Here is a 72,089-nt window from a genome sequence, read left to right as displayed (position 1 = left end):
AGTAGACTGTAGACAGTACTTGAGAAACTTTTGAGATAACTTTTGTAAATGTAACTAAAACTTTTGAGATAACTTCTGTTCATACCTTGTTATATATCCTTATCCTTCCATTGATGTATGAGAAATGCTTTGATGTGGACGAAATTTTCTTTTGAGCCGAAGGCGAAAAAACACCTTCCCTTCTTTTCGTACGCCGCAAAGCATAAAAAACAATATTTTTCCTTTTTTCCGAAGCTTTCCTTTTTGTACACGAAGCTCTTTCTTCCCCTTCTTTTTCCTCTTTTTGCCGAAGCAACCATTTATGCCATGAAGATGATTATCCTACAGATGCCTAGATGAATGTTTATGAATGCAAATGCTATGATGTAATGCGATGTGCAAATGAATGGCTAAACACGTATCCGAAGCCATATTCATAGCCATTAAAAACAATCGCACCTCAGCTCTGCATTCCCTTAGGAACGACTTTGGAGCTTCTTCGCCTTCACTTTTGGCGGAATCAGCGTTGACTTTTCGCTGTAAGCTCTGCATTCCCTTAGGAACGACTTTGGAGCTTCTTCGCCTTTACTTTTGGCGGAATCAGCGTTGACTTTTCGCTGTAAGCTCTGCATTCCCTTAGGAACGACTTTGGAGCTTCTTCGCCTTTACTTTTTGGCACTCGATGGTGCGTTCTCAGCTTTTACATTTACATTTCTTGGGGGATTTTGCTCTTATAGAACTAAAAAAGGAAATTACATGTGCTGGCCCCATTAAAAACCTTTCTCCCCCTTCGGAAAGGAAAAGGGTGCCATAAAAGAAAAATATGAGAAATTACACCGAGTTATACATAATATCGCCGAAGCTCATCCGCATTCCAAGACCTAGGAACGTCGTTGCCGTCCATATCCTTCAGTCTGTATGAACCGGGTCTTGACGAAGATGCTACTAAGAAAGGTCCATCCCATTTTAACTGCAACTTGCCCACTGTTTCTGGGTTGGCCACTCTCCGAAGCACCAAGTGTCCTGGCTCAATATTCTTTAACCGAACCTTTCTATCTCGCCATTTAATTGTTTCGGCTTGATATTTATTAATGTTCTCCACGGCTTGCAGCCTGATGCCTTCTAAAGCATCTTTTTCCACAGAATAAGCAGCTTCGGAACCTGATTCTGCCGAAGCTATTACCCTTATTGATCCGGTTTTAGCTTCCTCCGGAGTTATTGCTTCGTCACCGAATAATAACTTGAATGGAGTAAAACCTGTAGACCTTGATATTGTTGTATTGTGGCTCCACACCACTTTGGTTAACTGATCTGGCCATTTTCCCCTGGGTTGATTGAAGATTAGCTTCATTATTCCTGTCATTATGATGCCATTGGCTCTTTCAACGAGTCCATTTGACTCCGGATGTCTGACTGATGCAAAATGGATCTTCGTACCAATTTGATCACAGAAATCCCTAAAAGCTTCGGAATCAAACTGTGTTCCATTATCCACAGTAATAGCCTTTGGTACCCCGAACCGACAAACAATATTTTGCCAGAAAAACTTTTGGACGGTGGCCGAAGTTATTGTGGCTAAAGGCTTTGCCTCAATCCATTTAGAAAAATACTCCACCGCCACTACAACATATCTTAGGTTCCCTTGGGCCGGTGGTAACGGACCTAACAAATCAAGGCCCCACCTTTGCAATGGCCAAACGGGTTGTATGAGCTGTGTTAAGGACGAAGGTTGTTTTTGATCTCGTGCACATTTCTGACAACCTTCGCACTTTTGAACTAATTCCACCGCATCCGAAGCTGCCTTCGGCCAATAAAATCCTTGGCGGAAAATTTTTCCAAGTAACGGCCTAGACCCAATGTGAGATCCACACAGGCCTGCATGTACCTCTTTCATCAACTCTATACCTTCGGTTCTGGATAAACATTTGAGTAGCGGAGCACAAACTCCATGCTTGTACAACTCCCCTTCTATCATGACATATGGACGAGCTCTTGCCTCTATCCTCCTGTTATAAGCTTCGTCATCTGAAAGGAATTTTCCCTGAAGATAAGAGATGATCTCAGTTCTCCAATCTTCGCTATACACAGGAGATATACTGAGGACTGCCCTTTCAAGAAGTTCCACCGAAGGTGCTTTTATTGTTTCGAAGAATACATCCGAAGGTAAAGGCAGCCCCTGTGCTGCTGACTTAGCTAACAAATCAGCATGCTCATTCTGTCCTCGAGGGATATTTTTGACAGAAAATCCTTCGAAGGAAGCTTCAACTCTTCGAACCATATCCAGATATTTTTCAAGCTTCGGATCCTTAGCCTTGCAACTCTTGTCAATATGACCCGAAACAACCTGGGAATCAGTTTTGAGTATAGCCCTTCTGATTCCCATTGCTTTTAGCTTCCGAAGACCTAGAAGCAAGGCTTCGTACTCGGCAATGTTATTTGTGCAACTAAAATCAAGCTTTGCCGCATAACAAGTTTTGACCTTGGAAGGTGAAACCAACACAGCAGCCGCTCCTGCACCGAAGGTTCCCCAAGATCCATCACAAAACACTATCCATGCTTCGGCGTCTTTATTTGCTTCTTCCTCCTGAGCCCCTGGCGTCCAGTCAGCAATGAAGTCTGCTAACGCCTGGGACTGAATTGAAGATCTATGAACATATTCATTACAAAATTCATTGAGCTCTGCAGCCCATTTTCCAATCCTTCCAGTAGCTTCTCGGTTCCTCATAATATCCTTCAGAGATTGTGAAGAAGGAACGATTATGTTGTAAGCTTGAAAATAATGCCGAAGCTTTCTGGATGCCATCAAAACAGCATATAACACCTTCTCTAATTCTGTGTAGTTTTTCTTTGATATACTGAGAACTTCAGATACAAAGTATACTGGGACCTGTTTCCTGGCTTGGCCATCAAGCTTCTCCTGGACAAGTGCTGCACTTACCGCTGAGTGCGAAGCTGCCACATATAATAATAAAGGAGCCCCTGGCACAGGTGGAGCTAATGCTGTTAGATCTATTAAATACTGCTTCAGGTCTTCAAAGGCCTTCTGCTGGATTGGTCCCCATTGAAAGACTTCGGCTGACTTCAGCACTTCGAAGAATGGTAAGTTTCTCTCTGCTGATCTGGATATGAATCTATTGAGAGATGCCAACCTTCCTGTCAATCTTTGGGCCCCCTTTTTTGTAGTTGGTGGCTCCATCCGAAGTATAGCTTCAATCTTACTTGGATTGGCTTCAATTCCCTTTGTTGAAACCAAGCATCCTAGAAATTTCCCCTTCTTTACTCCGAAGACGCATTTTTCTGGATTCAACTTTAAACCAGCTTGTCTGAAACTGGCGAAGGTCTCCTGCAAGTCAGCAATATGATTCTCCTGCTTCGTGCTTTTGACAATGATGTCATCAACATAAGTTAGCACATTTCTGCCTATCTGAGACTGGAGAACTTTCGCAGTCATTCTGCTGAAACTTCCTCCAGCGTTTTTGAGCCCCTCAGGCATCCGAAGATAACAATATGTGCCACTTGGAGTTATGAAGCTAGTCTTTGGCTCATCTTCCTTCTTCATCCAAATTTGATGATAGCCTGAATAACAGTCTAACAGACTCATGAGCTCTGAAGAAGCTGCTGCATCAACTAAAGAGTCTATCCTTGACAATGGGAATTCATCCTTCGGACAAGCCTTGTTAAGATCTGTAAAATCAATACACATTCGCCACTTGCCATTAGCCTTTTTTACCATAACGGTATTAGCTACCATTCTGGGTACTTTACTTCTCTGATGACTCCTGCACTGAGGAGTCTTTTGACTTCGTTACGAGCACCTTCGGCCTTATCATCTGACATTTTTCGAAGCCTCTGTTTTCTGGCTCTGAAGGATGGATCAACATTAAGCGAATGTTCAATAACATCCCTATTTACTCCGCAGAGATCATTAGCTGACCATACAAAAACATCTTTGTTGTTGAACAAAAACCTTATCAAGGTTTTCTCCTGCTCTTCGGATAATTGAGAGCCTAACAGCACCTTCTGCTCTGCTATGTCCTCACATAAGAGCATAGGCTTCGGCTGATCTGCTGAAGCTGCTTTCTCCCTTCTGAACTTGTACTGTTCACAAGCTTCAGCTCCATCTATGTTATGGATTGCTTTTGAGTCAGTCCAATTACCTTCGGCCTTTCTGGCAGCTTCCTGACTTCCATGTATAGCGATGGGTCCTTGATCCGAAGGTATCTTCATGCAAAGATAGGCAGGATGAAGAATTGCTTCGAAAGCATTGAGGGTGCCACGACCAATAATTGCATTGTAAGGGTATTCCATATCAACAATGTCAAACACAACTTGCTCAGTTCTAGTGTTGTTGATGAACCCGAAGGTTACTGACATGGTGATCTTGCCCAATGCTACAATCTGTCTCCCTCCGAAGCCACAGAGAGGATGTGTAGCATCATGAATCTTATCTTCTGGCTCTTGCATTTGTCTGAAGGCCTTAGCAAATATGATATCCGCTGCACTGCCTGTGTCAACCAAGACATTATGGACCAGAAATCCTTTGATAACACAAGAGATAACCATGGCATCATTGTGTGGGTAATCCTTGAGATGAAGATCCTCTTGGGAGAAGGTAATGGGAATGTGAGACCATCTTGACTTGATGAAGGGTCCTTGCACCCCAACATGTTGTACCCTTCTCTGTGCTTCCTTCTTTTGTTTCTTATTAGCTGGTTCTGAGGACGAACCACCTGTGATCGGGAGCACCAGCTTCGGGTCCGAAGTAGCTCCAGCTTGGTCATTGAACGAAGCCATCAGTTCGAGAAGTGGAAGTGAGTTCACCGGAGGTGGGCGCCAATGTTGGGGACTTGTTCTCAAATGCTATGAATTAAGAACAAGGCAACATAAAGTGTTAAATGTTGATGCCCTTCGTCCAACAAAGGGCATTATTCCTTTAGGGATTAATGGACCTTGGACGAAGGTTTGTGACAATATGATTACGAAGGTTAAATCTTCGTAATTGTAGTTTAATAGATTGTATAAAATATCATAAAGTATAGAGTATCAAAGGTAAACGAATCATAAACGAACCATATTGCATTTATTCAGCATATTTAATTACTGAATACGGTTATACCTCTGCCTTGGCAAAGATTGGTTTCCGAATAATGCGATTGCAGATACCGGAATCCGTGAACAGTAGAGGAATACTGTTCACTATTTATAGGCACAGGGCGCAGCCTGTGAGAGATTACAAGTATGCCCCTTATGAAAGTTTACAACATTGACTCAGACCTTTATGGACTAAAAGGTCATTCTATCTTTAAGTCGGTTTGTAATACCGAAGCTTCATGAAGAGGAACCTTCGACCATCTTACACAAACAGCTTCAGCCGAAGGTTGCTTCTTCCTAAAAGACCTTCGGCGACGAAGCACAGGCCCAACAATAAGTTCTAAAACATCTGACAAGACTGAATCTGTTTCAGACACCAGCATAGTTAACTTCAAAATTCGATATCTCCCAAACTACACAACCAACAATTATGAAATTCTGCTGGCAGTAATAAATTTTATCCTTCTACAAAAGTCTCCATAGTTGGAAGATTCAATTTGGCCATTTACTAGATGAAACCCACCAGTGAACAGACCCGCTCATTTTTGCCAGGCAAACAGAAACAGCCATAGTAAAACAAACATAACTGGAGTTTAAAAATTCATATGAATACACTCTTTATCAATCTAGAAAGCTTATGAAATTATTTACAACTTCTCTTACCAACCTATAGTTTAATTCTTTTGATTGAATTGCCAAAATCTTAAGAGAACGGATTCTGCACAGAATTATGAGACTGAAAAACTGCTATAATCAAACTGCAATAACTCTATGATCTGATGTCCGATTGAGGTGTTCTTTGCGGCCACGGAAAGATCTACAAATTATCTACAACTCATAGATAGACTTTTTATTTTTTTAAGGCCACTAAGACCACGGAAAACTGGCATGAACAGGAACTATCGAATCTACCATTCTGCAGAAACTAAATTCGAGATCATAATCTAACCTCACATCTAATTCAACCTCTAATCCTTTAATCCTCATGAACCAAAACCTCCAAAAACACTTAATTACAGGGAGGAACAAAGATCCCATCCTTACCTAGGGTTTCCCTAAGAAAATCTGGAAGAAGAGATGGGGATAGAACATCTCCATGGTCCTCTCTTCCTCTTCAACCCAACTTGCTCCTTCCTTTCTCGATCCTTGCTGCGTGGAGGAGATTTATAGGGAGGAGGAAGCAGTGGAGAGGGTGGAGGGCGGCTGCAATGGGGAGGAGAGGGGGTGGCCAGGAAAGGGGGAGGGGAGTGGCGGCCAAGAAAGGGGGAGGGGAGGGGCGGTCAAGAAAGGGGAAAAAGGGGGGCGGCCACCTAGGATTTTTTTTGTGGCAGAAAAGAAACGACGCCTTAGATGACGTCTGATATAGCATCCAACGACCCACAACCCTTTTCCCACATCCACGCACTGAAGATCAACTTTTGGTCAACATTGTTTTTTGGATATTACACTCTACCCCCTTAAAAAGAATTCATCCTCGAATTCAACCACTCCAAGCAAAGCATCCAAGGTACCCCATATAGCACCACCGTTCAAAACATGGGTCCATTATTGGTCTTAATTAACACAGGAACTTCTACCTCATACTAATTGTCTAAGGAAACTACACAACCTGACATCAAGCATGAAACAACATGTAATGAAGCTCAAAGCAAGTCATAGATGCAATCAACACTATGATTTCACTACATCGAATTTGGATGCAGCCATACATCAACATTAATGTCTTAAAACGACACTCTTTTATGAAGGGGTAATATGCACTGAGCACAACCCTTACCAACTTCAACAATTCATTTTAATTCAATGGTGAAACATCCACACCAGATGAATGTATAAGAAGATCAAACACCTCATCTCACAACACCACAAAACAAGTAGTTCTATTGAAACAAAACTCCTAATCTTTCTAAACCTTATTCTTGCCATCATGAAAAGATAATCATGTAATCTAACATTCTTTGCACCCCACCAAAGGGAGAAAGTCTACAGAACTAATGGAGCAATGAAGCCAACAAGAAGCCAATAACATTCTGCGCAGCACAATTCATCGAACAAATGCCAAAAACTCCACAAAGAGCACTGACAGCACAACAACAACACAATACTTGCTTAACCAATGCCACTATACTTCATCCAACAACTCAACTAAGAAAAATATCCAAACTAGTAAGGTTAACCTGCACATAATATAAGTCTTCATCTACTGTAGTTCAGAAACTCACATTTCATTCTATCATACGATGCACTCAAAGTACCAGACATACAGGGTCAACAATAACCCCGTAATCCTTCACACATTTGACAAACATCTCAAGCTGATGTAAAAATCACTGAAAGGGAATTAGGCTTACACCTTTTTCCTAATTGATTTTGGTGGTTGAATTGCCCAACACAAATAATTGGACTAACTAGTTTGCTCTAGTCTATAAGTTTTACAGGTACCAAAGGTTCACAATATGCTAATAAAAAGACCGAGAAAGGGTTCAAACAAAGAGAGCAAAAGATAACCCAAAGGCACCCTGGTCTGGCGCACCGGACAGTGTCCGGTGCACTAGGGCACTCGACGCTGAACTCACTACCTTCGGGAAAATCAGAGGGCGCTCCGCTATAATTCACCAGACTGTTCGGTGTGCCAGCAGAGCAACAGCTACTTCACGCGCAACGGTCGACTGCAACCGCATTCAATGCGCTACAGTGCGCGCCAGAGTCAGAGCACGCGCAGTTGGCGCACCGGACAGTCTACAGGACATGTCCGGTGCACCACCGGACAGCCCAGAGGCCCCACAAGTCAGAGCTCCAACGGTCGAACCCCAACAGTCTGCTGACGTGGCTGGCGCACCGGACTGTCCGGTGCGCCATGCGACAGCACACTTCCAACGACCATTTTTGGTGGTTGAGGCTATAAATACCCCAACCACCCCACATTCAATGGCATCCAAGTTTCTACACTTCTACACCTTACAAGAGCTATAGCATTCAATACAAGACACACCAAAGAGATCAAATGCTCTCCCAACTCCACACAAAGCTTTAGTGATTAGAGAGAGAGATTTGTTGTGTTCATTTGAGCTCTTGCGCTTGGATTGCTTCTTTTCTTTCTCATTCTTCTTGTGACAAACTCAATTGTAACCAAGGCAAGAGACACCAATTGTGTGGTGGTCCTTGCGGGAACTTTGTGTTCCGTTTGATTGAGAAGAGAAGCTCACTCGGTCTAAGTGACCGTTTGAGAGAGGGAAAGGGTTGAAAGAGACCCGGTCTTTGTGACCACCTCAACGGGGAGTAGGTTTGCAAGAACCGAACCTCGGTAAAACAAATCATTGTGTCTCGCTCTTTATTTGCTTACGATTTTTTTTGCGCCCTCTCTCTCGGACTCGTTTATATTTCTAACGCTAACCCGGCTTGTAGTTGTGCTTAAGTTTATAAATTTCAGATTCGCCCTATTCACCCCCCCCCCTCTAGGCGACTTTCAATTGGTATCAGAGCCCGGTGCTTCATTAGAGCCTAACCGCTCGAAGTGATGTCGGGAGCATCCGCCAAGAGGGATCTCGGGACCGGCGACAAGTCCGCGAGCTCGGGAAGAACACACTCAAGGGAGTCCGTCCACAAGCACAAGGAGGAATCTTCTTCCTCCATCAAGTCCCATCGGATGGGTGACAAGAAGAAGAAGATGAGGAAAGTGGTCTACTACGAGACCGACTCTTCGTCACCCTCCACCTCCTGCTCGGAATCGGCCTCCACTACTTCAAAGCGCCATGAGCGCAAGAAGTATAGTAAGATGCCCCTTCGCTATCCTCGCATTTCTAGACGTACTCCATTACTCTCCGTTCCTTTAGGGAAACCACCTATGTTTGAAGGTGAAGATTATTCTATGTGGAGTGATAAAATGAGGCATCACCTAACCTCACTCCACAAAAGCATATGGGATATTGTTGAGTATGGAGTGCAGGTACCAAAGAAGGGAGGCAAGGATTATGACTCGGAGGAGGTCGAACAAATCCAACACTTCAACTCCCAAGCCACAACTATACTCCTCGCCTCTCTAAGTTGAGAGGAGTATAATAAGGTGCAAGGGTTGAAAAGCGCAAAGGAGATTTGGGACGTGCTAAAGACCGCGCATGAAGGAGACGAGGTGACCAAAATCACCAAGCGTGAGACGATCGAGGGGGAGCTCGGTCGCTTCCGGCTTCGCCAAGGGGAGGAGCCACAAGACATGTACAACGGGCTCAAAGCCTTGGTGAACCAAGTGCGCAACCTCGGGAGCAAAAAATGGGATGACCACGAAATGGTTAAGGTTATTCTTAGATCACTTGTTTTCCTTAACCCTACTCAAGTTCAATTAATTCGTGGTAATCCTAGATATACACTAATGACTCCCGAGGAAGTAATAGGGAATTTTGTGAGCTTTGAATTGATGATCAAAGGCTCAAACAAAATCGTCGAGCTAGATGGCCCCTCCACGTCCGAAGCACAACCGGTCGCATTCAAGGCGATAGAGGAGAGGAAGGAGGAGTCTACATCAAGTAGACAACCCATCGACGCCTCCAAGCTCGACAACGAGGAAATGGCGCTCATCATCAAGAGCTTCCGCCAAATCCTCAAACAAAGGAGGGGGAAGGATTACAAGCCCCGCTCCAAGAAAGTATGCTACAAGTGTGGTAAGCCCGGTCATTTCATTGCTAAATGTCCATTATCTAGTGATAGTGACAGGGGCGACGACAAGAAGGAGAGAAGAAAGGAGAAGAAGAGGTACTACAAGAAGAAGGGCGGCGATGCCCATGTTTGCCGGGAATGGGACTCCGACGAGAGCTCCACCGACTCCTCCTCCGACGAGGACGCCGCAAACATCGCCGTCACCAAGGGTCTTCTCTTCCCCAACATCGGCCACAAGTGCCTCATGGCAAAGGACGGCAAAAGGAAGAAGGTGAAATCAAAATCCTCAACTAAATATGAAACCTCTAGTGATGTGGATAATTGTAGTGATGAGGAGGATAACTTGCGCACCCTTTTTGCCAACCTAAACATACAACAAAAGGAAAAACTAAATGAATTAATTAGTGCTATTCATGAGAAGGATGATCTCTTGGACTCTCAAGAGGACTTCCTAATTAAAGAAAACAAGAAGCATGTTAAGGTTAAGAATGCTTATGCTCTAGAAGTAGAAAAATGTGAAAAATTATCTAGTGAGCTAAGCACTTGCCATGATACTCTTGCCAACCTTAGAAACGAAATGTTAAACTTACTGCTAAGGTTGAATCTAATATTTGTGATGATTCAATTCCCAATCTTAGAAATGTTAATGCTAACTTGCTTGCTAAGATTGAAGAATTAAATGATTCTCTTGCTAGCCTTAGAAATGAAAATGAAATTTTGATTGCTAAGGCTCAAGACTTTGATGTTTGCAATGTTACTATGTCTAACCTTAGAAGTGAAAATGATATATTACATGCTAAGGTTGTGGAATTAAAATCTTTCAAACCCTCTACATCTACTGTTGAGCATACTTCCATTTGTACTAGATGTAGAGACATTAATGTTGATGCTATCCATGACCACCTAGCTTTAATTAAGAAACAAAATGATCACATAGCTCAACTTAATGCTAAGATCAATGAGCATGACCTAGAAAATGAAAAGTTTAAATTTGCTAGAAGCATGCTCTATAATGGGAGACGCCCTGGCATCAAGGATGGCATTGGCTTCCAAAAGGGGGACAATGTCAAACTTAACGCCCCTCCTAAGAGATTGTCTAACTTTGTAAAGGGCAAGGCTCCCATGCCTCAGGATAACGAGGGTTACATTTTGTACCCTGCCGGTTATCCCGAGAGCAAAATTAGAAGAATTCACTCTAGGAAGTCTCACTCTGGCCCTAATCATGCTTTTATGTATAAGGGTGAGACATCTAGCTCTAGGCAATCAACCCGTGCTAAATTGCCTAGAAAGAAAACTCCTGCTGCATCAAATGATCATAACATTTCATTTAAAACTTTTGATGCTTCTTATGTTTTAACAAACAAATCCGGCAAAGTAGTTGCCAAATATGTTGGGGACAAACACAAGGACTCCAAGACTTGTTTTTGGGTACCCAAAGTTCTTGTATCTAATGTCAAAGGACCCAAAACCATTTGGGTACCTAAAATCAAGAACTAAACTTGTTTTATAGCTTTATGCATCCGGGGGCTCAAGTTGGATCATCGATAGCGGGTACACAAACCATATGACAGGGGAGAAGAAGATGTTCTCCTCCTACGAGAAAAACCAAGATCCCCAACGAGCTATTACATTTGGGGATGGAAATCAAGGTTTGGTCAAAGGATTGGGTAAAATTGCTATATCTCCTGACCATTCCATTTCCAATGTTTTTCTTGTAGACTCTTTAGATTACAACTTGCTTTCAGTTTCGCAATTATGTAAAATGGGCTACAACTGTCTTTTTACGGATGTGGGTGTCACTGTCTTTAGAAGAAGTGATGATTCAATAGCATTTAAGGGAGTGTTAGAGGGTCAGCTATACTTATTAGATTTTGATAGAGCTGAACTTGACACTTGCTTAATTGCTAAGACTAACATGGGCTGGCTCTGGCATCGCCGACTAGCACATGTTGGAATGAAGAATCTTCACAAGCTTCTAAAGGGAGAACACATTTTGGGACTAACAAATGTTCATTTTGAGAAAGACAGGATTTGTAGCGCATGTCAGGTAGGGAAGCAAGTTGGTGTTCATCATCCACACAAGAACATCATGACGACCGACAGGCCACTCGAGCTCCTACACATGGACCTATTCGGCCCGATAGCTTACATAAGCATCGGCGGGAGTAAGTACTGTCTAGTTGTTGTGGATGACTATTCTCGCTTCACTTGGGTGTTCTTTTTGCAGGAAAAATCTCATACCCAAGAGACCGTAAAGGGATTCTTGAGACGGGCTCAAAATGAGTTCGGCTTAAGGATCAAGAAAATAAGAAGCGACAACGGGACGGAGTTCAAGAATTCTCAAATCGAAAGCTTCCTTGAGGAGGAGGGCATCAAGCATGAGTTCTCTTCTCCCTACACCCCACAACAAAATGGTGTAGTGGAGAGAAAGAATCGAACTCTATTGGACATGGCAAGGACTATGCTTGATGAGTACAAGACTTCAGATCGGTTTTGGGCCGAGGCGGTCAACACCGCCTGCTACGCCATCAACCGGTTGTATCTACACCAAATCCTCAAGAAGACATTGTATGAACTCCTAACTGATAAAAAGCCCAATATTTCATATTTTAGAGTCTTTGGTAGCAAATGCTTTATTCTTGTTAAAAGAGGTAGAAAATCTAAATTTGCTCCTAAGACAGTAGAAGGCTTTTTACTAGGATATGATTCAAACACAAGGGCATATAGAGTCTTTAACAAGTCTTCAGGACTAGTTGAAGTTTCATGTGACGTTGTGTTTGATGAGACTAACGGCTATCAAGTAGAGCAAGTTGATCTTGATGAGATAGGTGATGAAGAGGCTCCGAGCGTCGCGCTAAGGAACATGTCCATTGAGGATGTGTGTCCTAAGGAATCCGAAGAGCCATCACATGCACAAGATCAACCATCTTCCTCAATGCAAGCATCTCCACCAACTCAAGATGAGGATGAGGCTCAAAATGATGAAGGAGAAGATCAACAAGTTGAGCCACCTCAAGAGGAGAGCAATGATCAAGGGGGAGATGCCCATGATCAAGATGAGGAATATGAACAAGTTCCAAGACTGCCACACCCAAGAGTCCACCAAGCAATCCAATGAGATCACCCCGTCGACACCATCCTCAGCGACATTCATAAGGGGGTAACCACTAGATCTCGTGTTGCACATTTTTGTGAGCATTACTCTTTTGTTTCCTCTATTGAGCCACAAAGGATAGAGGAAGCACTTCAAGATTCGGATTGGGTGGTGGCGATGCAAGAGGAGCTCAACAACTTCACTAGGAATGAGGTATGGCATTTAGTTCCACGTCCTAATCAAAATGTTGTAGGAACCAAGTGGATCCTCTGCAACAAGCAAGATGAGCATGGTGTGGTGACAAGGAACAAAGCACGACTTGTGGCCAAGGGATATTCACAATTCGAAGGTTTGGATTTCAGAGAAACCTATGCACCCGTAGCTAGGCTTGAGTCAATTCACATTTTACTTGCCTATGCTACTTACCATGGCTTCAAGCTTTATCAAATGGACGTGAAAAGTGCCTTCCTCAATGGACCAATCAAGGAGGAGGTCTATGTTGAGCAACCCCCCGGCTTTGAAGATAGTGAGTACCCTAACCATGTGTATAAACTCTCTAAGGCGCTTTATGGACTCAAGCAAGCCCCAAGAGCATGGTATGAATGCCTAAGAGATTTTCTTATCACTAATGGCTTCAAAGTCGGAAAGGCCGATCCTACACTCTTTACCAAAACACTTGAAAATGATTTGTTTGTATGCCAAATTTACGTTGATGATATTATATTTGGATCTACTAACGAATCTACATGTGAAGAGTTTAGTAGGATCATGACACAGAAATTCGAGATGTCTATGATGGGGGAGTTGAAGTACTTCTTGGGATTTCAAGTGAAGCAACTCCAAGAGGGCACCTTCAATAGCCAAACGAAGTACATTCAAGACATTCTCAACAAGTTTGGGATGAAGGATGCCAAGCCCATCAAGACACCCATGGGAACCAATGGGCATCTCGACCTCGACACGGGAGGTAAATCTGTAGATCAAAAGGTATACCGGTCGATGATAGGCTCTTTACTCTATTTATGCGCATCTCGACCGGACATTATGCTTTCCGTATGCATGTGTGCAAGATTCCAAGCCGACCCTAAGGAAGCTCACCTTACGGCCGTAAAACGAATCTTGAGATATTTAGTTCATACTCCTATGTTTGGGCTTTGGTACCCTCGGGGATCCACATTTGATTTAATTGGTTATTCGGATGCCGATTGGGTAGGGTGCAAAATTAATAGAAAGAGCACATTGGGGACTTGCCAGTTCTTGGGAAGGTCCCTGGTGTCTTGGGCTTCAAAGAAGCAAAATTCCGTAGCTCTTTCTACCGCTGAAGCCGAGTATATTGCCGCAGGATATTGTTGCGCACAATTGCTTTGGATGAGGCAAACCCTTAGGGACTATGGTTATAAATTAACCAAAGTTCCTCTTCTATGTGATAATGAGAGTGCAATCCGCATGGCGGATAATCCCGTTGAGCATAGCCGCACTAAACACATAGCCATTCGGTATCATTTTCTAAGGGATCACCAAAAAAAGGGGGATATCGAGATTGCATATATTAACACTAAGGAACAATTAGCCGATATCTTTACCAAGCCACTAGATGAACAAACCTTTAACAAACTTAGGCATGAGCTAAATATTCTTGATTCTAGGAATTTATTTTGATGTTTTGCACACATAGCTCAAGAATATACCTTTGATCATGTCTCTTTTATATGCTATGACTAATGTGTTTTCAAGTGAATTTCAAACCAACTCATAGGTGTATTGAAAGGGAATTGGAGTCTTCGGCAAAGACTAAGGCTTCCACTCCACTCCATAACTCATCCTTCGTTGTCGCTCCAAGCAACTCTCCAACTTTGGTATAATCTTCACGCATATTGTGTTCACCAAAGGGGGAGAAAATTAGTTAGAAAAGGGCTTATATTTCACTCTAGTATCCATTTTTGGCGATTCATTCCAAAGGGGGAGAAAGTATTTGCCCAAAGCAAAAGGACCGCACCACCACCTAATTTTAAACTAATGATTTTCAAATTGGTATCTCATTGTGTTCAAAAGGGAGAGAAAGTAATATTTTCAAAATTGATATCTTAAAACCCTCTTGAACACTAAGAGGAGGATTTTATTGAGGGGGAGTTTTGTTTAGTCAAAGGAAAAGCATTTTAAACAGGGGGAGAAAATTTCAAATCCTAGAAATGCTTCTCAAAATCTTTTTCATTTACCTTTGACTATTTGCAAAAGAACTTTGAAAAGAATTTACAAAAAGAATTTGCAAAAACAAAACATGTGGTGCAAGCGTGGTCCAAAATGTTAAAAATAAAGAAACAATCCATGCATATCTTATGAGAATTAATATTGGCTCAATTCTAAGTAACCTTTGCACTTACAATTATGCAAACTAGTTCAATTATGCACTTCTATACTTGCTTTGGTTTGTGTTGGCATCAATCACCAAAAAGGGGGAGATTGAAAGGGAATTAGGCTTACACCTTTTTCCTAATTGATTTTGGTGGTTGAATTGCCCAACACAAATAATTGGACTAACTAGTTTGCTCTAGTCTATAAGTTTTACAGGTTCCAAAGGTTCACAATATGCCAATAAAAAGACCAAGAAAGGGTTCAAACAAAGAGAGCAAAAGACAACCCAAAGGCACCCTGGTCTGGCGCACCGGACTATCTGGTGTGCCACCGGACAGTGTCCGGTGCACCACCGGACAGTGTCTGGTGCACCAGGGCACTCAACGCTGAACTCGCTACCTTTGGGAAAATCAGAGGGCGCTCCGCTATAATTCACCGGACTGTCCGGTGCACACCGGACTGTCCGGTGCACACCGGACTGTCCGATGTGCCAGCGGAGCAACGGCTACTTCGCGCGCAACGGTCGACTGCAACCGCATTCAATGCGCTACAGTGCGCGCCAGAGTCAGAGCACGCGCAGTTGGCGCACCGGACAGTCTACAGGACTTGTCCGATGCACCACTAGACAGCCTAGAGGCCCCACAAGTCAGAACTCTAACGGTCGAACCCCAACGGTCTGCTGACGTGGCTGGCGCACCGGACTGTCCGGTGCACCATGCGACAGCACACTTCCAACGACCATTTTTGGTGGTTGAGGCTATAAATACCCCAACCACCCCACATTCAATGGCATCCAAGTTTCTACACTTCTACACCTTACAAGAGCTATAGCATTCAATACAAGACACACCAAAGAGATCAAATCCTCTCCCAACTCCACACAAAGCTTTAGTGATTAGAGAGAGAGATTTGTTGTGTTCATTTGAGCTCTTGCGCTTGGATTGCTTCTTTTCTTTCTCATTCTTCTTGTGACAAACTCAATTGTAACCAAGGCAAGAGACACCAATTGTGTGGTGGTCCTTGCGGGAACTTTGTGTTCCATTTGATTGAGAAGAGAAGCTCACTCGGTCTGAGTGACCGTTTGAGAGAGGGAAAGGGTTGAAAGAGACCCGGTCTTTGTGACCACCTCAACGGGGAGTAGGTTTGCAAGAACCGAACCTCGGTAAAACAAATCATCGTGTCTCGCTCTTTATTTGCTCACGATTTGTTTTGCGCCCTCTCTCTCGGACTCGTTTATATTTCTAACGCTAACCCGGCTTGTAGTTGTGCTTAAGTTTATAAATTTCAGATTCGCCCTATTCACCCCCCCTCTAGGCGACTTTCAATCACATCATTTATAAATATGTGACTAACCACACACTACCAACTCTGGGCTAGGCAATGACATAATTCAAACCAATAGATAAGTGGTCCAACAATGGCTCCACAAGCATGCATCGGGAAGAGAACCATTAGATCCTCAACGTATTAATACATAATCAATGGATCAAGAAAATCAAAGATTTATTCTACAATTAGCATGACTAACATGCAACCACTTTAAACCATATCTAGGCTTTGTGGCTACTAAAACACACGATAGAAGAGAGACATGTAAGCCATTCTAGCTATGTAAAGACTTCCCCCAAAATCCATATAAAAGTACCAATATTCATTTCTTTCAGAACTGGTTTCTCGACATAAACAATCATTCTTCGCAAAGATAGTTGGAGCTATCCACCAACCGCTCAACAACTTAAATTCAAATTGATGGTTACCTTGTAACCCAAAACACGCAATTCACACTCCTCTTAGAAACATCCTCAATCAAGCATATATAACAATATTATTGTAATAAAACTCAACCATGAAAAACATGGTGAAAACAACATAGGCATACTTGTATATCACAAGCATAATAACAACTTCAATCTCACAAAAGACCAGTGATATCAATCGCATTAATAAAACAATATCAAAATTTAGAAATAAATTATATCAGGCATTAATTCATAAACAACTTACCACATCATTGTAAAGAAATAGGGAGGGTAAAATTATTGTCACCTGCACTTCAAAGACATTAACATATATCAAATATATTTGAACCCATGCCCTTCCTATATGTGCATGTGTGCAATTTCAGGTTCAATTTACCTAGAATCTAAAGCCTAAGCTTTGATACCAACTATAACACCCCGAGATCCACAAACACCCCGAGATGCTACTGGACTTCACTACCAACAGCCGAACACTAAGCAAAATAAAATTTGGCAGCGTCTCCTTTGTAATTATAACCATCGCAGAAGCAAAAGAGATATATCAATACAAAATGAATCATACTAGTATGATATAATTCTCATCAAGGACAAGTAACCACGAATGAACCAGCTTATGACTACATCATACTCTAAAGTATGAACCTCAAAAGTCAATAACCCAAGCTAAGTATTTGGTTCTTTAAGCAAAGTGTGCAACGTGCCGGTACTTCCCACTCCCCTTGATAAGCATCAAGCACCTGCATTGAGTAATGCAAACATCTCAGCAAGCAAATTATTTTGACGAGATATTTAAACCACAAGATGAATTAATCAACATTTTACAGGAATCACAATTAAGATCAGAAATACTTGTAGATATAGAACTCAATAGTCCCAATATAACCAATACCATCTCATTTCCTCGAACAACCACAATAGTTTGTATAACACTTCCCTGCATCAACAATATCTGCAAATATCACTTCAATGAATGCATGTGAATGCAATGTATATGTCCTCTGCCTTCATACTTCTGAGGGTATGAAGCCGCATCGTACCCCTCCTCGGGCAACGTACAATGCTAAGTTGTACCGGAACGGTCGTACCATAGGTCACGACAAAACTTCAGATGCAAATGAATCATGCAATGCATATGGCATGCTACATTTATCAATATACTTCACTTCCTTCACATACAATACAAATCTCAAATAATACTTCATCTTCCTTCAGATGCAATAGAAACCTCAAATAATACTTCATCTTCCTTCATATACAATACAAACCTCAAATAATATTTTATCTTCCTTCAAGGGTGTGGATTATTCTCATGGTTCATACTCGAACCATAATCATCATCAATATATGATTGAGCATCAATATAATACAATCAAGTAAAGCATCATCATAGAGTTCAATTATGAAAAAATTCAATAATTCTGAATATTACAGTGTAGGCGATAAAAATAACAAGTCAAAAAGGTAGCAACCACCACTACATTCCATTGCCTTCATCGAAGAAGAAAAATGTACTAGGCATGATCCGGAGTGTAGCCACCTGTTGTGGGGTATAAAACTTAGTACAAATATTTCACAAACATTTGCCAACAATCAACAAATCGCTCCTACACTTCAAACCAAGACCCGGTGGAAAGACTCCCACCCTGAACCACATGCCAAACAGCAGCAACGATGTTTATTAATTTTGTATCTTTAAAATTATAACAGTGGTGATATCAAACAAATACTCTAGGAGTATCTACATAGAATACTCTACAACTTCAGTCTTCAATGGATAATTAAATTTTTTCATCTATAATTTATAAAACATCTGACAAGATAACTGACTGAAACAGTTTCAAACAACAGCATAGTTAAATTCAAAATTTGATATCTCCCAAACTACACAACCAAAAATTATGAAATTCTGCTGGCAGTAATAACTTTTATCCCTCTATAAAAGTCTCCATAGTTGGAAGAGCCAATTCGGCCATTTACTAGATGAAACCCACTAGTGAACAGACCCGCTCATTTTTGCTAGACAAACAGAAACAGCCACAGTAAAACAAACATAACTGGAGTTTAAAAATTCATATGAATACACTCTTTATCACTCTGGAAAGCTTATGAAATTATCTACAACTTCTCTTACTAACCTAAAGTTTAATTATGTTGATTGAATTGCCTAAATCTTAAGAGAACAGATTCTGCACAGAATTATGAGACTGAAAAACTGATATAATTAAACTGCGATAACTCTCTGATCTGATGTCTGATTGAGGTGTTCTTTGCGGCCACGGAAATATCTACAAATTATCTACGATTCATAGGCAGACTTTTTATTTTTGTGAGGCCACTAAGACCACGGAAAACTGGCATGAACAGAAACTATCGAATCTGCCATTCTGCAGAAACTAAATTCGAGATCAAAATCTAACCCCCACATCTAATCCAACCTTTAATCCTTTAATCCTCATGATCCAAAACCTCCAAAAACACTTAATTACAGGGAGGAACAAGGATCCCATCCTTACCTAGGGTTTCCCAAGATAATCTGCAAGAAGAGATGGGGATAGAACATCTCCTTGGTCCTCTCTTCCTCTTCAACCCAACTTGCACCTTCCCTTCTCGATCCTTGCTGCGTGGAGGAGATTTAGAGGGAGGAGGAAGCAGTGGAGAGGGTGGAGGGATGCTTCAATGGGGAGGAGAGGGGGTGGCCAGGAAAGGGGGGGAGTGGCGGCCAAGAAAGGGGGAGGGGAGGGCGGCCAAGAAAGGGGAAAAAAGGGGGCGGTCACCTAGGGTGTTTTTGTGGGAGAAAAGAAATGATGCCTCAGATGACTTCTAACTTAGCATCCAATGGCCCACAACCCTTTTCCCACATCCACACACCGAAGATCAACTTTTGGTCAACATTTTTTAGGTTATTACACTTCCGGTATCACTTTCTGAGAGATCACCAACAAAAGGGGGATATCGAAATTGCTTATGTTAGCATCCACAACCAATTAGCCGATATCTTTACCAAACCACTAGATGAGAAAACTTTTAGCAAACTTAGGAATGAGCTAAATATACTTGATTCTCGGAACTTTGATTGAAACATTGCACACATAGCTCATTTATATACCTTTGATCATATCTCTTTCATTTGGTACAAATGAATATTTCTTATTCTTCTTGTGCCAAGGCTAAGACTAATGTGTTTTCAAGTATATCTCTATGATTAGTCTTAGATTGAAAGGGAAATGGAGTATCCAGCAAAGACAAGGCTTTCACTCCAACTCAGACGGTATCATTTACCCTTTGTCGTTACTCGTGTAACTCTCCATTTGGTATGACTCTTCACTCATACTTTCCTTTACCAATGGGGCGAAAAGTATTAGGAGAAAGTATGAAGGGCTCTCAAGTTCTCCGTTTTGGCAATTAATGCCAATGGGGGAGAAAGTATTAAGCCCAAAGCAAAAGGACCACACCACCAATTCAAAAAATTTCACAAATGCTTATTTCAATTAGTAGTTGAGTTTATTTCAATTGATATTTGAGTTAGCCTCTAATTTTCAATTGGTATCTTTTGAGTAAAATTACAATCGGTATCTCATTAGTATGAAAAATTTCAGTTTGTATTCATTTCAAAAAGGGAAAATCATTTCAAAAACCCTCTAGAAAGCTAAGGGGAGAATCCATTCAGGGGGAGCTTTTATTTAGTCAAAGGAAAAGCATTTGAAACAGGGGGAGAAGTTTCAAATCTTAAAAATGCTTCTTGCAATCGTATCCCTATACCTTTGGCTATTTGCAAAAGATTTTGAAAGGATTTTTCCAAAAAGATTTGCAAAAACAAATAAGTGGTGCAAATGTGGTCCAAAATGTTAAATAAGAGAAAAAGCAATCCATTCATATGCATAAAGTCTTTCATTGGTTTAACTCCAAGTAACCTATGCACATCTATCTCAATTACAAACTAGTTACATTTCTATACTTCATATTTGCTTTGGTTAGTGTTGGCATCAATCACCAAAAATAGGAAGATTGAAAGGGAAATGGACTTAACAATTTCCTATAATCGATTTTGGTGGTTGACGTCCAACACAAACCACGTGGACTAACTAGTTTGTCTAGATATCATTTATCACAGGTGCATAAAGCTCAACACAAACCAAGAAAGAAATTCAGTTAACACTACTACATATATGACTATTTGAGACACACAATTTAAGACGGATATAAGTATTTTTTATAGAAGTGTCTTATATCATACAGTGTTGAGCAAGATAAGACAGTTTTTTGAAAATCCGTCTCAAATATAAAAGTTTTTTGAGACAGTTATGTCATAACAAATGTCTTATATTGATTTAAGATATATTTTTATTGTAAACCGTCTCAAATAAGGATAGTACTTGAGTCATCACTACTTTAACAACTGTCTTAGATGGTAGTGAGTATTCTAGACACTTCTATGTATGAAACCATCTCAAATAACAACTGCCTTAGATGGTAGTGAGTATTCTAGACACTTCTATGTATGAAACCATCTCAAATAAGGATACTATTAGAGTCGTCTAAACTATAAAAATTGTCGTAGATGTGAGTGAGTATACTTGTAACACCCCAGGTGTTTATCGTCTGCTTGACCACGAGTGCGGACGTTAACACGTGATAGCTGTGAATGTAAAAGTCACTAAATTTTAATCATTGTCGTCTATCATGATTTTGATATCGTGCCTGTCTCCATCTATCTAAATGTTCCTAATTTATTCTGAAAAAATCAGACTTTAGTAATTTTCGGAACCTCGAATCCAATATCGTTTGAGTTGAGCCATCGATGTCTTGCCCAAACTCTAATCCTTGAAATTGAATCCGGTTTCTTAAACTTCGTTTGAAATTCTTTCACGCTTGCGTTGCACGTGTCTCTCTGTGGCGCGTGGCAGGTGCTAACCGGTGTCTAGGCTGCGCACAGCCTCTCGCCCACGTGAACGTTGCGTGACATCGCTTCCAAAAGGATCACAATTTTGATGCCACATCGATCTCACGTATTTATTTCGCGGAATCTCGAGTCTGGTGTCTGTTTAAAATTTTAAGGATAAAGAGAATATGAATTCGGAAGCTCGACCCACTCTTACGATTTTTATCCCGAACAAATTAATTGGAACTCGACGATAAAAGTGATGCAAAATTAAATCGGGCCGAGATAACTATAACCGAACAGAGTATTCGTAATTAATCTGTTCCATTTTCTACAACTATGAAAATTTGTCTGATCCCAAAAATACCTACCATTGTTAGCGTAGTCCAAAAATGTTAAAATCTATATTGTTTTGGTGGGTCTGTTTATATCTCGCTCGGATTCAAATCCAAGATTTTTTTACTTATTTAGGTATTCTATTTGTTAAAGATTGGAGAAAGAAAATTCTAAATTCTCCATTATCCTCCCACCGCCCTAGCTTCTTCTTCCCTTATCCCCTTCGTACTTGCTCCCAGCCAAATCATTCACGTATCCATCTTCAAGCCAGCCGTCTCCTTATCCCTGCGACGCCGCTCACCTAGGCTCATCTTCCAGCCGCCCTCTCCACCCAGCAGCAGAGCACACCATCCTCTCCACTCGGATCCCCAAGCCCTCGCCTCCATCTCTTGCCACGACATCTGTCCCCTGCTCGAACCTCCACCCGGCCGCGTCCTCGCCGGTGGCCAGCGCCGCTGCATCGCCCTTCCTAGCGTCGGCCTTGGCACCGCTTCCCCGAGCGCCCTAGTCGAGCTCGCCCATCCTCTGCTCTAGCCCTTTCTCAACGCCGTCGCTGAGCTCGCCCCTCCCCTCAGCCATGGACACGACGACCTGCAACCCTTCTTGGTGGCCAAGCCCATCTTCCTGCTCGCGCCCCGTCTTTTTCCACCTCTGCGCGTATCAGCTCGTCCAACCCCCATGGTGTTTCCTCCCTCTCGGCTCCCTTGCTCCCTCCCCATGGCGTTCCCCCTGGATGTTGGTGATCTGTTCCCCACGGTGCAGGCAAATGTTCTTTCCCTCCCTGCAGCAGCACCTTGGTGGTTGTCGAGCAGCACATCGCACTTGCGCAGCCTAGGTCACGACGTTGTCCACCTCGGTGAGCCCCTTGTTGTCCCCGCTTTCTTGCATCCTTTGTATTCGTTGAAGGGACTGAATCGATAAGCTACTATCATTTCTCGCAGCTAACCATTGGTGTCATACCTCACGTGTCATGTGTTCGACGAAATGCCTAAACATGTAGTCTGTCGTCGTCGTATCCACAGTCAATTTTAGTCATGGTGAGCCGATTTACTTTTGTTGTTAGATGGTTTGTTGGTGAATTGAATATGTATTAGTCACGATGGTTCTCTTGTTCATAGCGTCAGTGTGTTGTGTGACGATTTCTAGATCTGTAGCCGTAGTTTTGTGCTAATTTCATATGTGTGTAGTATGGGAGAGATATTCGAGGTGTTTAATAACTTGGGGGCATAGTCCTAGCGTGACGCTCCTCATGTGTTCGGTGATACACGTAAACCAGACAGTGTCGTTGATTTCATCATCTCAAGTCAAATTTAGTTTTGGTGTGCCATGAAGTAATCTCCTGATCTATAAGGGTTTCCTGTGTACTGATCCTCCACAACCTTTAGGGAAGTATGGGTCGAAAGTGACTAAATTGGTTCTATATGTTATAAATGGTCTATCGGTGATGTGTAGGTTGGGTTTAATGTCTTAAGCAACTCACCGATAAGCTCTATTAATATTGATTACATTAAATGTATTGATTTTATGAAGCTGAAGTTCTGTCTTAGTCCTCATTGTCTTCTAATGTTTGGTTTAGTTCTAGATTGCTTATGACTTTATTTTAGTCCAGCCGAGTATGACTGCTCTTTCGTTTATTACACAAGTTCCTTAGTTAATTGCTAGGCAAGTGTGATGATATGTTGTGCTTGGTGAACGCATATGCATTGATATGATTGTGTTAATAAACCATGAAGGGTAGAGTTTTGGTTATGGATAAATTACTTATACAAAGAACATGTTAACACTTGCTGTTTGGACTGCAGGTATCGTTTTAGTTACATAGGTAATTAAGTGAAGTAAACCATGTTTTCTGTAAACGTGTTATATAGAAAAGTTATAGATAACTCTTTTATCTTGCTGGTGCTAAAATTTCATGACCATAGGTCTAGTAGTTTAAAAGATATGATTTTCTTAAGTCCAGTTTCAGAATCTGTCCAAATTCTGTACAGGTTTCGAAAATTGGATTGTTTGGCTAAGTTAAATTGAGAATCAGTCATTAGTAATTATAGGAGAATTGTAGTACTTTCCTTAAGCTTTCCAACAAATTTTGATCACCCTTTTTGGTGATCTATAAATTAAGTTACAACTGTTTGAGTTAGGATCTCTTAATCTGTCCCAATTTGGACAGCATAGCCTTTCTCATGTTTTCTGACCTTGATATATATTAAATTAACCTGGGACGTTCATAAATGAATTGTAGATAATTCTATTAGCTTTCTAAAAAGTCTAGGATCACCTGATTTGGATGTCTGAAACTCAGTTATGAATTCTTGATTGGTTGATTGGTAGTCTTGTGGTTTTAAGTGTGACGTAAGTACCTTGTAATTTTGTAATAAAGTTTAGGTTATAAATGCCTGTGTTTCATAAAAGTTGAGTATGATTAACTCCAAGTGTGTGATTGTTATGGGGTCAAAGTTAGCTAGTGTTTGCTCATAGGAATAGTGATGCTTTGCCTGAAGTGTTTTGTCCTCTTCAGTTAGTTTATCTATTTGGTGTTATTTATGTTTGTTCTCATTCATATGCATGATGCATATCATATAGGTACGCTAATGATCGAGATGCGACAGCCAGGGTCTAGGTTGACCCCAAGTGGTGCAAAGGATGGCCTACTTCGAGAGGCGATGTCGGCGGACCAATCTAGAAGATTGATGATCTCTACATAAAAATAGGATTACATTGATTCAAATCTGATCTGGTGTTTGGCATTTGTTTTCCCCCTACATTAGTTTCTCATTATTATATTTGTATAGATTCATATTCTTGAGACTAACCTAATCAGCATTCTTTACATAATAATATTATAAGGAGGATTAATTTCATATACAATACTATATATAATGAGATGAATCATTTGGCCTTAGATAGATAATTGGCAGCCTATCAAAAATTTCATAAGTGTAGAACAATTTTTTTGCCGTTAACATAGTGTATAACATTTGATGTCGTAATTTGTTTTGGAAGAAAATTTAATTTCAACATAGAATTTTTTTACCGATAGGTTTATGGTCTTTTAATATCTACAGGTTGTGGAAACTGAGATCATTGTAACTCAAATGAGAGCTTGGCACTTAGCATATAGATGCCACTAGAACCAATTTGGAATTACTGTGAGGTAATTTTATATCTTGTTTTGTAAGTTGGAGAATTAATAGCTAGCATATGCTTCCTTAATGATGTTTTCTTTTTCCATGCATCTTCATATTACCAAACCCTTTTCTTGTAGGAAAAACGGATATAGAGTGATAAAAGGCATTAATGTAAGTACTACATAAATGTACTACTTGTATTTTTCAATAATCAATGCTTCAAAAGTCTATATATATGCTGACTGGTGTCAGGGTTTTCCCATTATTGTAAGTTTGTTACAAGCAAGTGCTTTCCCTCACACAACTTCACCTTTTCTTTGCATGTTTATTACTTTTGTTTGCTGGTTTTGACTTACAGCGAATTGTGTATGCAACTACTGTGGCATATCAGTGACCTTCCGAGAAGATACAATGGCGTTTTTAGTAGTAACGCTGCTTGATTTCTATAGTTGGAGTCATCACACAGCTAACATTTGCACTTGAACTGTTTAGTGAAATGCTTAGGAGAAAGAGGCCAGCAAGAATGGAGTCATGGAACATCGGCAGAAGGAGTGCAGCAGCGGCAACCGATGTATCCCTTGAACAATCTGGTTTTGACAAGATGCAAATCAATCTAGTGTACACTGGATTCCACACTTGCAAAGATTGTTTGGCTAATTACAAGATTATCTCATTGTTTTGGTTTGGATTAAGAGTACACTTATGTATGAAATATTGATTGGTACTCATTTATATTATTTTTTATTATATTATTATTAAATATATATGTCTGTGTATTTCTCTTTCAAATTATTATAATGTGGAATCTCAAAAATTAATATAAATTGAAGAATATATAGTAATTTAAGTCAATTTGTTTAAATCTTATTAAGACGGATCTAAAAATGTCCAATATCGGCCTTCTAAATAAGAAGATTTCCAAAATGTCCAATATATGTCACCTAAATAAGACGGTTTTCATATCGAAAGTGTTTATTATTATAGAATATTTTAGACAGTTTATGATGAGGACATGGATGTGTTTCCCTCTGAGATACCCCTGGATTATCACCTGAGTTGCCTCCAGATTTTCGGGTTAGTTCCACCTTTAACATTTCAGATTTGAAACCATATATGGGTGACGAAGATGAGATCGATTCGAGGACGACTCCAATTCAAGAGGAGGAGGATGATGAGTACATCACTTCTATACATACAATAAATGGACCGATAACACAATCGCGTGCACGACAGCTAAATCTCCAGGTACGTTCTATCTTAGTCAATTGTGTTTTAGAGCTTACGCTTGGGGCCATGGATGTTTTGATGATTAGGAACTTTGGAGAATACCAGCAAGAACTTGGGAAAGGCCTAGGTGTTGAGGAGGAGCAGCAAGGGCGCCACAATAGGAAGGAGATCAAGTCCGACTCGGCTGCGACTCCATCTCAGGTTCCAGGACCAGTCTGCACTAAAATGGACGCCCAAGATGCATCCGGACTCCGATTGCGACGGACTTGATATGGTTGGAAAGATAAGGAGATTATCTAACCAACCCAACTGGTTCCACCCTGAAATTCGTCTGGAGTCAATGGGAATCATCGAAACAAGTCAGAGTTCAAATTCTGTTTTGGTGCTGCGACACCGTCTGTTGGGCCGTTGGCCCGTGTATCGCATCGGAGCCCATTAGGGGCGAGTCCATGGGTCAGGCACGCCCTAATACTCTATTTATTCAGCAGCCGTCGTCACATTAGGGTGGGTTTTGCTTAAGTTTAGATCTGTCGAGAATAGTCATCGTAGATCGGTTTGTGAGACCCCAACTTGTGAGCTTAATCATTCATCCGCAATATTCTAGATTGTGTTCTTTCTTGTTCTTGCTTGTGTCTTCGATTCGCAGGCAAGGATTAGCCTTCATGGCGAGGTCAATCACGCAGCGCACGTTTGATAACCAGAGGAGAAGTGGTGCTGCGATTGCGGGGTTCTAGTCGTGTTGATTGGAAGCCGGATCATCTGTGTGACATCTCCACCAAATCGATAGTTATCTTCACCTGACGGAAGATCGGGCACCCCCGTTCCTATCAAGTGGTATTCAGAGACTCAGGTATTACCGTCAGGCTTACCCTAGTTTAGTTTAGGTTTTTCATCCTATAACTCCAGATAATTGCCATACAAAAAAAATTCCGTTGTCCTATAACCCTGTTTAGCCTTGCAATTTCGTTTCAGATTGCTTTGTTGAATTTGTGTCCGTGTTCGAGTCTTGTTGCTGGTTTAGGTCGTGTCGTAATCGTAGTTCAATCGTTCCATCATTGTTATTTGTTTCCGCCGCTAGCCCATCCACCTTACCAGGATTACAAGTCGAGACACCACATTACTCGATTTGCCATCGCTAGCCGCCTTGTGTGAATTCTCGCCACGCTAGCCCTAGATTAGGTTGCAAGCTGCATTGCATTGCAACCCCTCCTTGTTTCTTCATTTGGCGCTTACCTATTGCTTATACCAGGGAGGTTTGTGCCCTGTGCTCTATAACCTCCGCTACGGTTCCTACCAATTTGTGCCCTTGAAAACCATAACTTGAGGTACCTTCCATAAAACGGGCATAACTTTTCGCTCGGTGCTCCGTTTGAGCTCAAATTTTTACAGCAGATTCCTGACTCCATTCTAGGGTGACCCAAACTCGCCTACGGCCTGTTTGGTTCGGTCAAAAAATTCAAAAAAAATCGGGAAGATAATTAAAAAAATTGTTTAAGTGTTTTCAGGAATTTTAGAGATCCTTTGTGATTTTCTCTAGGCCACAATACAACCCTGTTTCAAGTGAATTTTTTTGTGCTTCCATCAATTGTGATTTTGGATCAGTGATAAAAAATTCAGAATATTTCGAGCTCATTTGCTGGTACATTTTTGGAAACGCGCCTTTGATTTCTACTAGTGCTGAAAAATCTGCGCTATTTACAGAACTATCATTCTACTAGTTTGTTACTTTTATCTTGTTGTGCTTCGATAGGACACGTCTTTGCCAGCAATTGTGACTTGTGCTTTGGACACTTATTGAACTTCGCTAATCTGCACTCGATTTTTGCTAATCCTTGATATTAATTTTGGCCTCCCAAGCTCCACATACTATCTTCTGATCAATACAGATTTGACCTTGCAATCGCGGTTTCACTACCTCTTGGTAAGTATCATGAACCAGCCTCCGATTGTACCATCCTTTGCTTGTATTTCGTCAGACACTTTTAAGAGCTTGGTAAGATACATTAGAGCGTGTTCCTGTGTTCCACCTGAGAGGAGCGTGTAGTGAAATTATTAGGGATAACCGTCACCGCTTGTTTTCTGTTTTTGTGTTTCGATGGCAGGCGATGACGAGGAAGCAAGGATCCCTACAGACTTCGATGAATGTGTTAGCCGCCAAGATCTTGAGGCAAACAACAAGCTCCTGAAGGAGCAAATGGAGGAGATGGTCCACAAGTCAGTGCATGATGCCTTCATTGACATGAACCTTGGCAAGACTTATGGGAGGCTGGATCGACGATTGTCCCAGATCGTCGATAGACTTGCTATGTTGGAGACGCAACAACAAGCACCGCCACCACCACCTCCTCGTCCACGTCTTCCCGATGATGCGGTGTTTAATGAAGAAGGTAATTATGATGAAGCGGCCACCAGAGATTTGCGCCTACGTCGCCGTCTTCATCAAAACACAGAAGGTATGCCACACCGCCAACAAGGTAATAACAATCGTGCTCATGACGACCCTTATGCTAAGATTAAATTTTCTATACCATCTTTTTCGGGTCATTGTGATGCTGAGGGATATCTTGATTGGGAGATGACGATAGAACAGAAATTTGCTGCCCACCTTGTACCTGAACGACATCAAGTTAGACAAGCCACTAGTGAATTTAAAGATTTTGCTATTGTCTGGTGGACTGGTCTAGTTGGGGATGGTAGAGCACCTACGACTTGGGAAGATCTTAAGGTAGCTATGCGTGATAGATTTGTTTCCCCATCTTATCATAGAGAATTGCGTAAGAAATTGATGCGTTTAGAGCAAGGGAATAAATCTGTTCAAGATTATTATGCTGAGCTTCAGAAGGGATTGCAGCGTTGTGGGATAGTAGAGGGACATGAGGACGCTCTTTGCCGTTTTTATTCAGGTTTGTGGCGTGACATTCAGGACATTGTGGATTACAAAGAATTTAACACTGTCAACAAGTTGTTCCAGTTTGCTATGCTTGCAGAGAAGGAATTGCAGGGACGCCAACATCGACCTAGGGCTACTTTTGGCGCCTCCTCTGCATCACGGACGCACACACCTGCCTCGAGTCATACTCCCTCGACATCTGGTGCACATGTTGGTAACCTTCCTTTGCAGGTACCCGCCAAGAAACAGAATTCACCAGCACCTGCAGCACCTTCCAGTGGTCGTTCTTTGGGTATTGTTTGCCACCACTGTCATGAGATTGGTCACGTGAAGAAGGATTGCCCGAGTCAGCGAACATACATTGCTACGGATGATGGCTACATTAGTGCTTCCGATGGTGAGGGTGAAGATGATGACTCCAGTGATGTTGCTGCTAATGATGATGCCATGCTTGGTGCTGATGCTACGGCGAACCTTCGAAGCATCATGGTGCAGCGTGTTCTTAGTTCTCAGCCTGAATCATTAGAGAAGCAGCAACACCATAATTTGTTCCAGACTTTCTTCTCCATCGAGAATCGGCGTGCACGTGTTATTATTGATGGTGGAAGCTGCAATAATTTGGTGAGTTCAGATTTGGTCAAGAAGCTTGGCTTGACCACACGTCCACGCCCACATCCATACCACATTCAGTGGATCAATTCTTCAGGCAAGGTTAAGGTAACACACATGGTACGAGTGCATTTCTCCATTGGTATTTATTCTGATTATGCGGATTGCGATGTAGTACCTATGGAAGCTTGTTCTCTTTTGTTGGGTAGACCTTGGGAATATGATACTGATGAATGTCACCATGGTAGGAGTAATACATACACTTTTAGGCATAAAGATAAAAACATTACTTTGCTACCTTTGACTCTTACTGAAATTGTACAAGCTGATAAAGATAGAGCTGCAAGTACCCATAAAGAACCAACTAATGAGACAGAAATTCAGCAACAAATTAAATTGAAAGCTCCTGTCATGCTTGCTACTACATCTGATCTTCTTGAAACTCATGCTACTGATGCTTGTTGCTATACCTTGGTTTGCAAAGATGCTTTCTTTTCTATTGACGATATTGGTAGCACTTTGCCTGCATCTGTGACTAACCTTTTGCAGTAGTTCCGAGACGTTTTCCCCTCTGAGTTACCTCCAGGACTTCCTCTCATTCGTGGGATTGAGCACCAGATTGATTTGATTCCTAGAGCGAGCTTGCCCAACCATGCTGCTGGACCATTTAATATTTCAGATTTAAAGCCATATTTGGAAAAAGAAGATGAGCTTGAGTCGAGGACGATTCCACTTCAAGAGGGGGAGGATGATGAGGACATGGATGTGTTTCCCTCTGAGATACCCCATGGATTACCACCTGAGTTGCCTCCAGATTTTCGGGTTAGTTCCACCTTTAACATTTCAGATTTGAGACCATATATGGGTGACGAAGATGAGATCGAGTCGAGGACGACTCCAATTCAAGAGGAGGAGGATGATGAGGACATCACTTCTATACATACAATGAATGGACCGATAACACGATCGCGTGCACGACAGCTAAATCTCCAGGTACGTTCTACCCTAGTCAATTGTGTTTCAGAGCTTACGCTTGGGCCATGGATGTTTTGATGATTAGGAACTTTGGAGAGGACCAGCAAGGACTTGGGAAAGGCCTAGGTGTTGAGGAGGAGCAGCAAGGGCGCCACAACAGGAAGGAGATCAAGTCCGACTCGGCTGCGACTCCATCTCGGGTTCCAGGACCAGTCTGCACTAAAATGGACGCCCAAGATGCATCCGGACTCCGATTGCGACGTACTTGATATGGTTAGAAAGATAAGGAGATTATCTAACCAACCCAACTGGTTCCACCCTAAAATTCGTCCAGAGTCAACGGGAATCGTCGAAACAAGTCAGAGTTCAGATTCTGTTTTGGTGCTGCGACACCGTCTGTTGGGTCGTTGGCCAGTGTATTGCGTCGGAGCCCATTAGGGGAGAGTCCAGGGGTCACGCACGCCCTAATACTCTATTTATTCAGCAGTCGCCGTCACATTAGGGTGGGTTTTGCTTAAGTTTAGATCTGTGGAGAACAGTCGACGTAGATCGGTTTGTGAGACCCCAACTTGTGAGCTTAATCATTCATCCGCAATATTCTAGATTGTGTTCTTTCTTATTCTTGCTTGTGTCTTCGATTCGCAGGCAAGGATTAGCCTTCGTGGCGAGGTCAATCGCGCAGCGCACGGTTGATAACCAGAGGAGAAGTGGTGTTGCGATTGCGGGGTTTTAGTCGTGTTGATTGGAAGCCGGATCGTCTGTGTGACATCTCCACCAAATCGATAGTTATCTTCACCTGACGGAAGATCGGGCACCCCCTTTCCTATCAGTTTACTAAATAACTTGTGACTTAAAATGTTTGTATACTCGACGATTGTTTAGAAAAAGTTTCTTAAATAAAACATAATTCAAGACAGGTTATTGGACAAAATGAATTAAACAAATACCTTTTTAGACGGTTACAAACTAAAAAAACGTCTTATATAATATCATTTTAAGACGGTTTGCAACCGTCTTAAATGTGGGACATCTTTTGCGACTCCATCAAATTTGGACACTTAAGAAACGTCTTAATAAGTGAAAATTAACCGTCTCATATAACATGATCTGTAGTAGTGTAGGGACTCAATCAAATTGGAGCAAAGGACTTAGAGTGTGCTGGAAAATGGCGCACCGGACAGTGTCCGGTGTGCACCAGGCCAGCCAGCAGCAAACCAGCCACTCTCGGTTTTCATCCAGGCGCACTCCACTATAATTCATCGGACTGTCCGGTGAGCCAGTGGAGCAACGACTCCCTGCGCGCCAACGGTCGTCTGACACGATGAACAGTGATGAACAGTGCCGAGGCAGAAGTCAGAGGTCGGTGCAGCAAAAAGACAAGTGGCTCCAACGGTCAACTGCTCCAAACCCTAACGGACGCGCTGACGTGGCGCGTACCGGACAGTGAACAGTGACTATCCGGTGCGCCACTGGACTGTCCGGTGTGCTCATCGCCAGTAGACTTCACCAACGGCTAGGAAGTGGTTAGAGGCTATAAATACCCCCCCCAACCACCTCATTCAAAGTCATCCAAGCATTCTGAAGTTTCCATTCATTGCAAGAGCAAAGTCCAACACTCCAAGACACAATCAAAGCAATCAACCAACTCCAAGTTCCCAAAATTAACTCTAGTGCTTAAGAGCTTGTGAGAGGATCATTTGTGTTCTTTTGCTGCTCTTGTCGCTTGGATTGCCTTTCTTCCTTCCTCATTCTTTTTCTAAGTGCTTGTTAAGCTAAGCAAGAGACACCTAAGTGTATGGTGATCCTTGCGGTGTCTTAGTGACCCGTTTGATTAAGGAGAAGGCTCACTCGATCTAAGTGACCGTTTGGGAGAGGGCAAGGGTTGAAATAGACTCGGCCTTTGTGGCCTCCTCAACGGGGACTAGGTTCTTTGGGACCGAACCTCAGTAAAACAAATCACCGTATTCACTCGCTTTAATTCTCGCTTGATTTGTTTGCTCCCTTTCATCTCTCTAAAGTTTCCTTGCCAATATTGATTTGAGTTTGCTCCCAAACGTCATCCGCATCATTTGAGCAACTTGTGGCAAGAGAAACAATCTTTCGCCTCGAATTTAATTCTAACGCTAACCCCGGCCTTTAGTGTGTGATTAAGTTTATAAATTTCAGGTTTCACCTATTCACCCCCCCCCCTCTAGGCGACTTTCAACTTCACAAGGCTTCGTCATAAATTTGTTCGCAGATCTTCAAGATGTCATCATCTTTAGCCTTCTCTATATCCCTAGCGGAAATGGATTCGACTTCGACAGTAGCATCATTGGCTTGAGCTTCAGTATGTTTCACCTCAATCACGACCTGTGAAGTGGAAACTTTTTAACAAGGATTAGTAAAGCAGTTATTCGATACAACTTCATTGGAATTTTAAAAAACAGAAAGTTAAATACCTTCGCATTTATTTCTTTGAAGTTTTTTTTCTAATATCCACAGCCTTTTTGGCTGCTTGCCTTGACTATAACAACTTTTTGTAGTTAGCATGAACATAACACACGAAGGTAAAGCATAGAGCTGACGAAGCATGTACCTTTTCTCTGTTTTTTATGCATTCCTCAATGCTTAACTCTTTTCCACACCTTTTCCAAATCTCAGATAGAAATTTTTTCGACCATTTCGAAGCCTCGATAGTCAACCATCGGACATTGTCAGCAGAGACATTGAAATCGGGGTCTGTGCAGGTTTTCACGTGTTTGCACTCACCCTTTAGAAGAACTGAAGTAGTGCTTTGGGCACCTATCCAATCGCAGAAGTCTTGTCGATCCGAGAGGATGTCTTTGAATGCCTGAGTCTCCTTGAGTATCCAACGCATCAAACCTTCTAAGTCAAAATCTGAAAAATTTCTTACTTTGGACAAAGCTCCGGCAGCAGAGAAGGTCTTCAGCATCTCTCTATGGAATCTGTTGCCTAGAGTATGACATTTGGCCAATAAGAGAAGGTCTTCATGGACATCATCCATCTCACCTGCTAGTCGCCATCGACAAGTTCTCCAAATGGTGCCCGAGGGCTTTACGCACTTGCTAGTCGCCATCGACAAGTTATCCAAATGAATCAAGGCCCGACCCCTCGTCAACATCAGATCCGAGCAGGCAGTGGCATTCTTCACGAACATCATCCATCGCTTCGGGGTCCCCAACTCCATCGTCACGGACAACGGCACCCAATTCACATGAAAGAAGTTCCTGAGCTTCTGCAACGACCACCACATTCATGTGGACTGGTTAGTCGTGGCTCATCCGAGGACAAACGAGCAAGTAGAACGTGTCAACAACATGATTCTACAAGGCCTCAAGCCAAGGATCTTCAATGATCTAAACAAGCTCGGCAGACGATGCCTTACCAAACTCCCCTCGGTGTTTTGGAGTCTGAGGACAACCCTGAGCCGGGCCACGGGGTTCACGTCATTCTTCCTAGTCTATGGGGCCAAGGCCATCTTGCCCATGGACTTAGAGCATGGCTCCCCAAGGATATGAGCATACATTGAACACAACAATCAAGTCAACCATGAGGACTCACTCAACCAGCTAGAAGAGGCTCGGGACGAGGCACTCCTTCATTTGGCCACGTACCAGCAATCGCTCCGACGCTACTATGCAAGGCGTGTCAGACCTTGGGAGTCCCATGAGGGTGACATGGTGCTTCGGTTACGACAAGACAACTGGGGGTGTCACAAGCTCACTCCCCACTGAGAAGGGCCCTTCATCGTCGCCAAAGTACTAAAGTCAGGAACGTACAAACTCTGCAACGAGCAAGAAGTCTACGACAACACATGGAACATTAAACAACTACGCCGCTTCTACCCTTAGTGTCCCACACCCAAATTGTACTCAAACTTTCATAAATAATAAAGTTTGGCCTTCAAATGAGGCTCGGCCCTGACTTCAAAAACGAGCCTCCCTCGGGGGCTAGAAGGGAGGAACCCCTTCTGTGTCACTTTTTCTCGTAGTTTTTTCCTTAAAACGTGTTTTGTGTCCTTGCTCTAGTCGAAAAATGGAACCCTAAAGAACAAAAGACATCCTAATTACGAAGGATAGCTGGGCCGCGGGAACACCTACGCCTCAGGGATATGGTTTCCTCACTCACTATCCCCCTCCTAAAAAGGTAACTCGCGTTCCAATAGGAACTCCGCGGAAGGATAGAACGACGAGCACAGAACAATGGATAAAGTAACACAGCGAAATGCAAGAACGGTGCCAAAAACTAAGTGTTTGAAAGCGCGGTTTACACAAAACAACTTAACTTAATTTTTTACAAACCCCTTAGGGCAAATGAGAGGCCTGCGCGGCAGGAGGAAGCAGAGCGTCAACCTCGAGGGCGTCAGGAGGCACCGCAGCGGAGTAAGAACCGACAGGAGGGGACGACACTGGCGAAACCACCTCGTCTTCAAAGTGGATCGCCAACGCCGAGCCCGACCACTCGACAGTGTTAGTGAGCCTCTGCATTTCAGCCTTGACAAGGTCGCGCTCGTCTGATAGGACACAGCCTTTGCACACCCGCTCGAGATTAATCTCGAAGTGGGAGGTGACTACGGCTAACGCCCGCTTCACCCCGAGATGTACAGCCTCACGGAGTTCGCTCCACATGTAGCCACTCAAGGCCCGCATGCGGCTCCATAAGGGCTCATCCAGGGGAATGTCCGAGGTGCCAAGGTCTCGACCAAACTCTGCCACCGCATCGGACAAGTCCTTCATCTTTGCCCCCTTTACCTCGGTAAAAATATTGGCGGTGTCCACGGGAGTTTGCATCTCTACCTTTGCTCTTTTCCTTCCGCATTTACATTAAGTACTTAAGTTTCAATCTCTCCTTTCTAGTTAGAATATTTAGGATTAGAACTTAGGTTGCAAAACTCCTTTTGCGGTAGATATAGCAACAAGTAGTTAAAACCTAGTTTGCACAATCTAGTTTTCATTTTCTGGATAGGTTTTGTTCTAGGGATTAATTGTAGCCTAGTTTAGAGCAAAGTTTTTAGAAGTCCTAATACACCCCCCCCCCTCTTAGGCGTCACTATTTCCTATAAAAACGATAGAGTGACAGCTCAGAAACACGCTCAAATCTCTCTCAAACACTTTGAAGGTGTGATCGCAGAGTCTTGGAGTTGTAGTGTGCTCTTAGAATGTTTGGTGTTCTGGTAGGGGGTCCTAGGGGCCTCTTTGATAGCCCCAAGTGGCCAAGGAGTCGTTGCTCCTTCGTTTGGAAACTGAAGATTGCCTTCTATCCGTGAGTGCGCCAGACAGCCTCGGCTGCAACGGTCACCAGATCTGGTGATTGACGCCTTCCTTTTCGGGTGGGTGGCGCACCAGACTATACTGTGACCCCTCCCGACTGTTGGTGCGCTGACGTGGCGGTCAACTGATCGTTGCACGACCGAGTAGCGGTTGGGCGCCTGGCACACTGGACTATCTGGTGAATTATAGTCGGCGAGCCTGAACAAAAACCCAAGAATGGCCAGTTCGACTAGGTCAGGCACCGGAGTGTCTCGTTCTCATAGGACTGTCCGGTGCAGCCTAGACTGGCCCAGGTTTGGCTTTTTCGAGCCAAACTCCTTCACTTCATCTTGACTTTTTTAGAGAGGTTCCCTACGACTTATACAAACATAGTTAGAAACTAAAACAATTGACTAAGTGAGAGAACCATACCTTTTTCACCTCTTTTCAAAAGAATTTGCAATATGCCCAAACTCAAGCCCAAAAAGTGATTTTCTCTACAAAATGTGTTAGAGCCCAAACACAAGTACTAGAAAACATTGTAAAGGACCTATGCAATATATTTAAAAGTGCAAACCTCACACTTATACTATTTTCCACAAAGTTGCATATTTTGGATTCATGTTTGTGCTCTTTTGGACTTGATAGCTTCATTTGGCTTTATCTACACCTGTGTTCATGCTCATATGAAGAGTGTTAGTAAAAAGTGGTGTGTTGAGCATTTAATCACCAAAACAACTAGATATGGATCAAGGGCACATTTCTCTTTCAGTATTCCTTTCAATTTTACACTCTATAGAGGTCACACATCTTTACCCACAAATCGCATAAAAGTTTAAAGAACTTTGCACCTAGTTATGTTGTGTTGGTCAGGCACATAACCAGACTTCCAAGGTGTGATTGCATAGGAATGCTATGAGGTCTTTACAAAGTTCCAATAGTATGAGAAAACCCGCTATGGATTCAAGATAAGGTGGCATATATCATTCGGCAGTCTGAAAAGCCATCACGGCATAATCAGCTTCATCACTATACTTGAGCGACACTTTCTCGCTTGCCCCTAACCGGATAGGATTTTCACACACTAGCTTCCCTAATTAATTAGCCAAGACTAGAGCCATAATACTCCTTGTTGTTGCACTATTTTCCCGGGTGGTTCTGCATGTTCCAATTAAATAAAGTGGTCTTATCATGCATAATAAATAAATCAACAATAATAAATCATAATAAAACATGATCATGATTCATAAGTATCAATATCCTATAACCAAGTAGAGCAATATCAAATCTACCCAACAACAAGTAACCAGGTATAAATAAGGTCTAGGGAAAACAAATCTAGGTAATCTATTAGGTCCTATCAATTTAACATAACTATGCATGCATATGTGAGAACATAACAGTAAATAGTATTAGGTCAAACAACGTGATCAAGGACATAACTTTGCTTATTTGGTAAACTCCAGCTGCTCAGAGACTTCCAAGGTTGGGCTTCAAGTCCCTCTATCGAGGATTTTCCTCATGGTGAATTGATGGGGTGGGTCAGATTTAGGTGAGCTCGTGTTCTCACCGTGAGATAATACCCTACGCCCAATATTTTAGTGGCTATTGATCTGTTATGTTCTGGTCTGCGCTTTCGGTAGCTCCCCAACTCTCCTTATATAGTCCAAGGAGGTGGGCGATTACATGATATATCTAATCTGGTAACCTAGTCCTATGAGAATCCAACTCTCTTATCTGTTAGAATCCTATCTTATCTGCTTATGACTCTACCTTTATGTTGAGATATTGTCTTATCTATTTAGGACTCTAACTTGTGTCTCTTATTCCAACAACATTTTTTCCATATTTATACTTTTGGAGTCCTACTCATATTAGATATCTCAGTAATCATGATGATAGAGCCTAGGGACATTAATTCAATAAAAATTTTAAATCTAAATTCAAATTTTAGATGCAAATTTCAATTCACACAGGCAAAAATAATGCTCAAACATGTAGTGTACAAATAAAATATTTATTTTAAGAAAATATTATTTTAAATGTATAATCCATATAAAGTTTCTCCAATTTAAATAAATCTTAGAAGATCTTTTTATTTAAATTTAAAACTTGTATGTTACACACGAGTTGAAAGGAGGATTTTATTAAATATCTTGTTGCGATATTTCTAATTTGAATCGACTCTCCCTATGAGGCGTTGCGTACAAACAATCAAACATACATCAATACATCCAACTAGCTCACTTTATATCTAATTAATTAATGCATTATTGGCGACAGAGCCAGCCATTCTCGGGTCCGGTGGCAGTGGCTATCTACAAATGAAACTAGCTTATAGAGGGTGGTGCCTACCTATAGATAAAGCCTAGTGATTTCTAGAGGCAAAACCATCCTTCAGATAAATCACAACTTATGTACTAAGGCCCTTTTTAAGACTACTTCGGTTTCACAAAATTTGATAAAGTTGATGATGCAAGTCGTTGGGAGCTTCAGAAAACTGTGAAGCTGAAGCTGCAAACTTTTAGAAAACGTTTAGATAAGTCATTTTGTTTTTATTTAGACTAAAAATATTTTTAAATTGTTAAATTTATATTATACGCCATAGCTTCACGCTAACGGTGGAAACCAGAATAGTGCCAAACACCCCCTAAGTAAATATAAATTTTGCAACATAAACTTCATATCGAAGGTTAAAGCCTTATGAAGATTGTCACATATAAACAATTTAATATGCTGAAACTCGACTGATATTTAATTTTTTATGTGGAGACAAGCTACCATAATAAAATCTTTTATCGATGTTTTAACTAATCAACTTTTCAAAGGTTACAAATATATATGTATAGTGTTAAATAAGAACTATCTTAAAACTAGATTAAAAAAATAACATGTAAGAGTAGTGTTTGTATTTAAATAAGAACACAGTTACTATTACGTAAGGGCTCAGTATATTCAAATGGCTCAAATAAATTCTGCTATGAAGTTCAGTAGAAACTACGAAGAGCATGAAACTTTAAGCTGCTATTACTCCATATTAGCTGGGCTGGCATTTGGACTTTGGTTAAGGGTCGAAGCACTGTTTTTCTTTAAACCATTCAGGACTGATTTTGTATCAGAGATTTGGAGGGGATTCCTCCCATAAATTCCCTCCAATTATTCAGCTGTGTCTATCAAATACTCCCTTCGATTTTTTTATATGAGGCTGCTTAGTTTAAAATTCAATTGACCAGCAACATATATAAACGAACGGCGGTAGTAAGGGCACACAAACAACCTTCAGCATTAGTCCTGTTCACCGCTGATTCTCTGAAAGGATATAACTCATTTACTACTTCATTGAATTATGTTACATGATGAAACCAGATGTCTACTAATATGTTCCAACCACTCTGATCTACCGGCCAAAACACAAAACAAAAACAAGCTGGAAACGATAACACAACTACAAACAATCATGTTCCAGGTTGTCGTATTTACATCAATGACTCACTAAAATTGACAAACTTCTCAGTGAACAGCTGATTGTTAATAAATTAAGATGAACACTAACGAAATTAATCAGTACTTAAAGATCAAAGGGTGCTCAGGTAGCACAGTATCAATCTGACTGTGTCACATGTCACACGGGAGACAATACCAAGGTCTCCTGGACGAATTATAGGCACCATGATTGTTAAAAGAACAATATAGACCTACCCTTATACCAGTTTCCACTTTCCACAAACTCAACGCTATCACTATTAGATTTATCTCTACCAGTACAATAAATGTTGTGGCCCAATAACATCAGCATGAATACAAACCAGCCACCACCAATAATATACAGATTCATGGTATGAAGAATAAGACCTGTGACCAGAGTGCAAATAAACTCAATAATTTGGTCTTCATCAATGAGACTCCGAAGTCAGCGGAATTTCAACTTTCCATGTTGCAGCACTGATCTTGCCTGGCACTCGATCTTCTGTGCCCCTCCTGTCAAACCACTGCACGCATCTGATGCCCCCAAGGTCACTGCAAAGTACAGATAGATACTGCATAGGAAGGCAAGCACAAGAAGTGTTGTCAGGAGGAACCGGTGCCGCTCAACCAGTGCAGACCAACTGTCATCACGAGATGACTGAGGCTTTTTTGATGATGACACGAAGAATATGTTTTGGGACCTCCTGTGCGGAGATGACAATGAATCAAGAACCATGGTGGTGAAGTAATGGTTTCTTTGAATCCTGTCCGAAAAAAGTGACAAGAATTAATGAGCTAAGTATTCTCAAACTCTACACTCACAAGAAAGATTGCTTAGGTGAATAAGCCATCAGTAGCTCAAATCAATAACAAATATGTTCATCTATGCTGTGGGGGTGACTCGACTAGAACTCAACAGACAGGAAACATAAAACAAATAAACTAAATTTCACATCTTCATATATAGCTCCATATTAACGGAAATATGTCTAGAACCCAAAATCAGATGCCACATAGGTAACCATTTAGACTTCTACAAAACAAGCACTGTCTTCATTCATATGAGTCATTCTGTATCCATTCTTGAAAGGGAAAACATGTCATACTCTAGCCTAATCGACTCTAATATGTTTCAGTGTATGTTGCATTATATTTCACAATTCACAATTTCTCCCTATTCTTGAGTTCAAATCAGAATAATATTTTTAAGATAAAATTTCTAATGAGCTATAGCACAGAGATAAAAACATCTTGCTAAGAAAGTTTGAGTATATTTTTTAATGGAAGGAGAGAATCTATTTTGGAGTAAAGAGAAAACACAACTGTTATGACCGGCATCAGCTATAAAAAGACGTCGGGATCAGGATCAGGAGGTTTAAGGGCCAAGTTATCATTAGATAAGGAGATAGCTATTAGAAGCTATTAGATAGGAGTTAGTTAGATAGGATAAGATAACAAGCTATTAGATAGGAGTTAGTTAGATAAGATAAGATGAGGGACTATAAAACAACTCTATACACCTCTATTTGTAATCAAGCATAAGCAATTACTATTGCCCGCTTCCCTAGGGTGCAGGGCGAACCCTAGCCGCCCCCTGGCTTGCAGCCCACTATCTGTGAACAGTAACGCGGGTACCCTCCCTCCCTGGAATCATCTATTGTGCCCCATGAGGCCATGACAGTGCAAGGTGTAAGTAGAGGGACTCTAACTCTCATCAAGAGGATGACACTATGAGTTGGGGCAATTTTCTGTTTATTTCCTCAAACACTACACAATGCCATACCCTTAGAGGGGTTGGGGACACATATTTATAGCCCTAGGGGCTGCACTACCACACCTTCTCACACACACTACTCAACAGGATTGTCCTCTAGATGCTAAAGAGACTACAGAGGACAATCAAAAGCGACTGTTTGTCCTCTAGATGCTAAAGCGACTACAGAGGACAGTCAAAAAGCGACTGCTGTCCTCTAGATGCTAAAGAGACTACAGAGGACAGTCAAGCTGTCCTCTAGATGCTAAAGGACTACAGAGGACAATCAAAAGCAGGCTGTCCTCTAGATGCTCAAGACTTATTCCATCATTCTCCCCCTAAGTCTTGGGCGTCGTCTTGTGAGAAAGTTGGGCCATCCCGGACCTGGAGCAAAGCTCAACAAACTTGATCTTCCCAAGGGGCTTGGTGAGCAGGTCTGCAAGCTGATCCTTGGTGTTGATGTAACACGCCTTGATGCTCCCTTCTGCCAAGCAGTCTCGGATGAAGTGGTATCTCAGCCGGATGTGCTTGCTCCGTTCATGGAACACGGGGTTCTTAGCCAATGCCAGAGCGGACTGGCTGTCCACCCTGAGTTCCACCGCTCCAGTGTCTCTCCCGAGGAGATCGCCGAGCAGTCGAGCCAGCCAGAGCGCCTGAGTCGAAGCAGTGGACGCCGCTATGTACTCGGCCTCGCAGCTGGACATGGCCACCACCTGCTGCTTGACCGACTGCCAACTAATGAGGCACTTGCCGAGGAAGAAGAGGATCCCGCTTGTGCTCTTGCTAGTGTCGATGTCGCCGGCGTGGTCACTGTCGCTGTACCCGACAAGGTGTGCCTCCCCAGGGCACCTCGGGTAGTAGAGACCGTGGTCGAGAGTCCCCGCAACATAGCGGATGATCCTCTTCACAGCCTGCTCATGCTCCGTCGTCGGTCGCTGCAAGAACCGACTAACGTAGCCGACGGAGTATGCCAAATCAGGCCGTGTGTGGACGAGGTAGCGAAGGCTCCCCACAAGACGCCGGTACTGAGTAGCATCCACCTCCTCCGTCGTGCTGTCGCGACTCAGCTTCAGCCTCTCCTCCATCGGAGTGAGAGCTGGGTTGCAGTCGGTGAGCCCAGCCAGCTCAACAATGCGCCTGGCATAGGCGGTCTGGCGAAGTGTGATCCCGGAGTCTCCCTGGTGCACCTCAATCCCCAGGTAGAAGGAGAGATGCCCCATGTCACTCATTTGGAAGGTGGCCTTCATCTCTTCCTTGAACGCTGCCACCTCTGCATCCTTGGCGCCGGTGATCACCAAGTCGTCGACGTAGACACCCACCAGCAGGGCATTTTCTCCATTGCCCCGCCGATAGATGGCCGCCTCGTGCGGGCTTGGCATGAAGCCCATCCTCTTGAGCGTGGAATCCAGCTTGGCATTCCACGCCCTTGGTGCCTGTCGCAAGCCGTAGAGAGCCTTGCGCAGGCGCAACACCTTGCCCTCCTTGCCAGGGATCGCAAAACCTGGCGGCTGGTGTACGTAGACCTCCTCCTTTAAGTCGCCGTTAAGAAACGCCGACTTGACATCCATGTGATGAACATGCCAGCCCTCCAGGGCTGCCAGCGCGAGGAGTCGCACGGATTCCATCCGTGCTACAGGGGCGAAGGCATCGTCGAAGTCGATCCCCTCCTGCTGCAAGAAACCGCGTGCCACCAAGCGAGCCTTATGCTTGACGATGGCGCCGGCTTCATCCCTCTTCAGTTTGAACACCCATTTTAGGGTGATCGCGCGATGACCATGAGGGAGATCAGCGAGCTCCCAGGTGCGGTTCGTCTCAACCGCGTCCATCTCCGACTGCATCGCGGCACGCCAAACCACATGTTTCTCGGCCTCCGCGAAAGACCGAGGCTCGCCATCGTCGCATGCAAGATGCAACTCTCCTGCCAGAATGCGAGATGCAGGGCCTGGCACCGACGGGTCGATGAGAAGGCCCTCCACCCTTCGATACCGCAACGGCTCGCTGTCGTAGCACGCGTCGACGCGCTCCTCGTCGCGGGACAGAGGGGTCACGAGCTCCACTGGGTCGTGCTCGACACGAGCTGGTGTCGAAGAGGACGTTCCCGGAGAGGGTACCGTCGGTGCTGGAGTACGTGGTGGCGAAGAGCTCGTTGTAGCCGGAGTCGTGGCTGGAGTGCGTGGTGGTGAAGAGCTCGTTGTAGCAGGAGCTGGAGAGTGTGGCGCTGGAGTCGGTGGAGACTTGGGGGCTGGGGTAGACCTGCTCGGAGAAGAGTTGCCTACTCCCCCAGCTCCCTCAAAGTGGACGTACTCGATGGTGAAGTCGTACGTCGGAGTCGTGTCGTCGTCCACCGCCTTGTCCCACGCCCATCCTCGCCCTTCGTCGAACACTACGTCGCGCGCCGTGCGCACACGCTGTGTTCTTGGGTCAAGGATGCGGTAGGCCTTCGAGCCCTCCGCGTAGCCAATGAACACCCCCGGGGTGCTCCTATCGTCGAGCTTGCTGATGTGGCCAAGCTCCTTGGTGAACGCAAGGCAGCCGAAGACCCGTAGGTGAGAGACCGCCGGCTTGCGCCCATGCCAAGCCTCGTACGGTGTCATCCCGTTGAGAGCCTTGGTGGGCGAGCGGTTGAGGATGTAAACCGCTGTCACCACCGCCTCTCCCCAGAAGACAGCTGGCATTCCTCTCTGCTTGAGGAGAGCCCGAGCCATCCCCACAACCGTCTGGTTGCGCCACTCGACGACGTCGTTCTGCTGCGGGCTGTACGGCGCGGAGTAGTGGCGCTGAACGCCCTCATCCGCGCAGTACGACGCGAACTCAGCCGCCGTGAATTCGCCGCCGTAGTCGGTGCGCAGCACGCGCAGCTTGCGGCCGCACTCCGCAGCGACCTGCACACGCCTGATGGCATTCGCAGCCTCTCCCTTGCTGCCAAGAATCATCACCCACATGTAGCGGGAGAGATCGTCGACGAGCAGCAAGAAGTAGCGTCGTCCTCCTGGTGTGGCTGGTGTCACCGGGCCACACAAGTCCCCATGCACGAGCTCGAGCCTCTCCTTGGCTCGGAAGCTCGACTGCTAGGGAAAGGGGAGCCGTCTCTGCTTTGTCAACACGCAGACATCGCAGAATTGCTCCACATGGTCAAGGCACGGCAGGCCTCGTACCATCTCCTTGGCACTGAGCCGCTTCAGGGCCTCGAAGTTAAGGTGCCCGAAGCGCTCGTGCCACTGCCATGCCCCGTCGTCTCGACGAGCAGCAAGGCAGCAAGGTTGTGCCACCTTCACATTGAGGATGTATAGCCGATTTGGACTCCTGTGTACCTTGGCAAGAAGGCGACGAGAGGGATCCCAGATCCTCATGACTCCGTGCTCGACCTCCACGCGCGAACCGTTCTCATCCAGTTGTCCCAGGCTGATGATAGAGTTCCTCAACGCGGGGATGTAGTAGACTCCGGTGAGCAGCCTGTGCCCACCAGACGCGGCGGTGAAGACGACTGAGCTGGCGCCCTTGATCTCTACGCCGGAGGCGTCCCCAAACTTGACGGAGCCTCGGACGCTAGAGTCAAGCTCGGTGAAGAACTCCCGTCGGCCGGTCATGTGATGAGTGGCGCCGGTGTCGAGGCACCATCCTTCGATCATGTCCTTGTTGGAGCCGTCGCCGAGGAAAGCGCGTGCTTTCGACTCATCAAGGTGGAGGAGTGCCGCTGCGGCCGGTGCCGCTGGAGATGGCTCGATGCTTGCATGTGCCAGGAGCAGGGCCTCCTCCTCCGCCTCCGCCTGTGCGACGTTGGCCTGGCCACGTCGTGGCTGCCGACAATCCCTGGCCCAGTGGCCAAGCTTGCCGCAGTTGTGGCAGCCGTCGTCTCGTGCCGGCTTCTTGTTGCCGACGGCGCCGCCTTGGGCACCTCCACGTGCACCACCCTCAGCATGTCCTCGCGCCCCGGCCTGGGCGCCTCCACGCGCCTTGCGCGGCTTGCCGCGTTTGCGGCCTCGTGTCGAGGACTCCCCCTTCTTCTTGTCACCCTGGCAGGCCTCCCACTGCTCCCGAGTGAGATGTAGCTTCCCGTCGATAGTGATAGGCCCAGAGAGAGCTTGTGGTTCGTCGCCGTCGACCACCTTGAGGCGACCAATCGCCTCTTCGATCGTCATCGTGGAGAGGTCTAGCAGAGACTCGATCGAGCGAGCAATCTGCCTGTACTTCTCGGGGATGCAACGGAAGAGCTTCTCAACAGCTCTCTCCTCATCGTAGGTGTCGTCGCCGAACTGCACCATCTTCTGCAACAGAGTGTTGAGACGGAGAGCAAAGTCATCAACATCCTCACCTGGCTTGAAGGCCAGGTTCTCCCACTCCTTGCGAAGTGCCTGCAGTGTGGTCTTGCGGGCACGATCGCTGCCGATGCGAGTCGCAGCGATGGCGTCCCAGGCCTCCTTGGCAGTCCGCTTCTGGGAAAGCGAAAACTGCATCTCGGGCAGGACTGCAGCAATGAGGGCATCCAGCACCCACCGATCCTCGTGGTAGTCGACGTCGTCGTAACGAACTGCTTCCCACATGTGGCGAACCTGGAGCCGTACCCTCATCACCGCGGCCCACTCGACGTAGTTGGTCTTGGTGAGGGTAGGCCACCCACCGCCGGGACCGATGTCCCTGACAATGGCTTGGGCCATGCGGCGACCATGGTACCGATCCGGGGAGGGAGAACCGCGCCGCCTGTAGAGGCCGCGATCTCCGTCGACTCGGTCGCCGCCGCCGGGAGCACCACCGGCGCGTCTACGCCCGTCTGGGCTGCCGCCGCGTGCGCCCCCGCCTGGAGCGCCGTCAGCGTGTCGGCGCCTATCCGGGCTGCCGCCACGCGCGCCCCCATGGGGATGCGCGGCTGCCCACTGTGCCGCCTGCTCTCGCGCTGCTTCCCTCGCCAGCCTAAGCTCTTCGTCGGTGTTGTCGTCGACAGAAGCAGAGCTGCCAGCTCTACTGCCGCGCAGAACCTCGAGCTCTGTTGCCGCCGCACGTGCAGCATCCGCCGCCTCCGCTGCTTCTACTTCCGCTCTCACCGCTGTCAGTTCCGCCGCCGCCAACCGTGCTGCCCTCGCCGCTGTCGCTGCAGCCGCTGCTGCTGCTCGCTCGCGTTCTTGTGCCGCGGCGACCTCGGCCTCCTGCTGGCGCCGCGCACTCGAAGTGGCCGAGCGTAGGGACATGGTGGGCTAGTGAGGGGTCGCTGCGTGTGGAAGAGGCTGTCTCAGACGAAAGGCTGCTCGTCTGAGCAGGGGAGAAAGGAACAGTTGGAGCTCTTGCTGCCGACTGAGTGTGGGGAGAGGCGCGGGAAGGAGATGAGCAAGAGATGTTTAGGCTGCAGGATAGTTTGGCTCTGATACCAATTGTAAGTAAAGGGACTCTAACTCTCATCAAGAGGATGACACTATGAGTTGGGGCAATTTTCTGTTTATTTCCTCAAACACTACACAATGCCATACCCTTAGAGGGGTTGGGGACACATATTTATAGCCCTAGGGGCTGCACTACCACATCTTCTCACACACACTACACAACAGGATTGTCCTCTAGATGCTAAAGAGACTACAGAGGACAGTCAAAAGCGACTGTTTGTCCTCTAGATGCTAAAGCGAATACAGAGGACAGTCAAAAAACGACTGCTGTCCTCTAGATGCTAAAGAGACTACAGAGGACAGTCAAGCTGTCCTCTAGATGCTAAAGGACTACAGAGGACAGTCAAAAGCAGGCTGTCCTCTAGATGCTCAAGACTTATTCCATCACAAGGTCCTAGCCATAATAAGTTAATAACATCAAAACACACCAGGATCTATTACTAGAACTCTGCACACATAGAAATTCTAGAAAACCACTGGGTGCAACATCAGTTCATCACAAAAGGCAGTACTAAAAGCATGTGCAAGCATACAATTTCCTGGCACAAGCAGCATGGTTTAATTGTCACATAGGACAGAGCATGTTCTCCACATGGTTCCACCTCTGAATTCCAATAAATCGGATAACATATGTAATAACAAAATAAGGGCATGTTTGATACACATGGCAAATTACTAGCTGGTCGAAAAATGAGCTCAAACTAGCTATGGTTATCTAGCTAGTAGGCTAACTGCCAGTTAAACACTTGGCTAAAAAACTAGCCACCTATTAGCTCTTCTATTTGGATGCACTAGAGCTGTTTTTTAGCTAGCTAGCAATTAGCTCTTGGATCCAAACATGCCCTAAATCTGTAACCCAATATCATTTTTTTACATGTGAGGGTCAAAAGTCCATTGTATATAAGATAATTGCACAGTGAGCAACAAAGCTTACAGTCCTGTCCATGACAGCACGAGTCCAAAAATATATAATAAAAATTACCACAACTACCATCCTGAAAGAAATTAGAGGATTCAAATGAACTACTATCTATGTCCTTGACCGGTGCTTTTGAATTGTGGGGGATAAAAAGGACAACTAAAGTTTAGGTAGCATGGTCTTTGTTGACGGTGGGATTGCCGGAGTGGAAGTACAGAAAGACAGCGTGCAACGCACAGCAAAAACGACTCCTTAATGCCGCACTATCCTGGTCCCTGTCGCAATGGAATCGAAGGGCTTTTTCCGAGAGCATATCAGGTGCACCATGTGCACATATTAAATCCATCTGAGATCCTTGGGGTGCGGGGTGCAAAATACATAGGACATGAAGGGGAGGACGTTGGATTGGATGCCCGTGATTCAATATGTGCCGACCCATGTACATCTGATTTTTTTTTTCCTGGATGTTGAAAGCTGAAACAAGAATATCCAAATCAGTTTGTACCTCCACCACTAATGAATCAAAGATCCAGGCCCTGCTCATCTCCAGAATAAGTCGGCACAACACATACATCTATTCCATATTCACATTGACCCAAATTGGAGTAATTCTGATTCTAGTTTCAAGATAACATGGGACATCTACCCAGGGAAGCATTAATAACGACCGATGTACATCGGCAGAAACACGCCGGGGAAAATCCCTAGAAAAAATCGTTAAAATAAAAACAGGCACGCAGCAAACATGGAACGACTACATTGAACGACTGATTTGAAAGGTAAGCGGGAGTTTGGATTCCAGCGCTCAAATCAAACAAGGCGAGAATAACGCAGGCCGAAACGAAACGGACAAGCAAGTCCATCCTATCCCTTTCCGAACCAGCCAAAGACGCGAAGACAACTGGAAGGGAACACACAACTCCGTTTGGATCTCCACTCTGTACTAGAGGCGTGCGTAGGGAAGGGATGCGGACGCCTGCCGACGGGGAAGGAATGGCGGGAAGAGACGCGGTTGCGGCGGAAGCAAAGATACATACCTGGATCTGGATAAGGCGTGGCCAGGCGGCGCCGAGGGCGGCGAGGAGGCCACTGCCAGACGGGGGACGGAGCGGACCCGGCGGTCCTTGGAAAGCGAGAGAGCGTGGCCGGTGAACCGTGCGATATTGACGACGGTCGAGGAGGGGGAAATCCGGCAAAAGATAGCAAATCAGCAATAGTACAATGTTTGCGTTACAACACCACATCAATTAACGCTATATAAATTACTTAATAAAAATATTAATTAATAATGATTATATATATTATTATCAACCTTAAAATCTCACTAATTCTTTTTACTGCCTATAAAAACCAGGACAATTGGTACAATATATCTGTCGACCATGATTCATTTTTTGTGACATGTGTTGTATGTCACGGCAACTTAAATACCTTAACCAACTTAGGGCTTGTTCGGTTATTGATATTCCATGTGGATTGAAGTGTATTGGGTGGGATTGAGATGGATTTTGACTTGCTATGGATTTAATCCGACTCAATCCCACCCAATCCACATGGATTAATGCAAAAACAAACAAGCCCTTAGTTAGAACCACGTTGGAAAGGTATTGAGTACTGTTTGTGTCATTGGACACGGCTAGACGGTCTAACCCTGAAGCTCAGACGGTCTGGCCTACGGACGGTCCACGTCTTATGTATGGATAGTCCGCGATTAGATCAAATCAGACGGATTAACTTCTATCTCCACGCATGTTTATCCCTCTAAACTTGTGGAAGTTGCTGGAGGACGTCTAAGACCGGGTCCAGACCTCCCCTTATATATTTGAAGGGGTACAACCGATTGAAGCACCAACAATCGAATCAAATCAATATATCTTTCGTTACTTTACTTTTACCCTAGAAGTAGAAAGTAATGTAGCCCTCTTCACCTCAATCTTCACTCATTTTCGACTCTACGTCGTCTGGAGGCATCTTGGGTGGCTTACCGATCCCAAGACACACATTAGGATCTCTCTTCCCTGATGGAGTCCCTCCTAGGGGGTCAGATTCAGGTGGTGTTGGCGAACGCCGCCACCTCTACGCACGCGTGGACCATCCGTCTCGGCGCGGGAACCCTGCTCCTGTTGTCAGGTCATAGACCGTCTGTTGGGGGTCTGCTTCGTCGCCGAAGGTCCTGTGAGAAGAAACACCTTCGAAAGATCAAAATAGAAGCAATGCCGAAGCTACCAATCAGGGAGCTTCGTAGCGTACCTTCAGATGCACCGACTTAAAGATGAAAAGTCCAATTGGCCCATGATAATTTGTGTTATGATTGTAACCGGTTGTAAAGGACACAAATGTAAATTCACACAGGTTGTGCCCTGTGCCTATAAATAGATGAACAGTACCCCTGTACTGTTCACCTTGACTGGTATTCATTCTTACGTCGCGCTTGTACTTTCACCTTCTGTCAAGACAAAGGTATATAATGTAATTCAATACTGTTCATATTCATTCATGATTAAATAACATTAAATGTATATTATAACATCATTCAATTATTCATGTTGTTTCCCACGTTTCATATGTTTCGTCTTTCATCTAAGTATGCTATGATCATGAAGGTATGTCCTTCATGACCTTCGTCCTAAGATCGTTATATCCTCAGGGAAATAATGTTTCGAAGGACGAAGGGTATTAACCTTTAACCCATTTTTTATGTTGCCTTATTCTTAATTCATAGTAATTGAGAACAAGTCCCCAACATTGGCGCCCACCTCCGGTGAACTCACTTCCACTGATTGAGCTCATGGCTTCGTTCAACAACCAAGCTGAAGTATCTTCGGCTATGAAGCTGTCGGTGCTTCCGATAACAGGCGGTTCAGGTTCAGAGCCGGCTAACAAGAAGCAGAAGAAGGAAGCACAGAGAAGGGTACAACATGTTGGGGTGCAGGGACCCTTCATCAAATCAAAATGGTCCCACATCCCAATTACCTTCTCCCAGGAGGACCTTCAGCTCAAAGATTATCCTCACAATGATGCTATGGTCATATCTTGTGTCATCAAGGGTTTTCTGGTCCATAATATTCTAGTTGATACAGGCAGCACAGCGGATATCATATTTGCTAAGGCCTTCAGACAGATGCAAGAGCCAGAAGACAAGATTTATAATGCTACACATCCTCTATGTGGCTTCGGAGGAAGACAGATTACAACACTCGGCAAAATCACAATGTCAGTCACCTTCGGCTTTGTTCATAACACAAGAACCGAACAGGTTGTCTTTGACATTGTTGACATGGAATATTCTTACAATACAATCATTGGTCGTGGAACACTGAATGCCTTTGAAGCAATACTTCATCCAGCATATCTATGCATGAAGATACCTTCGGAACAAGGGCCCATTGTTGTTCATGGGAGTCAAGAAGCTGCCAGAAAAGCCGAAGGAAATTGGACAGACTCAAAAGCAATTCACAATATAGATGGAGCCGAAGTTTGTGAACAGTACAAATACAAAAGAGAGAAGGTTGATTCGGCGGATCAGTCGAAGCCTATGCTTCTATGTGAAGACATAGTAGAGCAAAAAGTACTGCTGGGGTCTCAGCTATCTGAAGAGCAAGAGAAAACTTTGATAAGATTTTTATTCAACAACAAAGATGTCTTTGCTTGGTCAGCCAATGATCTCTGCGGTGTCAACAGAGATGTCATTGAACATTCAATCAATGTGGACCCATCCTTCAGGCCAAGAAAGCAAAGGCTTCAGAAAATGTCTAATGATAAAGCCGAAGGTGCTCGGAATGAAGTGAAAAGGCTTCTCAGTGCTGGTGTCATCAGAGAGGTAAAATACCCAGAGTGGTTAGCCAATACTGTCATGGTGAAGAAGGCCAATGGCAAATGGAGAATGTGCATTGACTTCATAGATCTTAATAAGGCATGCCCAAAAGACGAATTCCCGCTACCAAGAATAGACTCTCTCGTAGATGCAACAGCTTCTTCAGAGCTCATGAGTCTATTGGATTGTTATTCAGGCTATCATCAAATCTGGATGAAGAAGGAAGATGAGCCGAAGACTAGCTTCATAACTCCTAGTGGCACCTATTGCTATCTTCGGATGCCTGAGGGGCTCAAGAATGCTGGAGGAAGCTTCAGCAGAATGACAGCCAAGGTCCTTCATTCCCAGATAGGCAGAAATGTGCTAACCTATGTTGATGATATCATAGTGAAAAGCATGAAGCAAGAAAATCACATTGCTGATTTGCAAGAAACATTTGCCAATTTTAGGCAAGCTGGCCTGAAATTAAATCCAGAAAAATGTGTCTTTGGAGTGAAGAAAGGCAAGTTCCTTGGATGTCTGGTATCAACGAAAGGAATTGAAGCTAACCCAAGCAATATCGAAGCTATCCTTTGGATGGAGCCACCAAGCACGAAGAAAGGGGCTCAACGGCTGGCAGGAAGATTAGCATCATTAAACAGATTCATATCCAGATCAGCGGAAAGAAATATGCCATTTTTTGAAATACTGAAGTCAGCCGAAGTCTTTCAATGGGGCCCAGCACAACAAAAGGCTTTTGAAGAGTTGAAACAATATTTGATTAATTTAACAACATTAACTCCACCCGCGCCAGGGGCTCCATCGCTCTTATATGTGGTAGCTTCGCATTCTGCAGTGAGTGCGGCACTGGTACAAGAGAAGCTAGATGGTCAAGCTAAAAAGCAAGCTCCAGTATACTTCGTCTCTGAAGTTTTAAGTCCATCAAAGAAAAATTACACAGAATTGGAGAAGGTATTATACGCTGTGTTAATGGCCTCCAGAAAGCTTCGACATTATTTTCAAGCATACCACATAATTGTTCCTTCGTCACAACCTCTAAAGGACATCATGAGGAATAGAGAGGCTACTGGAAGGATTGGAAAATGGGCTGCAGAGCTTAATGAATTCAGCATTGATTATGTGCATAGATCTTCAATTCAGTCCCAGGCGTTAGCAGACTTCATTGCTGACTGGACGCCAGGGGCTCAGGAAGAAGAGATAAATAAAGATGCCGAAGCTTGGACAGTGTTCTGCGATGGTTCTTGGGGAACCTTCGGCGCAGGAGCAGCTACTGTTCTAGTAGCACCTTTGAAAGTCAGAACATGTTATGCAGCCAAGCTAGACTTTAGTTGTACAAATAATATTGTCGAATAAGAAGCACTCCTGTTGGGGCTTCGGAAGTTAAGGGCAATGGGAATAAGAAGGGCTATTCTGAAAACTAATTCTCAAGTCATTTCTAGCCATGTAGATAAAAGTAGCAAGGTAATAGATCTGAAACTTGAAAAATATCTCGATATAGTTCGAAGGTTGGAGGCTTCTTTCGAAGGTTTCTCTGTCAAGAACATTCCAAGAGGCGAAAATGAGCATGCAGATCTTGTCGGGGACCATAATTAGGGGTACCCTCAAGGCTCCTAATTCTCAGCTGGTAACCCCCATCAGCATAAAACTGCAAAGGCCTGATGGGTGCGATTAAGTTAGGGATCGGTCCATTCGAGGGACTCGATCACGCCTCGCCCGAGCCTAGCCTCGGACAAGGGCAGCCGACCCCGGAGGATCTCCGCCTCGCCCGAAGCCCCCCTCTAGCGGCGAACATATTTCTGGCTTGCCCGAGGCCCTGTCTTCGCCAAGAAGCAACCCTGACCAAATCGCCGCGCCGATCGACCAAATCGCAGGAGCATTTAATGCAAAGGTGGCCTGACACCTTTATCCTGACGCACGCCCTTCAGTCAACAGAGCCGAAGTGACCACCGTCACTTCACCGCTCCACTGACCGGCCTGATAGAAAGACAGCGTCGCCTGCGCCGCTCCGACTACGGTGCCACTTGACAGAGTGAGGCTGACAGGCAGTCAGGCCCGGCCGCAGGCACCATAGGAAGCTCCGCTTCGCTCGACCCAGGGCTCAGACTCGGGCTAAGCCCCAGAAGACGGCGAACTCCGCTCTGCCTGACCCAGGGCTCGGACTCAGGCTAAGCCCCGGAAGACGGCGAACTCCGCTCCGCCCGACCCAGGGCTCGGACTCGGGCTAAGCCCCGGAAGACGGCGAACTCCGCTCCGCCGGACCCAGGGCTCGGACTCGGGCTAAGCCCCGGAAGACGGCGAACTCCGCTCCGCCGGACCCAGGGCTCGGACTCGGGCTAAGCCCCGGAAGACGGCGAACTCCGCTCCGCCCGACCCAGGGCTCGGACTCGGGCTAAGCCCCAAAGACGGCGAACTCCGCTCCGCCCGACCCAGGGCTCGGACTCGGGCTAAGCCCCGGAAGACGGCGAACTCCGCTCCGCCCGACCCAGGGCTCGGACTTGGGCTCAGCCCCTAAAGACGACGAACTCCGCTTCGCCCGACCCCAGGGCTCGGACTCCTCCCTGGCCTCAGCCGACGGTCTCCGCCTCGCCCGACCCAGGGGCTCGGACTCGACCTCGGCCACGGAAGACAGACTCGACCTCGGCTTCGGAGGAGCCTCCACATCGCCCAAGCTAGGGCGCAGACCAGCCACGTCAACAGGAGGCGCCATCATCACCCTACCCCAAGCTGACTCGGGCCACGGGGAACAAGACCGGCGTCCCATCTGGATCGCTCCGCCAGATAGGCAATGATGGCGCCCCGCACGCTCCCTGACGACGGCGGCTCTCGGCCCCCATACGGAAGCAAGAGGACGTCAGCAAGGACTCGACAGCCCCGACAGCTGTCATTCCGCCAGGCTCTAGCGCTCCTCCGATGGCCACGACATCTCACCAACTGGGTGCCAAAACCTCTCCGGCTGCCACAACGGCATGTACTTAGGGCACTAGCTCTCCTCCGCTAGACACGTAGCACTCTGCTATACCCCCCATTGTACACCTGGATCCTCTCCTTACGCCTATAAAAGGAAGGACCAGGGCCCTCTTAGAGAGGGTTGGCCGCGCGGGGACGAGGGCGAGACAGGCGCTCGCGTAAGGCCGCTCGCTCCCTCTCCCGTGTGGACGCTTGTAACCCCCTACTGCAAGCGCACCCGACCTGGGCGCGGGACGAACACGAAGGCCGCGAGATTTCCACCTCTCTCACGCCCATCTCCGGCCACCTCACTTCCCCCCTTCGCGCTCGGCCTCGCGCTGACCCATCTGGGCTGGGGCACGCGGCGACACTTCACTCGTCGGCTTAGGGACCCCCCGGTCTCGAAACGCCGACAGTTGGCGCGCCAGGTAGGGGCCTGCTGCGTGTTGATGAACAGCTTCCCGTCAAGCTCTAGATGGGCAGTCTCCAGCAACCTCTCCGGCCCGGGACGGTGCTCCGTTTCGGGAGTCTTGAGTTCATGTCCCTCGACGGCAGCTACGACATGATACTCCTTCCACCGTCGTGCGACAACGACAATGGCAGCCGACAACCCGCCCGCCGGCGGCGGAATCAACGACGTCTTCCCCGCGTGGTGGAAGAACAACCTTCGAGCTCACCATGTCCTCTTCCCCGCCGACGGAGGAGGAGGCGGGGCAACCAAGGCCAAGCAGGAGGCAGCGCCTCGTCGGCTGTCGAGCGAGTCGACAGCGCCAGCACCCCAACGGGGGGCGCACCGGGCATCGACCTCGCGCTTGAGACAAAGACGAGCGCTGTCTCCCCGTGACACGCCAACCCCGAGCAAACGGACGACGCCAGCACGCTCGCGGAAGGCTTGCTGGGTGTCACCCTCGTACCTGAGACGACGGTGCACACGTGACTTCATCACCGCCCGTCGACCAAGAGGTACCGACCGATTCCCATCCCACGCCTTTCGGATTCAGCCTCGACCCGCCTAGCGGCTTCGCTTTGGCGAACGCTCTCGTAGAGGCGAGTCCGAACCCTCTGGGGTTTCGTATGCGGTCACCTTGGGACCGGCTGACGGACGTCTCGACCTACGGGCGCTTTGGGTCCGAGTAAGACGACGAGCCCAGCTTCTGTTGGGATTTCTCCGGACTTGGCAACCCCAGTGCCATGCGGGACTTCATGACCGCATGCGACTACTGCCTTTCCAACTGTTCCGACGGTAGCCGTAGCCTCGGCGACGAGGACTGCAGCCCAAGCCGCGAATGTTTCCACGTCGATCTAGGGGGTCCCTCCGAAGGCAACCATCTCGGCATGCCAGAGGACGGTGATCTCCCTAGGCCGGTGCCTCGCGTTGACATCCCACGGGAGCTAGCTGTGGTCCCCGTTCAGGCGGGGGGCCATGACCCACAGCTCGAGCAAATCCGCGGGGTGCAGGCCGGGCTCGACGAGGGAGCAGGAGCGCTTGAGCCAATCCGCCGGGACGTCGGGCAGGCATGGGCGGGCCAACCTCCGGCCGGAGAAATGCGTCATCTACCCCAGGGCTTCCAGCACCGCATCGCCGACGATGTCAGGGTCAGGCCGCCACCCGCATCCAGTGGGGTCGGCCAGAACCTGGCTGCAGCAGCAATGCTTCTCCGTGCGATGCCGGAGCCATCAACCACCGAGGGACGGCGAATCCAGGGAGAGCTCAAGAATCTCCTGGAAGGCGCCGCGGTCCAGCGGGCCGAGAGCTCCGCCTCCCAAAGGCAGGGGTACCCCTCGGAACATCATGCCGCGACTTCCCGATTCATGCGGGAAGCCTCGGTCTACACCGGGCGCACGCGCAACACAGCGCCTGCGGCCCCGGGTCGCCTCGGCAACGAGCACCATCACCGCGACCGTCGGGCCCACCTCGACGAGAGGGTGCGCCGAGGCTACCACCCCAGGCGTGGGGGACGCTACGACAGCGGGGAGGATCGGAGTCCCTCGCCCGAACCACCCGGTCCGCAGGCCTTCAGCCGGGCCATACGACGGGCGCCGTTCCCGACCCGGTTCTGACCCCCGACTACTATCACAAAGTACTTGGGGGAGACGAGACCGGAACTGTGGCTCGCGGACTACCGTCTGGCCTGCCAACTGGGTGGAACGGACAATGACAACCTCATCATCCGCAACCTCCCCCTGTTCCTCTCCGACACCGCTCGCGCCTGGTTGGAGCACCTGCCTCCGGGGCAAATCTCCAACTGGGACGACCTAGTCCAAGCTTTCGCCGGCAATTTCCAGGGCACGTACGTGCACCCCGGGAATTCCTAGGACCTCAGAAGCTGCCGACAGCAGTCGGGAGAGTCTCTCCGGGACTACATCTGGCGATTCTCGAAGCAGCGCACCGAGCTGCCCAACATCACCGACTCGGATGTCATCGGCGCGTTCCTCGCCGGCACCACCTGCCGCGACCTGGTGAGCAAGCTGGGTCGCAAGACCCCCACCAGGGCGAGCGAGCTGATGGACATCGCCACCAAGTTCGCCTCCGGCCAGGAGGTGGTCGAGGCTATCTTCCGGAAGGACAAGCAGCCCCAGGGCCACCCATCGGAAGATGCCCCCGAGGCGTCAACTCAGCGCGGCGCCAAGAAAAAGGGCAAGAAGAAGTCGCAAGCGAAACGCGACGCCGCCGACGCGGACCTTGTCGCCGCCGCCGAGTACAAGAACCCTCGGAAACCCCCCGGAGGTGCCAACCTCTTCGACAAGATGCTCAAGGAGCCGTGCCCCTACCACCAGGGGCCCGTCAAGCACACCCTTGAGGAGTGCGTCATGCTTCGGCGCCACTTCCACAGGGCTGGGCCACCCACGGAGGGTGGCAGGGCCCGCGACGACGACAAGAAGGAAGATCACCAGGCAGGAGAGTTCCCCGAGGTCCGCGACTGCTTCATGATCTACGGTGGGCAAGCGGCGAACGCCTCGGCTCGGCACCGCAAGCAAGAGCGTCGGGAGGTCTGTTCGGTGAAGGTGGCGGCGTCAGTCTACCTAGACTGGTCCGACAAGCCCATCACCTTCGACCAAGCCGACTACCCCGACCATGTGCCGAGCCCGGGGAAATACCCGCTCGTCGTCGACCCCGTCATCGGCGACGTCAGGCTCACCAAGGTCCTCATGGACGGAGGCAGCAGCCTCAACATCATCTACGCCGAGACCCTCGGGCTTCTGCGTATCAATCTGTCCTCGGTCCGGGCGGGCGCTGCGCCTTTCCATGGGATCATCCCCGGGAAGCGCGTCCAGCCCCTCGGACAACTCGATCTTCCCGTCTGCTTCGGAACACCCTCCAACTTCCGAAGGGAGACCCTGACGTTCGAGGTGGTCGGGTTCCGAGGAACCTACCACGCGGTACTGGGAAGGCCATGTTACGCGAAGTTCATGGCCATCCCCAACTACACCTACCTCAAGCTCAAGATGTCGGGCCCCAATGGGGTCATCACCGTTGGCCCCACGTACAAACACGCGTTCGAATGCGACGTGGAGTGCGTGGAGTACGCCGAGGCCCTCGCCGAGTCCGAGGCCCTCATCGCCGACCTGGAGAGCCTCTCTAAGGAGGTGCCAGACGTGAAGCGTCATGCCGGCAACTTCGAGCCAGCGGAGACGGTTAAGTCCGTCCCCCTCGACCCCAGCAGCGACGCCTCCAAGCAGATCCGGATCGGCTCCGAGCTCGATCCCAAATAGGAAGCAGTGCTCGTCGACTTTCTCCACGCGAACGCCGACGTCTTCGCGTGGAGTCCCTCGGACATGCCCGACATACCGAGGGATGTCGCCGAGCACTCGCTGGATATCCGAGCCGGAGCCCGACCCGTCAAGCAGCCTCTGCGCCGATTCGACGAAGAAAAGCGCAGAGCCATAGGCGAGGAGATCCACAAGCTAATGGAGGCAGGGTTCATCAATGAGGTATTCCATCCCGAATGGCTTGCCAACCCTGTGCTTGTGAGAAAGAAAGGAGGGAAATGGCGGATGTGTGTAGACTACACTGGTCTAAACAAAGCATGTACGAAGGTTCCCTACCCTCTGCCTCGCATCGATCAAATCGTGGATTCCAATGCTGGGTGCGAAACCCTGTCTTTCCTCGATGCCTACTCAGGGTATCGCCAAATCAGGATGAAGGAGTCCGACCAGCTCGCGATTTCTTTCATCACGCCCTTCGGCATGTACTGCTATGTCACCATGTCGTTCGGCTTGAGGAATGCGGGTGCGACGTACCAGCGGTGCATGAACCATGTGTTCGGCCAGCACATTGGCCGGACGATCGAGGCCTACGTCGATGACATCGTAGTCAAGACAAGGAAAGCCTCCGACCTCCTTTCCGACCTTGAAGTGACATTTCGATGTCTCAAGGCGAAAGGCGTCAAGCTCAATCCCGAAAAGTGTGTCTTCGGGGTGCCCCGAGGCATGCTCTTGGGGTTCATCATCTCCGAGCGGGGCATCAAAGCCAACCCGGAGAAGATCGTAGCCATCACCAGCATGGGGCCCATCAAGGACTTGAAAGGCGTACAGAGGGTCATGGGATGTCTTGCGGCTCTGAGCCGCTTCATCTCGCGCCTCGGCGAAAGAGGCCTGCCTCTGTACCGCCTCTTAAGGAAGGCCGAGTGCTTCACTTGGACCCCTGAGGCCGAGGAAGCCCTCGGGAACCTGAAGGCGCTCCTTACGAAGGCGCCTATCTTGGTGCCCCCGGCTGCCGGAGAAGCCCTCTTGGTCTACGTCGCCGCGACCACTCAGGTGGTTAGCGCCGTGATTGTGGTCGAGAGGCAAGAAGAGGGGCATGCATTGCCTGTTCAGAGGCCAGTCTACTTCGTCAGCGAGGTACTGTCCGAAACCAAGATCCGCTACCCACAAGTTCAGAAGCTGCTGTACACGGTGATCCTGACACGGCAGAAGTTGGGACACTACTTCGAGTCTCATCCGGTAACTGTGGTGTCATCCTTCCCCCTGGGGGAGATCATCCAGTGCCGAGAGGCCTCGGGTAGGATTGCAAAGTGGGCGGTGGACATCATGGGCGAAACAATCTCGTTCGCCCCTCGGAAGGCCATCAAGTCCCAGGTCTTGGCGGACTTCGTGGCTGAATGGGTCGACACCCAGCTCCCAACAGCTCCGATCCAGCCGGAGCTCTGGACCATGTTCTTCGACGGGTCACTGATGAAGACAGGAGCCGGCGCAGGCCTACTCTTCATCTCGCCCCTCGGGAAGCACCTACGCTATGTGCTACGCCTCCATTTCCCGGCGTCCAACAATGTGGCCGAGTATGAGGCTCTGGTCAACGGGTTGCGGATCGCCATCGAGCTAGGGGTCCGACGCCTCGACGCTCGCGGTGACTCGCAGCTCGTCATCGACCAAGTCATGAAGAACTCCCACTGCCGCGACCCGAAGATGGAGGCCTATTGCGATGAGGTTCGGCGCCTGGAAGACAAGTTCTACGGGCTCGAGCTCAACCACATCGCCTGGCGCTACAACGAGACTGCGGACGAGCTGGCTAAAATAGCCTCGGGGCGAACAACGGTTCCCCCGGACGTCTTCTCCCGAGACCTGCATCAACCCTCCGTCAAGATCGACGACACGCCCGAGCCCGAGGCACCCTCGGCCCAGCCCGAGGTACCCTCGGCTCAGTCCGAGGCACCCTCGGCTCGGCCCGAGGCGCCCTCGGCTCGGCCCGAGGCGCCCTCGGTTCAGCCAGAGGTACCCTCGGCCCCTGAGGGCGAGACGCTGCACGTCGAGGGGGAGCAAAGCGGGGTCACGCCTGATCAAAACTGGCAGACCCCATACCTGCAATATCTCCACCGAGGAGAGCTACCCCTCGACCGAGCCGAAGCTCGGCGGTTGGCGCGGCGCGCCAAGTCGTTCGTCTTGCTGGGAGATGGGAAGGAGCTCTACCACCGCAGCCCCTCAGGCATCCTCCAGCGATGCATCTCCATCACCGAAGGTCAGGAACTCCTCCGAGAGATACACTCGGGGGCTTGCGGCCATCACGCAGCACCTCGAGCCCTTGTCGGAAATGCTTTCCGACAAGGTTTCTACTGGCCGACGGCGGTGGCCGACACCACTAGAATTGTCCGCACCTGCGAAGGGTGTCAGTTCTACGCAAGGCAGACCCACCTGCCCGCTCAGGCTCTACAGACGATACCCATCACCTGGCCTTTTGCTGTGTGGGGTCTGGACCTCGTCGGCCCCTTGTAGAAGGCACCCGGGGGCTACACACACCTGTTGGTCGCCATCGACAAATTCTCCAAGTGGATCGAGGTCCGACCTCTAAACAGCATCAGGTTCGAGCAGGCGGTGGCGTTCTTCACCAACATCATCCATCGTTTCGGGGTCCCGAACTCCATCATCACCAACAACGGCACCCAGTTCACCGGCAGAAAGTTCCTGGACTTCTGCGAGGATCACCACATCCGGGTGGACTGGGCCGCCATGGCTCATCCCATGACGAATGGGCAAGTAGAGCGTGCCAACGACATGATTCTACAAGGACTCAAGCCTCGAATTTACAACGACCTCAACAAGTTCGGCAAGCGATGGATGAAGGAACTCCCCTCGGTGGTCTGGAGCCTGAGGACAACACCGAGCCGAGCCACGGGCTTCACGCCGTTCTTTCTAGTCTATGGGGCCGAGGCCATCTTGCCCACAGACCTGGAATACGGTTCCCCGAGGACGAGGGCCTATGCCGACCAAAGCAACCAAGCTAGTCGAGAAGACTCGGTGGACCAGCTGGAAGAGGCTCGGGACAAGGCCTTACTACACTCGGCGCGGTATCAACAGTCCATGCGACGCTACCACGCCCGAGGGGTCCGGTCCCGAGACCTCCAGGTGGGCAACCTGGTGCTTCGGCTGCGACAAGACGCCCGAGGTCGACACAAGCTCACGCCCCCCTGGGAGGGGCCGTTCGTCATCGCCAAAGTTCTGAAGCCCGGAACGTACAAGCTGGCCAACAGTCAAGGCGAGGTCTACAACAACGCTTGGAACATCCAACAACTACGTCGCTTCTACCCTTAAGATGTTTTCAAGTTGTTCATATACCTCGCTCCCACGCAAAGTTTAGTCATCAAGGAAGGGTCAGCCTTGCCTCGGCAAAGCCCGACCATCCCTCGGGGGCTAAAAGGGGGGAACCCCCTCTGCGTCGAAATTTTCCTCGAAAAAAGATCTTTTCTGCCAGAATGTCTTTCGTGCTTTTCGACTACTTCGAAAGTGGATCCTGAGAACAACGGAGTACACGTAAGCAGCCAAGGCTGACCGAGCCGAGGGACTCCTACGCCTCCGGGATACGGATACCTCACTCATCACCTTCTGCGATAAGTAACTCACGTTCGGATGAGTGATTCCGCAGACCGAACAAGTCTTCACGTTCGAAAGCCCTTATGCCAGAGCGATTCTTTGAGCCTTCTCGACTGCGTCGGTGACAGAGCCCCATGGACGGGTAAGAGTGCGCGTAAGCGGCAAGGCTGACCGAGCCGAGGGACTCCTACGCCTCCAGGATACGGATACCTCACTCATCACCTTCCGTGAGAAGCAACTCTCGCTCGCACAAACAATTCTGTTACCGACAAAAAAGTCCGGATACTCGAAACAAGAGGAAAAGAGACGCAGCTTTACAACACGGCGAGGGTGTGTTTTGGCCTCGGCGGCCGCAGAAAACACGCGCTACAAATCCGATCCTGCAGGCTCGGATCCGGACAATTGAGGGAGCCGCAGCACCCACGGCGTCAACAACACCTTCGGCGAGGTCCGACCTAGCCTCGGACGGCGACACGGTCCAAGGGTCTCCGCTCTGAAGGACGACGTCATCACCAAGCCCGGGCCATCGCTGCCAGGGTCTTCTCCGAGAATCCACCCGAGCAGGCGGCTCGGCCGGTCACCCCGGGGCCTCGGCCAGCTGTCCTCCGAGGACATCAGCCCGACCCGAGGCCTCGGCAGGTCAATTCCGGCGTCGGTCCCGCTAACGGACGACCCGGCCAGGCTCCGGCCGACCAGGTCTTCTTTTCGAGCCAACTCTGCCTCTGTTCGCGCTGACACCGCTACCCCTGGCCTCGGCTCATCGAAGAGCGGCCGAGGGGTTCCTTTAACTGAGCAAGAGAAGCCTCGGGCAACAAGGCTGACCGAGCCGAGGGACTCCTACGCCTTCGGGATACGGATACCTCACTCGTCACCTTTACACGGGGCGACTCACGCTTGGTGAAGCGGTTCAGACAATCAACAGGCGAGTCTTAGTGCTCGAAAATGAGGAAAAAATACATACATGTTCAGGCCTCGACAGCCACAATGAACAAAAACACTGGCATTCGAAGTGCCATTACAAACGGAACTCTTGTTCCGTCCCCGCGGGTATGAACAACCTCCACACCGGCGAGCCTGCGGGGCGACGAGCTCCGGGTGACCCGCCAGCGACCTCTGCAGCAGCAGCCATGGTCCCAGGACGGACGCGGCCGCCGAAAGGCTCTCGTTCGCGTTCTCGCTCAAGGGACGCGAACCAACCATCAAAGCCAAAGAGCGGGCCGCTCCAAAGCGCACCGGCAGGTCCTCGTTCCCGTCCTCGCCACGAAAGCGAGGAAGAGGGCGGAATGTTGCATCCTAGCTGGGCAGCAACAGTTCGCCTTCCCTGGCATGGCTGGAGGACGCCTCCTCCGCAGAGCTGGAGGATGGTTGCCACCACCAGAAGCTGGAAGAAGAGGTGGCCAGCCGGCCCGCGCGGGAGGTAGAGCCCCGGCTCGCCTTGCTCTCCGCCCCAGCAAGGATGATGAACATCCTTGAGGCTGAGGGCGGGACCAAGATCACAGCCCGGCTTGCCTCTCCCCATCCAGGGGCTGGAGGTCACCATCTTGGGTGACCGCCGGCGGAGGGGTGCAACCGGGCTGCATGATGAAAATCCTTGAAGCCGAACGATGGCTGAAAGGTACCAACTCCCGCGGAGTTGCGTTCCTCCAACAGCAAGACAGAAAGACTGCGGGTATCCCCCATCCGGGGGCTTGGAAGGTGGAAAGGCACGATGCATAAGGGAGCGCGAAGACATGGTCGCCCTTCAAGGGGGTCACCCTCCTTTTAAAGGCGACTCTCCCTACTTGCGTCCCGAGCCGTCGGGGGCTGAGTCTTCTCCAGCACGCTCCAAGGTCCTCCCCCTACGGCACGAGGACTGGGTCCCACACGTCATGCAAGCCGGCCCAGAGCAGAAGAAGCCAAACCGCCGCGCGCGGTGCATGCAACCGCCCAGCGGTTACAAGCGGCTCTCCACTTTTGCCCAGACCAGCGGGCGAAAGGGCGGGCAGCCATGCAGGCGGCATGCAACCGCGCCAGGTGGGCGCACTTCTCCGACTTCCAACACGCCCAGCATGAAGGCCCAGGCCCACGCGTCATACAACCGGCACGCCGGATGCTTCGTGCAAGCAACTGCACCGCCACCCGCGCCACTACCGCACCTCCTCGACTGCGGAACCAATACCACGACTCGAGGCGACCCAGCGCACGACCCAGCAGCGCCAGCCTGGTGCGACGGTCGATGCGGCCAAAAATGGGCCGGCAGTAATGGCGGTGGCAGGCGGGCAGGAGCAGCGGTCACGTCGTCAGCCAAGCTTACGTCCCATCCGGGGACAGCGAGAGAACCCTCTCTCACGGCGTGAAGACGACGCGCCCGTGTTCCATTCCTCGAACGGCTCGTGCACGCGCAACGGCTGCCCCGCGAACCGCACGCCCCGTCGCGTTAACTCCGCGGCGGGAAAGGCGGCGCCTCTGGCAGGGGAAGCGAGCGACGCTTCGCCTTCGCCATAATGACCGCGTCAAAAAAAAGGTACGCCACGTCATTCGATTTCAAATCCTTTTCCTTTTTTTCCTCTTTCTCTCTCTTACAACAGGGACCGGGAAAGGGGGATACCCCGAAAAGGATCCTTCTCCGTGAAGGAACCAGGCTCCGAGCCTCCCTACTGATCAGAGGTTCGAAGGCTGGCCCCTCGGAAGGGTTCGACAGCCGCCTCAGATCGCGTGGGCTCTACACCCACTATTGGTTAGAGGTTCGAAGGCCGGCCCCTCGGAAGGGTTCAACGACCGCCTCAGGCTACTCGGGCTCCACGACCACTACTGATCAGGGGTTCGAAGGCTGGCCCCCGAAGGGTTCACAGCCGCCTCAGACACAGAGCGAGGGATGACCATGGGTACGTTCGATACATAACCAAGGCTCGGGCTGCGCTCCCGAGGTACCCTAGGACATTTCCGAGACCAGCGAGAACGATCTTGTAACGGAATCCCATCGGAGGGAGGCATCGAGCCCTCGGACCCCGTCGACTGGGGACCGGGTCCGGCAGATCACCCGCAGGTACTTTTGGGCGCGCCTCTGGGCCTCTAGCCGACCCTAGCGAATGGGGCACGGATGTCCGCTCGGATTACCCGCCTGCAGCTCTCCGGAGACACCATGTTCGGCGCCCACCGAGGGCAACATGGCACTTTCCCCCCTCCTCCTTGCAGAAAGGCGACGCAGGGGCGTATGTAAAAAAGTCGAGTCTGTCCCTAATCGCCCTCTCGCCCTGTGCAGAGGCTCGGGGGCTGCTCTCGCAAACCCGGCTCCGGCCAAACCGTTGACAGCGTCAACATACCAGCCCGAGAACTTGGGACCCGACCGTACACCCGGGCTACGGCCAGCTCGCATGAGGGAACGACCAGACCAGCCGAAGTATTACGCGAGGCATTAAGACCTCGGAGGAGTCAAACCACTCCTCCGAGGCCTCGAGGGCTACACCCGGCGGGTGCGCTCGCGCGCACCCACCGGAATAAAACGCAACCGAGAAAGGCTAGTCCCCTTGCAAAAAAGTGCGACGAAAGCCTCCAAGCGAGTGCTAACACTCCCTTCGAGGCTCGGGGGCTACTGTCGGGGACCATAATTAGGGGTACCCTCAAGGCTCCTAATTCTCAGCTGGTAACCCCCATCAGCATAAAGCTGCAAAGGCCTGATGGGTGCGATTAAGTCAGGGATCGGTCCATTCGAGGGACTCGATCACGCCTCGCCCGAGCCTAGCCTCGGACAAGGGCAGCTGACCCCGGAGGATCTCCGCCTCGCCCGAAGCACCCCTCTAGCGGCGAACATATTTCCGGCTCGCCCGAGACCCTGTCTTCGCCAAGAAGCAACCCTGACCAAATCGCCGCGCCGACTGACCAAATCGCAGGAGCATTTAATGCAAAGGTGGTCTGACACCTTTATCCTGACGCACGCCCTTCAGTCGACAGAGCCGAAGTGACCGCCGTCACTTCGTCGCTCCACTGACCGGCCTGACAGAAAGACAGCGCCGCCTGCGCCGCTCTGACTGTGGTGCCACTTGACAGAGTGAGGCTGACAGGCAGTCAGGCCCGGCCGCAGGCACCATAGGAAGCTCCACTTCGCCCGACCCAGGGCTCAGACTCGGTCTAAGCCCCGGAAGACGGCGAACTCCGCTCCGCCCGACCCAGGGCTCGGACTCGGGCTAAGCCCCGGAAGACAGCGAACTCCGCTTCGCCCGACCCAGGGCTCAGACTCATGCTAAGCCCCGGAAGACGGCGAACTCCGCTCCGCCCGACCCAGGGCTTGGACTCGGGCTAAGCCCCGGAAGACGGCGAACTCCGCTCCGCTCGACCTAGGGCTCGGACTCGGGCTAAGCCCCGGAAGACGGCGAACTCCGCTCCGCCCGACCCAGGGCTCGGACTTGGGCTCAGCCCCTGAAGATGACGAACTCCGCTTCGCCCGACCCTAGGGCTCGGACTCCGCCCTGGCCTCAGTCGACGGTCTCCGCCTCGCCCGACCCAGGGGCTCGGACTCGACCTCGGCCACGGAAGACAGACTCGACCTCGGCTTCGGAGGAGCCTCCACATCGCCCAACCTAGGGCGCAGACCAGCCACGTCAACAGGAGGCGCCATCATCACCCTACCCCAAGCTGACTCGGGCCACGGGGAACAAGACCGGCGTCCCATCTGGCTCGCTCCGCCAGATAGGCAATGATGGCGCCCCGCACGCTCCCTGACGACGGCGGCTCTCGGCCCCCTTATGGAAGCAAGAGGACGTCAGCAAGGACTCGACAGCCCCGACAGCTGTCCTTCCGCCAGGCTTCAGCGCTCCTCCGACGGCCACGACATCTCACCAACTGGGTGCCAAAACCTCTCCGGCTGCCACAACGACATGTACTTAGGGCACTAGCTCTCCTTCGCTAGACACGTAGCACTCTGCTATACCCCCCATTGTACACCGGGATCCTCTCCTTACGCCTATAAAAGGAAGGACCAGGGCCCTCTTAGAGAGGGTTGGCCGCGCGGGGATGAGGGCGAGACAGGCGCTCGCGTAAGGCCGCTTGCTCCCTCTCCCGTGTGGACGCTTGTAACCCCCTACTGCAAGCGCACCCGACCTGGGCGCGGGACGAACACGAAGGCCGCGGGATTTCCACCTCCCTCACGCCCATCTCCGGCCACCTCACTTCCCCCTTCGCGCTCGGCCTCGGGCCGACCCATCTGGGCTGGGGCACGCGGCGACACTTCACTCGTCGGCTTAGGGACCCCCGGTCTCGAAACGCTGACAGATCTGTTAGCCAAATCAGCGGCTTAGGGGCTCCCTCTACCTTTTGATGTATTTTTTGAAACAATAAAGGCACCTTCGGTTAAACTCATGGAGAGAGCAGTGCTCTCTATTTCTCCAGTACATAGTGAAGATTGGAGGACTGAAATCATATCTTTCCTCCAGGGTAACTGCCTCTCGAACGACGAAGTTTATAATAAAAGAATGGAAGCAAGAACAAGACCGTATATCATAATAGAAGGGGAATTATACAAAAATGGAGTTTGCTCCCCCCTTCTCAAGTGTTTATCCTGAACCGAAGGTATATAACTAATGAAGGAGATATATGCAGGATTGTGTGGATCTCATATTGGGTCTAGGCCTTTGCTGGGCAAGGTTTTTAGACAGGGATTTTACTGACCGAAGGCAGCTTCGGATGCAGTAGATCTGGTCCAAAAGTGCAAAAATTGTCAAAAATGTGCAAGAGACCAAAAACAACCTTCGTCATTAACTCAGTTAATACAACCAACCTGGCCATTGCAAAGATGGGGCCTGGACTTGTTAGGCCCACTTCCACCAGCACAAGGTAATTTGAAATATGTCGTGGTGGCTGTAGAATATTTTTCTAAGTGGATTGAAGCAAAGCCTTTGGCTACAATAACTTCGGTTACAGTCCAGAAATTCTTTTGGCAAAAATATCGTTTGTCGCTTCGGCATGCCGAAGGCTATAACTGTGGTCAATGGAACACAGTTTGATGCCGAAACTTTCAAAGATTTATGCGACCAGATTGGCACGAAGATTCATTTTGCATCAGTCAGGCACCCGGAGTCAAATGGGCTGGTCGAAAGAGCAAATGGTATTATAATGACGGGAATAATGAAGTTAATCTTCAATCAACCCAGAGGAAAGTGGCCATATGAGTTGATTAAAGTGGTGTGGAGCCACAATACAACTATATCAAGGTCAACAGGTTTTACACCGTTCAAGTTATTATTTGGTGATGAAGCTATAACCCAGAAGAAGCTAAAGCAGGGTCAATTAGAACAGTAGCTTCGACAGAAGACGAAGCTGATTATTCTGTAGCAAAAGATACTATAGAAGGGACCAAACTTCAAGCTGTGGAGAATATCAATAAATATCAAGCCGAAACAATAAAATGGCGTGACAGAAAAGTTCGGCTGAAAAACATTAAGCCAGGGCATTTGGTACTTCGGAGAGTGGCCAATCCAGACACAGTAGGCAAGTTACAGCTGAAGTGGGAAGGACCCTTTCTGGTGGTATCTTCGTCAAGACCCGGTTCTTACAGATTGAAGGATATGGACGACAACGACATTCCTAGATCTTGGAATGCGGATGAGCTTCGACGATATTATGTGTAACTTGATGTAATTTTTTTCATTTTTCCTATGGCACCCTTTTCCTTTCCAAAGGGGGAGAAAGGTTTTTAATGGGGCCATAGTTTGTAATTTTTATTTTCTTATTCAGCTCTACGAGAGCAAAATCCCCCAAAAATATATAAAATGTAAAGTCTGAGCATGCACCATCGAGTGCAGAAAAAGAAAAAAACAGGGAGAAGCTCGAAAGTCGTCCCTAAGGGGATGCAGAGCACGACGAAGCTACAAAAAGCCGTTCCCAAGGGAACGCAGCGTAAGTTTTATGCTCAAAAGTTGTTCCTAAGGGAATGCAGAGCCAAATACCGCCGAAATAGAAGGCGAAGAAGTTCAAAAGACGTTCCTAAGGGGATGTAGAACTTACACCGAAAAGTCAACGGTGATACCGCCGAAATAGAAGGCGAAGAAGTTCAAAAGACGTTCCCAAGGGAATGCAGAACTTGTACCGAAAAATAAGCGGTGAAGACAAAAAATAAACGACAAAGAGATTTTGGTCATTTCTGAGGGAATGCAGAGTCTAGATGTGGCTTCGTACGTGTGTGTTTGGACATTCACTTGCACATTACATCACATCATTCATTGCATTCATATACATTCATTTAGACATTCATAGGATCATCCTCATCATATCATAGACTATAGACAGTTGCTTCGGTTTTAATGACAAGGCTTCGACGAATACAAAAGAAAGAGATTTATGCTTCGTTGTGTACGAAAAGAAGGGAAGGTGTTTTTCCGCCTTCGGCTCAAAAAGTACAAGTTTTGTCCACAATCAAAGTAATGCATTCATGGATGAAAAGCTAAAATATATTACACGGTATTAACAAATTTACAGAATAATGTTTAATTCATAGATTACAATATTTTCTATAAAGTTAACTCAAAATTTTCTCTAGAACTTTTTTGCAGTAGCTTCGTCACTTCCCAACAAGCTTCGGTTCATTGATCTTCGGCTTCGTCATCCTGTACATAACAAGAAGTAGTATAAGGAAAGCACAAATTTCAAGGAGAAGGTAAAGCAGCAGACATAAGGTTATTACCGGCTTAAGGTGACTTCGAGCTTCGTCACCAGCTAAGCTTCATCCACCTTTCGCCCAAATTTGAGTTACGAATCTGTTCCCAGTGCTTCGAGCCAGGCCGGGGATGTCATTCAAGTCCGCTGGTGATAAGCTGAAGTTCGGCCTGTTTACAATATTCCCGTGCGTGCAACCAGCCTTCATAAAAGCAACAGCTGTGCCACGAGAAGCTAGCAGAGCGCAGAAGTCACCATGCCCAGTTATGACTTCATCAAGATCATCAACTTCGCCTTCAATATGATCGAAGATGCCTAGCAGGTCTTCAGCTAAAGGTTTAAATTTTTTAGAACTGGCTCCAACTGAGTTGAAGACCTGTTTCAGTCGTTGCACGCACTGGTTGCCGAAGTTCAGACATTTATCTTGAAGTTCCTTCAATGACTTTTGCAAGTTCAAACTCTTTGCAACTTCAGCTTCAAGCTTTGCATCAAAATCCTTCTTCTCTTGTTCGAAGCTTTTTGATTTCGTGGAGAGTTCACTGTTTAATCTAACAATCTCGGCTTGGGCTTCTGCCAGCGAACCCTCCATTGTTTGAAGCATGAAATCCTTCTTCTCCAGAGCAGCTTCATGATCTTTAATTTTGCCCTCTAAGCCCTCAATTATAATCTCATTTTTCTTGTCCTCGAGGTCTTGTTGCATCCTCAAGGTTTTACTTAGTAGTAGACTCTGAAAAAATAACCTTCATCAGAAGTAACCTTCGTCTCGAAAATAATAAAAAGTTAAGGTAAGAACCTTACCTTAAAATTATAATAAAACAAGCTACCGGCGATATGTTGCCGCCGGTACTTGCTGAGGTTGGCCTCAAGCTTCGGAAAGCCAACACTCTTCGATAGAGTGCTGACAACCTTCGCTCCAGTCCGGTCCCGGAGGCATCCTAAGCTCTCTTCGTCAACGCCACCGAAGAGCAACGCTCCTGGCTGGTAGCCGCAAGATATAGCATAATCTCTTAGCTCCTCTTTTTCAGCCTTGGATAACTCCTAACCGATCATGTTTTGAAAATTGAAGTCCTCCGAAATATCTTCGGTAATCTTCTTCTCTTTGTTAAACACCTTCTCCCCTTTTCCAGGCACTGTGGCCAGGGTTTCCTCGGCAGTTGCAACAGTTTCTTCCGTGGCCATATCCAAAATCATCTTATCAATATCAGAAAATACGCCCTCAAGATTTGTGGCTTCGGCCACCGCAGCTTCGGCAGTTGTAGCTTCGGTGGGCGCAGCTTCGGCAGCTAGTGTTTTTGACGCTGAAGCCGACGGTGGCGTTTCTTCAATAGCATCAATAACAGTAATAATCCTTCGCCTTTTTTAGCAGGCTTCTTGATTGTCGCAGGCTCCTCCTTCTTCTGTAAAAGTTTCATCAGTTGTGGCCCTAGTGGACTTAGGTTGAGAGGTAAAGATTCGGTCATTACCTTTAAAATTTCCTCCACGTCAGCAGCAGGAGGCGTTGAAGGAATTTCTTCCTCTATATCAGTTGTTTTTGGCTTCGCAGTCGCAACTTTTCTTTTCTTCGGTACAGCCACCTTCAACTTAGGGCTGGATATTTTCTTTTTCAAAGCTTTCTCATCTTCTTCTACCATTCTAGCAGCTTGCCTCTTCATAACACTGACAACACTTTTTTGCTTTGGCCCTTTGGCACCCTTGCTTAACCGTTCATAGTCAGGGTATTCAAATTTCAGGGCATCCATTACTCGGTTCAGCCTTCATTTCAGTCGGGTGCCAAAGGCCGCGGTCATTATTTGATCTTCTTTCTTAGTATAGTTGCCCAGAATTTCATTGCACATAGCTTCAATCATTTCCAACCATTCTTGGCAAGGCTCTTTGAAATGTTTCTTGAACTTGAAGTGATAGGGCGGTCGAACAAGTTCATTTTTTTCTTTTCTCCTTTAAGCTTCAGCATATTCCATTCCTTTGACGTCGAAAATACTCTATTGGCTAAGTATTCCTGCACTAAATCTCTAGTACCGATATGCTCAGACACAACTCAAAATTCGCCCACAGCTGCTCGGCATGGTGACCCTTGCAGCATGTTGCACAGAGGCCTAGTTAACCCGAAGGTTAGGTTTAGTGGGCTCTGAACTATCTTCTCCTTCTTCTCATCAACCTTAACATAGAACCATTCATTTTTCCAACCGGTTGGCCATTTGGTGCGATAGCTGATCACCAGAGTCTTCATATCTTTGCGGTAAGCAAAGTTGTAACAGCCGAAATTCTCGTGTAGCCCATCTTCTCTAGCCTTCGTCTGATAATGAAGCTCGTGCACCCGGAAGAAAGCTTCGGCAAGCGGGTCCACTCCTTGGCTTCAGAGAGCCCAGATAAAGACGCTGAGCCTAACGATAGCGTTAGGAGTCAGCTGATGAAGATAAATTTCAAAATCTTCCAAAACATCCCCAATCATTTCATGCAAAGGAAACCTCAATCCTGCTTTGAAGAAACTTCTGAAAACTACCACCTCATCATTTTCTAGCTTCGGAGTGGTTTCTTCCCCGCCAAAACGAATCAGCCTCTTCTCGGCTTCCCCGAAGTAGCCTAGCTTTATCATCATAGGCATATCAGCCTCAGAGACAATAGACTTTCCAAAATCCAAGTGGCTGGGCTTGGATGGCATGACGGTGTTAT

General features: G+C 47.4%; 1 protein-coding gene and 1 long non-coding RNA gene across 2 annotated transcripts; one reads left to right on the top strand and one right to left on the bottom strand.

Moving 5' to 3' along the window:
• Positions 1-22,341: 22,341 nt before the first annotated feature.
• On the top strand, positions 22,342-26,042 carry LOC103641044 (uncharacterized). The gene is made up of 4 exons (XR_560032.3): positions 22,342-22,997; positions 23,083-23,178; positions 24,722-25,292; positions 25,404-26,042. It is a non-coding gene; the product is annotated as an uncharacterized lncRNA (long non-coding RNA).
• A 13,727-nt stretch (positions 26,043-39,769) lies between these two features.
• On the bottom strand, positions 39,770-48,920 carry LOC100278328 (uncharacterized). The gene is made up of 2 exons (NM_001151640.2): positions 48,766-48,920; positions 39,770-40,448 (listed from the first exon to the last, which is right to left on the bottom strand). Exon 2 carries the CDS (start codon positions 40,418-40,420, stop codon positions 40,130-40,132), a length of 291 nt encoding a protein of 96 aa, NP_001145112.1. The 5' UTR covers positions 40,421-40,448; positions 48,766-48,920; the 3' UTR covers positions 39,770-40,129.
• Positions 48,921-72,089: the final 23,169 nt, after the last annotated feature.

Source organism: Zea mays, chromosome 10 (genome assembly GCF_902167145.1).
Source record: "Zea mays cultivar B73 chromosome 10, Zm-B73-REFERENCE-NAM-5.0, whole genome shotgun sequence".
NCBI classification, from domain to species: domain Eukaryota; kingdom Viridiplantae; phylum Streptophyta; class Magnoliopsida; order Poales; family Poaceae; genus Zea; species Zea mays.
Note: the sequence above shows the minus strand (reverse complement) of the source record. Positions and strands in the feature narration are given on the sequence as shown.

Bases quoted from the DNA above. Each gene is read 5' to 3' on its own strand.
- LOC100278328 (NM_001151640.2), bottom strand. From the start codon at position 40,420: ATGGTTCTTGATTCATTGTCATCTCCGCACAGGAGGTCCCAAAACATA.